At 32.6% G+C, this 72,089-nt stretch overlaps 2 protein-coding genes across 2 annotated transcripts; both read left to right on the forward strand.

Moving 5' to 3' along the window:
* Positions 1 to 8,892: 8,892 nt before the first annotated feature.
* On the forward strand, positions 8,893 to 16,235 carry Smp_136370 (hypothetical protein; the record flags this gene model as incomplete). Its single annotated transcript, XM_018799299.1, has 3 exons — positions 8,893 to 10,235; positions 11,679 to 11,724; positions 16,149 to 16,235. 3 exons carry the CDS (start codon positions 8,893 to 8,895, stop codon positions 16,233 to 16,235), a joined length of 1,476 nt encoding a protein of 491 aa, XP_018651101.1.
* A 563-nt stretch (positions 16,236 to 16,798) lies between these two features.
* Smp_026320 (hypothetical protein) lies at positions 16,799 to 52,218 on the forward strand (the record flags this gene model as incomplete). Its single annotated transcript, XM_018799300.1, has 11 exons — positions 16,799 to 17,243; positions 19,185 to 19,615; positions 23,128 to 23,241; positions 27,416 to 27,985; positions 32,535 to 32,785; positions 34,309 to 34,584; positions 39,990 to 40,128; positions 41,118 to 41,283; positions 47,185 to 47,405; positions 49,939 to 50,349; positions 51,406 to 52,218. The coding sequence occupies 11 exons, from the start codon at positions 16,799 to 16,801 to the stop codon at positions 52,216 to 52,218; spliced, it is 3,837 nt and encodes a 1,278-aa protein (XP_018651102.1).
* Between the last annotated feature and the right edge of the window lie 19,871 nt (positions 52,219 to 72,089).

The following is a 72,089-nucleotide window of genomic DNA, read 5'->3' on the forward strand; positions in this document are numbered from 1 at the left end:
CATGCATCGCCATGCTTGACCGGGCACCAAACCGTTCTGAACCACATTGCGCTCTTTAATAACCTGATATTGCTCTATCGCTTAAGAATTTCACCTATGTCTTTACCAAAGTAAGTCACTATAGTATCTTCAAGGGTACAATGTTCCTTAACTAACACTAATAATGACCCGATTATACAAGGATTACAGAGAGTTCATTTGCTGATACAAAAATACTGGCACGATAGTAATTACGACTGTCTGAACAACAATAGGTGTCTTCGTACTTTCGTTGGACACTCACGATGACTCTGAATTCAAAGCACGAACTGCAGATCCCACACGATGCAACCACGAACGAGGTCACAACACAGTGACATTGGCTCCAGAAAACAGAATGTTGACACGACCAAACAAGATAAGTGGCTCAATACGTCATCCCCCTTGACATAACTCGATGCTTCTGGCTAAGCTATAGTTTCCTAGCAAGTATTGTTCGGAAAAACTTCTATACCTTCTTACCCTTATATCCCACATGTTTTCTGATGTTATGTAAAACTCATTCTCAGAGACCTCTAGTGAGTACGTCATCTGTTCCACGCAACATCATACGTTGTAAGATTCTGGGAGGGAGGTGTGGAGTCCTCTGGTACGTATCTGATAAGGCCCTTGGTGTGGTGATAACTATAGCAACTTGGTTTTTCCTCCAAAAACTCACTGACGTTCTTGCAGAAATAATACTAGGTGGGCTCCTGCTACTTGTCCATTCATGTTATATTGCGGATTGTTCCTTTTAAACAACTGTTGATGTATACTGCTACCCCGCACCCGTCTGGTTTTCCATACCACATTTGAAGAGTGTCATGGCTCAAATGCCCATTTTTTCGTCTGTGACATCGAGGCCAGAACTAGGTTTAAGTATGAGTAATAATCCTTAGTTGAGACTGGACACGTTCCTTGGCTCTCTTTAAACCACTGTCAAATCATTAAACTGACCGTCACAACAAGAGGTGTTGTTTTATTCTAGAATCATTCTGAAATGCTGCAAATCGTGGATAGCTTAGGTGAAGGTGTTTATCAGCTCTGTTGAAAGTAGTCCAAGCAAGTTTGTTACATGGGCGAAAAGTTCGTTCAGTTTTGGTTCGTTCACAACGCTGATCGAGAGCAACTAAGTCTGATGTATGTTTCGTCAGTTTTTAGATGTTCTGCTTACTGATCCAGGTCGAGTTTAACAACACCTAACGTGTCTATGCAGGTCACTTTGTCAATTATATCACTTCCTGACAACTTCGGTAAGGTCCTGTTGATTGCTGAAGTTTAAGGTCGGCAAGCGCGAGTACCCAATGGTTGTTAGGGATGATGGACAGCGAAGTTGAGACACACTAATCACCGTTGTGGATAACATGACTTTATTACCATTATAACCTAGTAAGATACTTATTATTTCACACCCCTTCCCTTTTGAAAAGACACTCAAAGTACGACATTGTAAATCGATGTATGCTAACTCAAATGAACTCAGCTGAAAAATTTATTGACATGATGGAATCGCTTAAATTTTTACCCGATTTTGTGGAATAAGATGGGAGATTATATAAGGATTATGTATCTCAAATGAGGACTCTGATGATAATATGTTCTGTCACCTTCGTTCCTGGACAAACTGATATTCTTCAAGGTCATGACAAGACAGTTGGGAATCTGCGTTAGGGTTTTGATTTTTCCATAGGTTGGCCTTTGTCTGCGATCTCCTGCTCGAGCAAGTGATAAAAGAATTTGCAACAACTGACTTTAAGCAGAAACTTAATGTTTGCGGGAATACTTGGCACTGGGACAAAAGCAGATTAACTGACTTACAATGCCTGTTTTGAAAAACCAAAGCTTACTCAAGAGACAAATTTCACTCATTGGGTTTGCAAACAAAAATTACTTTCATCTCAAGGCTCAGTATGGATTCAGTTTCACTGAGTGATAAGAGGAAAATATACTTACATAAATCAAGCCTTGTTTCGCTGAGCTTTTCGAATTGCGGGAAGGTTGTATTCGTTAGGAACTCACCTGGTTGGTTGGTGAATACTGTAGTGTGTACTTTATAGGAAACTGGTTCTATTTCTACGTATAATACAACACAGCAGAAAGTGAGTTGAATCCTCTTGTTTGAGCTGCTGTCGTTTTTCCACATGGCTAATCCATTAAGGAGAAAAAACCTTTTTGTGTGTATCAGCAAATAAATTATTTTCGAAACAGGCATAGGTTTTGGTTTTATTTTCCTTAAGCTTCAGTTTTGGCTGTTTTAACAACAGTAGTGTACTACAAATCACCTAGATTTGTAATTATCAATGAAGAGTGGGTTGTTTTATCATAGCTCAACTACCAATCAACCATCCACTACAAGTGAGTTCAGTTTCGAGGTTAGAGTTGGAATATATCTCTGGTTTTGACCAGGTTCATTTAAAAGCGGAACAAAAATCGGCGATGAATAGGTCAACATTATTTGAACTAAGTACTGACTGACCAATCTTAATAAGGTCATAATATTTTCTATACCTTATATGTGTTCATTCACGTCTGAATAAGGTTGTTGGAATTACGACTAGCTAACAAGACAAAATTCAGCTAAAAAACAAAACACAGGGTAGTAAGGCTTGCTAAATAGTATTTAAGTTAAATATAGACTCCTGGATGGTCATAAAAGGCTAATTTATAGTGAATTAAGTACCTAACTTACCCACAAACTTGAATTTTGGCTACATTCACTTTCCTTGATGCCATAGATCTAATATTTATTCTCAGCTGTCACATTGTAAATCATCCACATCCCAGATTTTACTATTACATGAACATAAAGTTATTCGATGGATTTCAGCACCAATCTTCCTAGAATCGAACCCAGGTAAAGCATTTTCGATGGATGAGTTTTGTAGATAGCTAACATATGACAGTTCTGTAATAAAAAGCGATTTTGATGTCACAATGATCGAGCGTTGTAGTTGACTGTATGCCATTCTGTTTCTGTTGATTCTCGGTTCATATTTCTCGTATTCGCAAAGCAGCTACAAACAGTACTGTTTAGCAGTGAAGTTAAACGGAGCAGTAAGGTAGATAGTTTTATAAATACGACGAAAATGATTGCTAATGGGAAAATTGCCTCAGGTGTGCTTTCATGGTGGTGTTTGTTCACCAATTTAGAATTAATATCAGATAGGTGAAAATGTTTCAAAATTCTCAGGGGTTTCAAACTTAATTTCGATGTAGCTCATCGCGCAACCAAGTTGTACATCAAAATCGCTTGTAATGGAGTAAATTTATTCACTTTTCGCTGTGAAAATATTTTTTTATACTCATTCCTTCAGTGTATCTGTGATTCAGTAGTGTAGGTATTAAATTTTGCAGTGTTTGAGTTAGCCCCTAAATGTCGAAATCAAGGCAAGAGGGTTTGTCGATTCCATAGGCCTCCTGGTTGACATCTCTCACTTGCTGTGGAACAACTAAATGAGCAACTCTCAGTCAGTCAGCTAGAAAGTAGGACCAGGCACATATATGCATCGATCCAAGTTGTCAATGCTAGTGAGTAATATATTGTCCGGGTAATATACTAGTGAAGGACAGTTGGTTGTTTAATGAGGCTGCAAATATTTATCAGCTGATGTCTGAGAAAATGTATTGCATGCACCCAACTACCGCTTCCCTTGACATGAAACCCTGGCTGGAGTCGGTGTATGTTAGGAGGCTATTGATAATCAAACTAAGTTGTGGGTTTGGTCCGTGAATTCACTGGTTGTTGGAATGGACCATGTTGCCAAATACAGCTCACCTGATCGAGCTTCGCGCGACGAGTGGTTGGAGACGTAATTTAACACGGCTTAGAACTTGTTAGGTGCATTCCTCATCTTCCCCTTAGTCTTCGATATTTATATTTCTTATTCCACGAATTCATCCATTTTTGGAATGTGTTACCTAACTTTTGGTCTATTTCATCATCAGTAGTAATAATATTAGTCCGAATCCTTTGGTATTCATCGTATTACGTTTGCAGATGTCAGTCGTGTTCGGTGAAGACGATAAAATGCAGTCTTCTGATCGCCTTAATCAGTAACCAGGGACTGTTTGGGATGTTGTTCTCTTCTAAGTACAAAATGTTGCTTCAGGACTGGTCTGTGTAAATGCCTCAACTAGTGATAGGGAGTGAAATAGTCAAACTTATTGGTCGCTTCACTTATTTTAAAAGTCTCATTAGCTCCGATAGGTTGGTGCCTGATGAAATCTTAGCACGGGTTCCAAAAGTCCGGTTAACTTTTGAAAACTCGTGTCATTTTTAGAGTAGGTAAAATATCCGTCTACCAAACAAAAAAGAATATGGTGATTGGCAGTTTCTTCTATTTCACATTATAGCTGTGAAACATGGCATTTATAAAGGAAGAATGCGGGTAGGTTACTAGTATCCTATCACAGAGATTTTCAGAGAGACTGGCAGTGTATGTTGGTTCCACCGAGTGAGCAATGATGAGGTGCACTTACTCCTTGTCAGCTTCTATATTCTAGGTTCTAAATTTCCTCAGGAAAATTTTACTTCATTCTACTAACCCATATTTCCTCCGAAAATATCTTCTGCGCCTCATCTTTTCTGCTACTACCAGTCGCGGTAATAATTGTGCTTCTCTGACATAGTGTGACAACATGAACCGATGCTCATAAGTGTCAGGTTCTACATTATGTATAATTATAACATATTAATTTCATCTTGCTGTGCTCATTCAATATGACAATGTGGGCTGATCCATTTGAGCACAGGCTCTACGTTGATAACGACTTACTGACTGATTCTTCAAATTATCGGAATTCTCGTGAAACCAGGTGAGTGTGATACTACAGTTTGAAAAAATTGGTTGTCAGTTTATAAGAAACGATATATTTTGGATTCGTTGACTGGAGCCTCACACAAGCTTATCGTCGTTGAATGATACTAGGAACTAATGGTTTATCCCATGTAATACCTTTGTTACCGTAATTGTTGAGCAATAATTGAGAATCCACAATTTCCTTTGTTCTAAAATGGATAAGCTACTCAATATTTTATGCTAGTCAGTTAACTAAAGTAGACACAGGACCTAGCACGAGTGTGCATCGGTTCTAGTGTCCATACCTCACACTCCTACTTCTAGCGAAAATTGAAAAGATGAAAATCATGGGAGTAAAAATAATATTAAATACATTGAAAAGCCAAACGTGAGAAAGGTAACTTAATGAAAGAGATAAGATTGCGTGATCTAAAACGTGAAGTGACAGTAACATCAGGATTTAGAAAAAGGTAGAGAATGAATGCAACTGTTCTACTAAAACTGATTTCAATCCATATCACTCAATGTCTTCAACTGTAGATTGTGACCATTGTGGAAGCTTGAGACAGGAAATGTTCAGCAACCGACATTGTTCAGACTAAAAGTTACTGACATCAAGGACTGACCTTATGTCTTGATCTATCCGACCCTAGTGTATTTCAAACCTATTCTTACCATAGTATAAGTTATTCGCCAGGGTAAGGAATAACTAGGCGTGTGTGTCACGTGCAGAGTCTTCTGTTGGAACTCAGTAATAATGCCAGAATGTTTGGGATGCGTTTCTCCCCATCCAAATGTAAATTGTTACTCCAGGACTGGCCTGCGTCAACACCCGAACTAAGGATAGGGAGCGAAGTAGTCGAACGCGTGGACAACTTCACTTATCTTGGAAGTCTGATCAGCCCTAATGGGTTGGTGTCTGACGAAATCTCAGCACGGATTCAAAAAGCTCGTTTGGCTTTTGCCAACTTACGTCACCTATGGCGAAGACGAGATATCCGTCTATCAATTAAGGGACGAGTATACTGCGCAGCAGTTCGCTCTGTTCTACTTTACGGCTGTGAAACATGGCCATTAAGAATAGAAGATACTCGTAGGTTACTAGTATTTGACCGCAGATGCCTTAGAAATATTGCTCGCATCTGCTGGAATAACCGGGTAAGTAATAGCGAGGTTAGACGCAGGGTATTAGGGAACGATGGTAAATCAGTTGATGAGGTGATGAATCTTCATCGACTGAGATGGTTGGGCCACGTGTTACGTATGCCTGAACACCGATTACAACGACGCTCTATGATGACTAGTATTGGGGATGGTTGGAAGAGAGTTAGGGGCGGCCAAACCAAAACACGGTATCAGTGTTTGAAGTCACTAACTTCTAGCCTGAGCCATGTTGGTAGATGCAGACTACTTGGTTGGGATCCGCGCGATAATCGTAACCAATGGTTGGAGACTCTAGGTGACATGGCTCAGAATCGATCACAATGGCGTAGGTGTATACACTCTTTATCTTCCCTTAAACCTTGAGATTAGAATTGCTTCATAACTTTCTTCCTTCCTGTACTATATCCTTATATACAACCTTTCTTTTATATATTATCACCACTAAATTAACTACTTCTATGAATCCGGTGTTGATCTTGTTGTGCTAACTTGGACCGATGCATATGTGTGCCTGGTCTTACGTTGTAGCTGACTGATCACGGGTTGTAGTCACCTTGGTTAACGGTCTTTAGCATCTTCAGCTCGTCTGTAATTTTTCCGTAATGTCAGAATAAGTGGCTGATTACCAGTCATATTTAGTAGTTCAGCTATTCGAATACCACTAGGAATTAGAACTGGGTTTTTAAACCGGATGGTATTTAAGTTTTTAAAAAAGTAATTTTAAAACTCAGCGGCTAGCAGAAATAGTGTGTTCTGATAATAGTGTTTATAAATAACATAGGACCCACTGGAAATTTCTTAACTTATGAAGCTTACAAGCTAGTTTCTAACAAGAGAAAATGAAATTTCTTGTGAAAAGTTTGTCACGGAAATTAATTGAAACGGGTGATATTACTCAGAATTGGTTGCAACGGCGCGGATGTACTCACTCTTTATTTTTGATTTCCAGAATTATTTTATACATTTTATTCCATAATTCGATTCTTCTCTATGCCAACTGTTATAATTGTATTTTGCTACTAAACGACCCAGTTATTCCTATTGCTTAGTATTCTTATACAATGACACTCAACAAGACCCCAAAATCAGAACACGTTGAACAGGAATGAAATTGTATTCAAAATAACAATAGTAAGTGAACAGCAATCACTAGTTTGAATAACGTTCATATATTTATAGTATATACATAAGAAGCTTCTAGATTTTTCTCCAATAATATGTCCGGGCTGATCGGTTTAGAATTAGCCAATCAGCGCGCAGCAACACTATCATGCATGAAACATGCTTTAATCCAATCTATATCCCACTAACACCAACACTTTTTACTATTACCGATACTGCTGCTTCTGGTTTTGTATTCATTTAGAACCTATCTGTCGTTTTTTGAATAAAATGGAAAATTTTTTTAGCTTCCACTGAACATGTTAGAGATTTCTTTTTTGCTGTGACTCGATATTTGCGTATTTATTTATGATAAACAGTGATTAGTCCGACTTCATTTTAGTTCATGTTATTTTGCTTCATCGTCCACTTCCTCATTAGTAGAGTTGTGGCTTGATGGTTTGATCATTTCACCTTCAATCACTAGTTTGCAATTTAGATTTCTGCTCGTACTTCAGTTTAGACGCCGTGGTCGTTTAATTAGCCCATACAGTGTAGTTTACCGTTTAGTAATAAACCTATACTTTTTACGGTTATATCATATCAGTCAACTGAACTGAAAGTTAGAAAAAACTTCCTGAGATATGCTTAAAAATCAATTTTTGTGCTTATTTTTGTTTAGTTGTCAATGCTTTTCTTTAATAAAAAAAAATCGAGTATATCTGTACTTGGTCGTTGTCCATGGTAAACAGAGGAACCACCATTTCTACTGTTTGGATGAATATCGACGTCCATCGGTAGCATAATTAAAATTTTAAATCATGATTATTCTTTAATCACTTATTTCTTTAATAATGGATTTGTCATATTACGTGGGAGATAGGCTACTACGACTTTGGGCCGTAGGGACAAATTGAAACCAGTTCCAAACAACAAATTGAAGTTATGAGATGAATTTTAATTAAATGTAAAGTGAAAAAATTAGCAATCAACTTGTTTAATAAATGCCAATTGCTGATGGCATAGTGATGATAATATTAAGCGGGTTTAAAACAATCTAAAAGAACAGAACTATCTTTTTTCTGACCAACATTCTTTTGTGATTTTGGAGTATTTCATCATTTCGACTCATGCTTTGTCCTGATATTTCAGCTAATTAAGATGTGTTCTAACAGTAAATTTGCTTATCAACTGAAATATTTCGAACTCTATCCTCAGCAATTTTAAATTCTGATTATAAATCAGTTGAAATAAAATTTACGATAAGTTTATGTTATATATAGGTTACATCAGTTGTATCTTCATTCTGCTTTAGGTTTCCAAGTACAAATAATTGCTCTTATTTCAAATTAGTATTGTTTTGTTATCTAATGATAACGTTTTGCAATTACTTAGTGGACTTCACAATGTTATCTTGAAATTTTCGTTGAATGTTTTGCGTGTAAATGCATTGTTTTACTGCGTGAAAATAATATTGTTTGTTGGTTAGTTGTACATGTTAGTTTATCTTGGGGTTAGTGTCAATAATTAGATTTCATGGACAGTTATTACTTGGTTACTCCACATTAATTCAGTCATTCGGTCATACAGCCAAGATAAAACTATATTTCTGTCGACAGTTCTGACCTATTCGCATAAACAAATCTGTGTCTTGATCTCAGTGTAAACTAGAGTGGGAAAACTAGTAAATTATAATTATAATTATAATTTTTCTTCCTATTAATCGTCCCGGAGGATCTTCAGAGCATTTTATCCTATAAATTCTTTTATGGTGTTGTAGGTTTTCAATCTGCTCTAAAATGCATACGGCATGTTAAATGATATAGATTTGCTGAACACTTTACCCAAGGGTGTAAACATTTTCGCACCTCAAACAAATGACAACTTCTGTGTTGAAAGAACATCGAATTCGTCATCACCTTTAAACTTTAATGCGAACCAGCCTCTTAGACCGTTTTCCCATCCTTCGCACTTATGTAATAAAGATATAACTTCATACTGCCTCGAAGAACATGTACATGCATCTGTACTTAGTTACACGAGGCCATCCAGCACACCAGCTTCCAATAAGTCTCTCAAACATGCTGAGAAAAAGCTTACTGACTTCTGCCCATTTCCGGTAACTGTTGGATATTCAAATCAGTTGTGTGGCGAAAATCCCTCCATCGAAAAACTTGAATTGTGTCGTCCTAATAGTTTTACTCCTTCAAGTGTTACGCCTCTCAAAGAAGATTCATCAGTAGATCCAGTTGTGGATGATCTGGTAAACAGCACAGTCCCATATGACGTAGATGATAAAGGCTCTTTGTTCATTACAAAGGCATTTACATCCACAGGGGACAACAATGAGCTGTATGGTAGTAAAATTCCTACTGTCTATGATCATACTCAGCCACTGAATAGAACTAGCACTGTCAGAGCTGGAGTAAAACGTCCACATTCCACCGCATTATGTTACACTCACTATTCAGATGGTGGAGATCCTTTGACACGTCCCCTCTCAGCGCCAAAACGTTTAATTGAGGAAATGCATGTATCTTCTGATCTGAATAGTATTCTACCATCTCCTGATGATACTCCAATCTCTTCAGTGAAGTTCTCAAACACTAATCCTGATGCTCCTAAATCTACTCTTGAGGCTTTGGTGGCCTCAACATCTCCATTGACGTTTTTCCCCCATGAATTTCCAATCGATTCAGAATGTGATGAGAAATTTCCAGAGTTTGCACCTCAAGTTTCACACAGTTTAATGAATAAAAATATTATGAACGATTTGTCTTATTCAGTTGATTTAACATCACCGAATACCGAATTTTCTGTCAAAGGAGAAGTCGATTTAAATGCTATTAATTCAGTCCCATCATCAAAATCTATGACATCCTTGGATTTAAATGATCTTAATTTCAAATGTCCAAACTCTCATGGCAGTCATAAATCTGTATACAGTGATTTGGGTTTAATCACTGATGTCATAGAAAATAATGATACATCTGCGGCAACTCATATGAATGAGTATGTTCAAGCCATAAGGACATATGCTGCTGAGTTATGCCCGGTAGACTGTGTGATTTTGCTTGAACATTGTCGACCTTTCAACTGTGATAGCCTTTTCATGAAGTATTTTCGTGACCAGTATCTTTGTCCAATTTTGAGGTAAGTACATTTTGAATTAGTGTATTTAAAAACAAAGTTTGGGGTGATCGACCGGTCACAATTTTATTCATCTGATTGTGTCAGTCAGTCAGTTAGACTTATAAAATTGGTTAAATGATCTCAAACAAAGCTGGTTATTTAACACTTAGTATGTTCGCGTTATATTGTTCACAGAAGAATAACTCAGTTTTCTAGTTGTTGTTCTAAGGATTAAATTGTGTGGTTATGAACTTCTGACAAATCTACCGTCTAGAATGATCTCAGAAATAATATTATTTTTTGTTAGAAAATGAATTCCCAGTGGTTTTTATGGAAAATATTCCTTTTAGTCTTGAAGCCCAGGTTTCTTTTAGGTGAAGTCCACAATTTATTTAACAGGGTCTAAGCTAGATGCAATTATTTCCCTACTGTGGACTACTTTTTAGTGTCTATGTGGATTTATTTCCAGAACGGGAACAATCTTAAAAATATTGCACTTTTTAAGGCTAACGAACTAAAGCTCTTTCGATTGTTCATCATAATCCCACTTTGATATGAATGATAGATCTGTAGGACAACTTAGCTTGTAAGAAAAGGTAAATAGTCATTTTTACTAAGGAACTAAAATCCACTGATTTCCGTAAACGATAAACTGATGAGTGCTCAACCTTTACAGCCTGTTTAAATTAAAGCTCTAAGCTATGGGACTCGGTAAATCGGCGGTGTTTTTTTCCAGTATACCGTCTGAGTTACTTTCGCAAAAGTTAGTGCTTATATTAAAGTTTTTCGATTGCTTTTACCTAAGCGTATTAAACGTTTCAATTTTGTGAGCTGTCCATAACTTTATTTGGAAGTATCTAGTACTTTGCATGGAAAACCACTGAGCCCATCTGAATTTTTCTTTGAATTCCTTGTCAGGTCGATCAATAACTACTAAGCCCTCATACATGAGGTTTTAAACCGCATGCACTTGGGTTTCCTTGCACTTCTAATTGATCAGTTCATCACATAATTTGATAATAATGTTGGCAGCTGTCATAAAATTCCCCAGAAGCTTGTCATATTTTATGGCCAAATGAATTAAAATATTTTTATTGGCATAAAATTTCAAAATCTATGACTTATACTTTTGATTTTAAAAATAAATTGTCAGTTTGGAAGGTAGATAAATCATAGTAGTCATCTAATGTTCCATGTGGATAACGTGTTAGAAAAAAAAGGCTTGATGTATCCGATTTTACTCAGATTAGGAACCACATTTGGTGCATTATAGGCCAATCAAATTGTGAAAATGAACAGCGTGAATTTAAAGTAACACTACATTTCAACCAACGCCCCAATATGTCTCATATTCGTACATTGGATTTTCTTTTCTTTAAAGTTTAATATGATTATTTTTTCTTATGTTACCATATAACGATCCCTAGTTGTGTTTGTATTTGCATGCGTCGTTTCCACCTGTAGCAATTTAAATGGAGGTCCCCCACTCAATGCTGATTTTGGAAGAGATGTGAGTTATAATTTGATGAAATATATTTATAGATTATTTAATTAGTAATTATTGAGAAAAAAGTTTCTTCTCAGTTCACTGATAATTATTTAAGAAGTAGTAGCAAATAAGTGACCTTTTAGAATAGTCCATACTGCTTGACAGTAGTATCATTAAATTGGAACTGATTGTATGGGCTTACGTAACGGATAGCAGGTCATTTCAACATCAATAATTCGTTCATAAGATTATACAGATTTTATGTAAAGACTATCTACATATAACTATGGTTTCTTTCATTCATTTAATGATCAACAACGTTTTGCTAGGATTGAATTACTTCCACTCCATTTTGTGTGTATACTACAACAGTTATATACAGTAAAAACTATCATATATATCATTATTACTCTTAAGTTAATGTTCCGCATATATTTGTAAATAATAAAATTGTTTTGAATAGTTATTAACGATTTAAACTCTATTGATAAATCTCTAAGACCAATTAATATACATTATCCAATGATTTATTGGAGTATAGATCTCTATATCAATGGAGTATAATATTTTTTTGTAAGTTGTCCATTATTTCAGTGTAACATAGTTGACAGTTAAATCCAAAACATTAAATTCACTTTTTCAACCTCAATTACAATAATTGTCTCAGTCAATTATGCATATATTTATAGTGAAACGAATATTATTGTGTTATTGACATAATCAGATTTCCTCTGCTCTGTTCTTAGTTTTCCCCCTTAATTAACAATCATAGTTATTGTTCAATGAAAAAATGTATCTACTCATACTATTGTGGGATGGTAAATACTTTGATTGTTAACATTCTTCAGGGTTCTTCTATTGTTCTCTCTAGTTACTGTTTAATTTTTCAAGAATGAAGTATGATTTATCTTATACGTTCATATGTTCGTAATTTACAATAAATGTAAAAGGTATAATATCAATATCTCATGTGTTATGAATGCTATTCATTCAAACCTACACTTTTTGTTATATCATTTTATTCTGCAGTTAAGTCTTAGTTCAACGTCTTTCGTTCTTTTATTTAGAATAAAGGGAATATTTTTCTGATTTATGTGTCGACCACTTATGCTTGTATTAAGTTTGGTAGTATACTAAGCACAAATTTATTTACGTAGCTGAAATTACTACTTTGTGGAGTCGGTAGTTCGGACTAGCATTTTTGTCCATTTTTAATACTAACACAATCAAGATCGAGAAAGACTGATTAGTTATTCGAAATATGTCCTAGCTTCATCCGTCTACTTTAACAGTTTGCACGTTATATATTTCTTCATTAGGTATTACAGACCAAGAGAATTAGTTTTCTAATCTTCAAGCTAACGAAAGTTAAATCATATTGGTTGTCCTTGTTGATCAGATAAGGTCAAGTAAATAACTACACTTCAGTCTTGCAAATGTGTTTCTGCAACACAATTTGCATTCATAACTTCAAACCCTAGATCTCTAGTCGGTGTAACTTGTTCTTTGAATTAATATTGAAGTTCCTCGTATGTGCTTCAGAGTTTTGTTTTTGAAGACTAGTGATTCCTGATAATAAACTTGGTTTATTAACATTGATTATAGAGACGATATATCTAGGGATCCATCTCTAACAAGAATAGAAGCACATGTGATGAAAAAGAAGTGAGTACGTTGGTCAGCTGAGATTTATAAAAGCTTGATTTAAGAAGGAAAACTTAACGAAGAAAGCCCATTGCAACATTGAGAAGAAACTCAAATAAGTTCCACGAGAAAAATTTTCTTTCATATTATTCACGAAGGTTGATTATTATTTTCAAAATGGGGTTTGTGGAGATTGTAGTAATTTTAATAGTTGAATTTATGATTCAATGTAGGCTAGACTACCATTGAAAACATTCAGAGCATTAACAGCGTTGGATGCCAGCTCAGTGGTCTAGAGGTTAATTGTTCGCGCGCAAGACCAAAGGTCCTGGGTTCGAATTTGGCGTGCGGGATCGTGGACGCGCACTGCTGAGGAGTCCCATGCTGGGACGAAACGGCCGTCCAGTGCTTCCAGGTTTTCGATGGTGATCTAGCTTAGATCGAATCACGAATTCAACGATTATTTAGCACATACCAGTTTATAATAAGGTAGATAAATATTGGGTCATTTAAGAATTCATCGTGTGTATAAAAAAAATGAGTAAAAGGCTAAAGAGTAGTGCGAAACAGTTAGATGAAAATAATTGTTTACTTGAAGAATATTAAGAAAACGTCAAAATAAGGAATAAAAGGAGTTAGCAGCTTCTAAAGTTAGAATGGATTTACTGTTGTTGTAACCTTTTAAGACTAAGATAGAATGAGGGCTTGAAAACATCGTTTTTAAACGCACGTATTAGGCTTGGAATTGTATATTCCCAACGCTTCTACTAGGCATAGGTTTCTCATTCACGTTTCTTTTGACTCGAAGTTACTTCTGAAGAGGTTACATGACCAGAATTGAACAAGTGTTGGAAAATATGACCATCGATTGTTTTACATTTACCTTTTCTTAGCCATGCAGGACAACTCTCGAAATATACCCAAAGAAAGCACGCTTTTAAAAAGAGCTTATATTTGTCAGTCGACCTAAAATAGTTGAAGACAAACCAGTTGACCTACAATTCAACCGTCATTAGTTTAAAGGGTCCTCAGCTGTCTAACACCATACTAAGTAAAACTGAGACCCTTATATCACTGGTGAGTACATTTACAACACGGCGAAATAATTAATAATTTCATATAGTCGAAAATTACTACCGTGAAAGAAATGGATTGTCCAAAATGAAGACAATCGCAATTATACGATTATATCCATTAAGAAATATAGGTGGAATTATGACTATAATGTTTGTAAAACATCAGATTGTTATTAAGCTGGATTCTTGCACTTAGAAGTAGTTCTAAATTAAAATGAACAAGCCATTTCCAGAGACAACACAAATTGCTTATGAAACATGTACACTTAGTCTTCAATCTTCCATTTTCATGTATTGCATGTTCTGCAACCCACGCTAGTTGTAGACTGTCTTCTATAGCTTCTCTTGTGGTCTCACAAGTATTCCGAACTCTCCGAGCTTTTGGGTTCTTGAGACTCTTGTCTTGTCTTGCCCCGCCACATGCTGCTTATAAGCACTCTTGTGAGTAACGTCCACTACAACATGTTTGAGCAATATCAAGACTGAAAGGAAGTGATGCGCGATCGTGTTAGTACTTTTCTTTATTAGAGGTGAATTTATGTGGATTATGAGAGATCGGCGATTGATCTTTTGACTTGGTTGTGGTCACGTCGTCGCTGCTCATAAATCTGGATTTATGAATTTAATCCCGACAACGAACGAATGTCAATAAACAGAATAACTTGCCTACAAAAATCGAGTTATTTTTTATGACAAGATTACGCACTTAAATACAAAGCATTTTACATATAGTAAGCATGATTAGAATTCATCTGAAATGTCATTGAGTCCTAGACATTGGTCTTCTAATTCACTCATAAACTTATAAAGTAGAGGCCTAACGTCGGCAAATTTACATGTTTCTCCCTCATATCAAACTCAAGTGCAATAAATTAATTCATGTTTGAACTAAAATCTAAAACACAAAAGAATATGCTATAAAATCGACTAAAAACATTGTACTATAAACACCAATGCATTTAAATAAGAGTATCGTAACTGTCAACTGTGAATGCTTCCTGATAAGTTCATCAATTTTACAACAGTATTCAAAGATTTTACTGAAAATCTAGGTCATATACTAGTTCAGCTGATTTATAGTAATGGGGAAACACTTACCTTAAAATATCTGAAAAAAGTACTAATACCGTAGTTTTGGTCGAAAATTCCACTAATTCATAAAAAAGGTTGAAACGTTGTAACAATTATCTATTAAATACTTTATTACAACAGTTAAAGTGATTAATGTGTATATCTTCTCAAATTTTGCTTATTTGGTAGAAGTATCTCTAAGTTTTAATTCAAAAAGATATTTTCTTTGAACACATTAACATCTGATTGTACATTCATTCAACCAATAAAACTAAAGAACATAAGAAATAGAAAAAAAGTGTTTAATTGATGGTACGAATAAATCTTAAAACAGTGCATAGTGTGGTGAGATATGATCTAGTTAACTAAATACCCCTGTATAAAGTACAGTTTGATCCCATGGCCATTATCTTGTAGTCAGTTTTTCAAAGCCATTCAGCTACAGTTCGGCTATTCAGTTATTATTGGGATCATATTTATTTGCTTAAGTGAAAAAAAATTAATTAGTATTGAGAACCAAAAGACCAACGTGATTACAAATTGACAGAAAATGTATATGTATTCATTAAACAGTTGAATACTCTCTAAATAGAAGTTACTTCATCTTAGTAACATTACATTTGATGGCAAAGTATCTCTCATTAATCCATATAGTTTCCAATATGTGAACGCAATCATCATAATGATATAGAACAAATAATTCAAGCAGCTTTTTTACTCGAAGAACGTAACGTAAATTAAAGATCTACTTTCAATTTATTCATCGTGACTACATTGCCGTGTTAGAGTCAGCATATAGTATTTTTCATTCAAATCAACTGAATTCCACAGGTGATATAACTTGACACAACATATGCTGTATGCACAATTATTTCTTTTCTACTTGCTTTCTTGTGATGTGCTTCATTCATTTTGAAAGTTTCTTAAATCCAATATCTCAGTAAGCTGAGTAACCAATAAAATGGTTGCTCACCTATGCCAAAATTTAACTAAAGTTAAAAGTTACGAATCATCGCATAACCTACTCCGTTGTTGAACGATATTGTGTTCATTGCAGTATCTGAAAATTTTAGGTATTCACGCTGTGTGTAGATTATCGACAAGTAGATTGTTGACATGTTTCAAACCAGAATGGAAAACAAATTTTCAGTGCCTCTTATTTTTCAGTAATTATTATTTGATGTCAATAAATTATGAAAAATAATACTTGAATAATTAAATCATTATTTTTTTTCTAGGCCTATACATCCCTTTATTCACTTCATGGCTTCTGTTGGCGCAAGCCAATGCAAACAACTACGCTGATGCCTGATACACCTATAATTTATAAGATTCTAAAAAGAGTCGCTACTATGCAACATGAATCACGTCACACCAGTGATCAAATTAATCCTTCTGAAGGTACACCTGGTCATGAGTTATTACAAGCAGCAGTCAAAGAATTCGATGCTATCGATCGAGCACGGCGTGGTTTATGTAAAAAGGTTCAAAGACATCTAATCCTCCTAGCCATGTCTCCAATTGATATAAGTAAACTTTTGGAATCAGATTCGTCTTTTATAGAATTGGGAGATGATGGTTCTAACCTAAACTCTCAAGAACCACTTAGAAATTTAAGAATGAGAGGAGTTGCTTTGAGTGTTTTTTCACCTGTCCAAAGTCCAAGTCTTTTGAAACTGTATGAATTAGTTAATGGTACTCCAGCCGCACCTTTCTATGATCGACGCTGGCAAACAGTTGCTTTATCAGGTATGTTCCTTTCTCATTGCGAATAAGTTTGGTTTATTTTCTAAATAACAACATTAGTTATGTATATGAATTTTTGTTAGCCTACTTAGTAAGTTTATCATAGGTGTTATTATTTTTTGTGTCGTGTATCAGTCTTTCCACCACAACTAACAATGAAAAGAGTTTTTTATCAGAAAAGTGCTTTTGTATTTTCTGTTCACTGTTTTAAAATTTCTGAGTAAAAAGGTGTGTAGAATATAATTTCTACACTATTGGTTCTAATCTATAACGCTTTTTGATTACAATTGTAATGATTTATACTAAACTCAGTGCGGCCGCAAGACATAGTTGAATTATATTATTAAATATTGTACAGTGTACTTTCAATGCTTTGAACATATCACTTTGTTTTTAATATCAGGTCTGTTTAGTACACCATAGATATGTTTTAGTTAAAGGATTCTTTACATATTGTGCACTTAGAACACACAGAAGATATCTGATAGATTTAATTTTTATGTGTTGTTATAAGTCATTTGTGATTTTTCAAATAAAATCTGATGGGGAGCTGCAGTAGTAAAAATCAAAATGTTTAATTTATTGGTCAACCGAATAGAAGTTTTCCTACTTCAGGTTTTGATTCATCCTGCTACGTTGTTGGAACAGTCTTATCGAGAGATCCATTTTGCTGTTAAACAGATTAACTTGAACCATGTAGTCAATTTCTTATTATAATTCTAGATTCCTCAAAAAATGTGTATAAATAGTGTTTTCCTTAAATATCTACTCTTCACAATCCAAGGACAGACTTTCTCTTCAGATAATCCACGGTCAAGTACAGATATACGAGTATGAGGGTAGTAGTCATATTTGTTATCAATTCGTTTATTTTCGGTGTAAACCCTTTCCGATTGTCGTACTAAATTTACTTGGTTACAAAGACCAATCAGCAATGTATTGAAACGGATATTCGATAGCAAAGTATTCAACCCACTAAACAATATTAAATTTTTATAGTTGAATTCATGAGTCAATTAAAGCTAGACCACGTGGAAGCACAGGTGTATACACTCATTATCTTCCCTTAAACCTTGAGATTAAAATCGCTTCATATCTGTCTTCTGTCCTATACTATATCCTTATATACAACCTTTCTTTTATATATTACCACCACTAAATTAACTACTTCTACGAATCCCGTATTCATCTTGTGCTAACGAGGTATGGCAACTTGGACCGATGCATATATGTGCCTGGTCCTACGTTGTAGCTGACTGACTGGAAGCACTGGACGACCGTTTCGTCCTAGTATGGGACTCCTCGAGTTCTAGTGAGAAGCCGTGACCAGTGGAGTTCAACCAGGTCTGTTTTGAAATAGTAACTCACTGAAGACAATGGTGGACGGTAGCGCAATTTCGTGGATTGGTTGAAGCTATAATCTATATTTTCTGTATTTTTTACTTGAAGTAGCATTATTTTAATAATAATAAACTAATGACGCTTTGTCAGAGACACTGTCACTGTAGTTAGATAGCATAGTGTGAACTTGTCATAGAATATCTTCAGTAGAAGCCTTCTAAAATGACAGAAATGAAGTCGAGCATTAACTCAGTGAATTTTGTGGTTGACCAAACTTGAAAGAAACCTGTGAATTTAAACTTTCAAGTAATGACATTATTAACGCATTCTGGAAGTTATGAGTTTGATTCAGTACATCCTCACATTTATTTAATTGTTTATTTATATTTCAAGTGCAAACAAATGGCTGCACCACATTCTTGTCGAAGAAATAGATGATAACTTTACGTTAGCACTTATCTTGAATCGTTTTTTTCGAACTTGTTCCTACTAGTAAAATAATATGCTTAAGATTTTTTGGTACTCTGTTACTGGTTAAATTGTTTTATTTCTCATCTTGATAGTTTTCACTCAATAGTATTCCCAATTTCTTATTCATACTAGACAAATTATTGGAATCAGATATACCAGAAAGACGAATTGTCGGTCCTATGGCTGCAGCTTTTCATGCTCAAACTGAGGCTGAATTGTCTATCATCGAGCATAAACAACTTTTCTCTAAACAGACACTCACAAATGGACATTCCAATAGAATAATTGAAGATTCTCATCATCAGTCTCATACAAGTGCACTTACAACCGATCACAGTTTAAATAATCGTTGCGTTGCTACCAGTAATAATAAATATCCAGTTCAGGAGCAGAACTTACAACAATCCACATACTGTACAGAAACTTCTGCTTATCCTATTACTTCGAATTCATCTCTAACCATAGCGACAGATGGCTCTTTCCGTACTGATTCTAACTCTTGTGGTGGAAACAGTTCATCCCAGTATGCAGACGATCGTTTATCACCTATGGCAGTTACTCAGGTATTTGATCTATTTAGTAGCTTTCAAAAATATTTTTATTTGTAAATTAGGGGAATAATAGTTATAGTCCCATTTTCCTACTGTTTTAGTTGATTTCTTCATATCATATTCTATTATTGTTGACGTACATTATGTAGACAACTGTCAATGAAATGAAATGTTTGAATTGTATCATAAATTTAAAGAGTTTTAAGACAGTCATTTTACTGAATGGTTGAACAGCTAAAAAACAGATCATACATTTGAATAATGAGTTATAACCACTGAAGATACCTGTTTAATTGTTCAATTATTATGAGAAAGGACTTGTTTAAATGTCTTTATTTTTTAATTAACGAGTAGCATTTGTCTAATTTTCTGTTTACACACATGATTAAAAGTTAATCTAATCATACTTTTCGTGTTAACTCTATTATTGTCCTATTTATCATGTAAACGCTGATAGACGAATCAGACACTAATCGTCATATTAGTTTTTCTTGGGAAACTCTACGAAATGAGAATTCTGCTAAATTATGTTCTCGTATTCATGTTAGTGGTCGTTTCATAGTAGTCGTTGTATAGTATATGTCATTACTTATTCCGAATTGTAAAAGATAAAAAGATAAAAAAATTAAATCACTCCAGCCTCTTCAGTGTCTCAACTTGAGTTATCTTTTTTCCAGTCTCTGGTAATATGTAGAATAAACTAGCAACTCTGATTGTAATTCTCGTTACTTACTTCCGAAGTAAACAAATGTGCGAATACCAGACCCTCAATGAAATCTGTTGTATGTAGTCAAAGTAGGAGACCGATAACAAACCTGACATTCAAATCATATAATGTTTTTTAGAAAGAGTGTATCGAGCATGGAAAATTACTACTGGATGCTGTCCCAAAGGGCTTGGGACCAGAAACCACTGGTTGAGAACCGAGTGGTCACCAATCCCCCCGCATTCCAAGCACACTCTTTACAAGCCAAATATATCCGATTATTGTTCACTACACTTTCCAATCATTCATTCAGCTACAATGTAGGACCAGGTACATCGGTCCAAGTTGCCATACCTCATAAGCACAACATGATGAACATCAAATTCATAGAAGCAGTTACTTCAGTGGTACTAAAAACACAATTCATATAAGGATATGATACAAGGAGAAAAAGTTAGTTCGTAGGAAGAAAGGTATAAAGTAATTTTAATACCACGGTTTAAGGGAAGACACAGAGTGTATACACCTGCGTCATTGTGATCGATTTTGAGCCATGTCACCCAGAGTCTCCAACCATTGGTTACGATAGTTACGCGGACTCTAACCAAGTAGTCTGCATCTACCAACATGATTCAAACGAGAAGTTAGTGACTTTAGGGATTGATTACACATTTTGGTTTTAAATTTTATCGTAGTTGGAAAAATTATATACGATTCATTGTTTAATAAAAACTAGCTATAATAGCGATTATACATATTTGTATGTTAATGCATGTATATACAGAATAAGTGGTATATGCTTATACATAATTGCCTCAAATGTAAATTTACAATAGGATAATGCATGTAAATATATCTGTGTGTGTACGTGGGGTGATTGAAAAACCTTGCTGTACAACAATTAGGTAAATAAATTAACTAGATCAATATTATCGTGTAAAACATGGGGTGAAATAAACTTACATAATATTAATCTTGTCAGGTTTAATTAATAGAAAATTATAGTATGAAATTATGGATTAAAAGAAAGAGTAGATTTAGTAATGATTGCTTCTGACGTTACTTTATTTATTAGCCCACCAGGTGCATGTTCGTGTACTTGGTTTTGAAGACTAGTGATACTACTTGGCCGTCCAAACCAAAGCAGATGGAATAGGGTCCGAACTTATTGCTGGTTGGCTGGAAGGGTGCACATCAATAGGGGCGAGCACTAATAAGGTAGACCATTAAAAAACCTCATATTAATAATGACATGCATCGAAAGAGGTAGTAAAATTAAAGGGTTTGAAATTTGATCAGTTTGCCGTTTGTGCTTTTGCCTCTACGATCAATCTAAAAAGTAATTCTTCAAGCGTTCAAAAAAGTCTACTTTTAACAAGTACTATGGCGAATCTGATTAATTTATTATTTATTTATTTAAACACACAAAAGGTGGTACAAGAAGGCACCAAATACATATGCGCCACACAAATCATTTGACAATATGTTTTTGCACTTATTATTGAATATTGTTTTGATATGATATTCGCAACCTAGTTATTTTAAGCACCTGTTTATTATCTGTCAGTGAATACGAATTATTTGACGACACAGACTATTCGGATTTTTATTAATCATATATTTGACATGATATTCATGTTTCCACTCATAATCAGGAAAGTTATTAGACCTACCTACCTATATAAGTCCTACTCTATGAACGGGTATATGGAAGTGGAAATTTAAATTGAATATTCTGAGGTTTTTTATATAACAGGTGACAATAAACTTGGGATTAGAAAAAACCATTCCAATGCTAGTCCTCAGTCAACGCTTATTCTACATGCCAAAATAATTCCTTTTGAATAAAACATTGACAAACATATTCCTTTTTGATGTAGTTGCTTTCCGTAAAATTTCGTTTGTTGATTTAAATTACCTGGTTGATAAACACTCAAATTAAATGACAAATTCATATTCCAAACCATATTTTTCACAAGAACTAAAATGTGTATGGATGCTCAAAAACAGTGTTTCATTTTGAACTGAAAAAAGCAATCTGAATATTTTTTTTCATACATTCATTCTAGACTAAAAGTTACGATATTTTAAGGATAAATCATAATAGTGCACATTTTGTATTTTTATACGATGTAAATACGTTTATATGGTAATTCTAATTTTTCACTGTAACATTTAACAATTAACCGGAATAGAGATATAAATTAAGAAATTTCTCAGATACCCCATAAATATTCTCAAAATGATCCATCACTATGAGTCCATTCTTAATAAGATACTAATATTAACGTCTAATAAATTTCCTGATTATGAATGGAAACATGAATATCATGTCAAATATATGATTAATAAAAATCCGAATAGTCTGTGTCGTCAAATAATTCGTATTCACTGACAGATAATAAACAGGTGCTTAAAATAACTAGGTTGCGAATATCATATCAAAACAATATTCAATAATAAGTGCAAAAAAATATTGTCCAGACCTCACTACTGTAGAATCCCATATTAACTATTAAGTAGGTCAACTAGATGCTTCAGTTTGTGCGCCCGAGCTGTATTCCAGCCCTCACACAAATCAAATGATTTGTGTGGCGCATATGTATTTGGTGCCTTCTTGTACCACCTTTTGTGTGTTTAAATAAATAAATAATAAATTAATCAGATTCGCCATAGTACTTGTTAAAAGTAGACTTTTTTGAACGCTTGAAGAATTACTTTTTCGATTGATCGTAGAGGCAATTAGGTGGCCCTCACATTTAGAATGTAGTTCATCATAAATCCACGTTGAATTGATTAGTATTTTTTTCTATTTTAGTTCTGTGCTACTGCTTCACCTGTTGGATCCTATCAACGTCCTCCACGTAATCCTTCATCACTTGCACCTATTCAATATCCACCGGCTAGTGTTCCTAATTATTCTGCTCGAAGCGTTTGTAATAGTCGTGGTGGTCCAGATAATAATACTACTACTAATAATAATAATAATGTACGGTCTGTTGAGGTAAGTTAAATTTTAATCCACCGTATTTCATTGTCATCGATGACACTGACAAGATTATTATTTTTTTCGCGTGTGTATATTGTTCGGTATATATCATTATTCACAACCTTGAGTTTTAAATAATAAAATTCTGTTATCAACTTACAAGATTTAGCAACTATTAACCATATATATTAACAAATCAAACATTTTTCTATGTTAATACAATTCAGCGAAGAAAAGTTCCTTTTCAACGATGGCATTTATTCAAGCCGTACAGTCGTATTTATAGTTCCTCATCGAAAAAAATTTTCCTCACTGAATTGCCTTAATTTTATCTCAATGATACCATCTGTTACCTTTGCTATTTTTCTATATACCTGTGAACTTGAGGAAAGGCTAAAGATGGAAACTATATGGAATATCTACCTTTCCTTTTAAAACTAAAAGAATACGTAAACTCATTAATCAAATAAAATTTTGTTCATCGGGTTTCATTCGTGGTTCACTTTGAATTTCAGTATTCTTTCATACACACTTTCTTACTCTGTCTTTTAGAATGACATTACCAATGTTCAATCGTTTTTATTATTGATGGTATTACATTATTTCGATCTCTTTCAGAGTTCATCATGTTATATTCATCTCATCGTGCTAAAGTGTTATAGCAACTAGAGAAAATGCACATCTTTGTCAAGTTCGACGTTGATGATGAATATTAAACTGACTGACTATAGTTCTACTGAAAATGATATCGGTAAAAGAAAATTTCCCTTCATTGGGATATTCATTTTATTACAGTAGTATTCAAATTCACTTATATTATCATTTTACCATTTGAATCATGGTTTAAACACTGAACCATTATGTAACTCATTTACTGAGTATTACTGTGGTTACTAAGCTCTAAGCCAGGATTTTTATACAAGATTTAATGAAACTATCCAGCTTTTTAAATGAAAACAGGAAGAATAGGTGTTCAAATCTGTTATTCACTGTTCGAACTCTGATCGCTTTAACCATTAAATAATTTCTCCGTTGATAGGATTTTACTTTGACGTTTATATTGGTCATAAACAACTCTGTATTGTGCAAAGGTATTAGTGGTGGTAAATAGATGGAAAAACTAATAAAATTACTATTTATCGTTTCGCAGAGATAATACACAATTGTAAATTCCAGTTGTTAGCAATTACATTGATTAAGTTGCAAAAAAATATTAGCCGTCGCATCTCCATTCAAATCTTTAATGGTGTCTTATCACCTTAAACATGATCATTTTCTACTGTTGATGAGTCTCAAATTAGAACAAAGCAGCTATCCAGTTTTCAATAATACGGATGAACTGTGTTATTTGAACCATCTTTGCTATCCAGTATATTGTCATGAGGATATTTAATGTCTTTTATTCTCAAATCTTGCTTGTTCTACCTGGACTGAAATCACATTAACCACAAATACCAGTGATAGCATTCTTTTAGAAATTGCTGTTGATTCACTATTTATCAACCGGTAGTTTTCATTCACCCGCTTTTCCTTTTTTCTTTTTGATGGTGAACTTTCTTTTTAAAGTTTTAATTGTTGTTCTTTTCAGGATTATTAATACAAGTTTTTAATTTAATATTTATAATAATAATAATTATTACCATTATTACGGTTCTGTTACAAGCGAACTTCACTCACTCTTCTCAAAACACCATATATCAATATACATGTGCAGTAAACAAGGTCTACAACGTGTGAGCGATTGGTCAATCTGCTAATCGTTTTAAATATTCATAGTAACACATCATTATTAGACGATTTCATTATGGAAGATAGTACTTATTCATGTTATTCTTTTAATTTCTTTTCCGTTATATTCCATTAGCTTCATGTTTCATGTTGTTGTAAACTAGCAAGTCAAATGATTTATTGTTTTTTATGCGATAAAAAGCAGATAAACATACAAACTGTAATATACTTGTACTAATTCACTTCCTTTTTTATTGCCTTTAATGATTTTTATGTAGAGAATGGTTCATTCGGTCAGTTAGATAATTAATTAGTCAGTCGATCTTTTGTGTATATGTACATTTTCATACTTGGTATTATTGTATATATAGTTCATTGAGTGGATTTAAGATGGATGAAATAATGATAAGCATGATAATAATTAATGTTATCATAAGTAGTATTCATGGTTATCACAAGAGTTATCAGCTGGCAACATGAGCATTGCATATATATATATAATCATTCAACTTTCAATTCAATTATTTTACTTAACTCTAATGTTCAATGTTTCACTGAACATATTATTTTTATGATAACCTTTGTATTCATCTTTCCTCAAATGTCAACTTCACTTTTTTAATGTACATTAAATAAGAAAAGATATATTTTGTAGGTAGAGTATAATCAGAAAAGTGTAGAAAAAGATGTCACGTTTAAAAAGAAAACGATAAAGAACACTACCATCGAGTTGTTTTTATCAGTCGAGGCTAAGTTAAGTACATTAACCCTTCTTAATTTTTAATTATAACTGTATTAGAATGTCTGCTTAGTTAGGCAGACTAAAAGGTATCATTATAACTTGGTTATTACTAGCGTTTTACTTTCATTACGAAAAACACCGATCATAAAAAGTGTGTTGGCTATATAAAACAACCTATTTCTAGTACTGCCAGTTGAGGTAATTGATAAACCAGCCTGATGAACATTTCAACTGAGTTATAGTATTTTTCCGGTTTTCTACTATATATAATCATAGGATCCATTGGAAATCGTTATTATATCCTTACATCCCTTCGTGTTGATATGTAAAAAGATAGTTTTTATCACATATTCTTTTCAACCGAGGTATGATTGTATAAACATTAACAAATATCTAATAAATCTAGAATTCATCAAAGTACTATCTTATTTTCATACTTAAACTAAGATGTATTAAATAAGTTTAATAACCTTTAATCTGGTCTCGTTAGAAAAGTTTTACAATTCATAACTGTAAAAGTCACTTAGCTTATTTGGAATATACGTATTTTGTCAAAATGAAGTAAGTCACATCCATGGTTTTGATTAATTTCGAGTCATGAATTGCTTACAAGCGTTTCTAATTTATTCTAAAAGAATCAACTTTCAACGTGTTAATCGACCAAAATATCGTTTAACACAGAAATGCTATCCAATATAGTGGTTTACTAGCATGTTACATTTATTGTATAACGAAAGTAACTGTACATTCTTCACGCACTATAAAGAGCTTTCTGTGTTACTTGTTGTTATTTCTCATAGACACATTCTGTTTTTAAACTGACACTAGATGTTTTTAATATGTAGCACTGAAACTTGTAAAATATGTGGGGTAGATTACATTTGTATAATTGTAAGGATTTACTGATTTCTTTGAAAACCTAACTTCATTGTGCTCATAAGTAGTTACTTATTTCCTGTCGTACATATTGTTAGTTACTTGTCTACTCCACATCCTTCGCTATATTCGTGATATTATTAGCTCTTGATAGATCCTGCTATTCAAATCCGTGTCGTGTTTACTTCAGTAATGACGTCAGAAAGACAATTCGTACTTCGGACCAATAAAATTCCAAAACTGTAGAATTCACAGGAAACACCAATGAGAATTCATAAAAATCAACAATAAGCAATTCTTAACAAAGATGACAGTCAAAGATGATACAAAAAATACACCTTATTGAAATACTGTTGTATTTATGTCAGTTATGGGAGAAATTACGTCAGCCTCACTAAAATCAATTTTTTGACATATCACATTGACTTTTTAACTGCTTATTTGGACACAACTAGAAAGGCTATCCAATTCAAAATATGAATCAATGTTATGTCTGTGTTTGATCACAACTGAATGCCTCTTTCAGTCTCTTCCTAACTGTAATATAAAAAATGTCCAGTGTTGAATCAAATTTGTCTACGAATAATCCATAAGTTGTGAATTATTCTATATTATTCTATATGAGTTCTTTTTTTGAAAAATACGACGTAGTCTCCAGCATTTCACCCTAATTGAAAACTCAATCATATATAAGTCATTTGAAGTCAAGAAAGTTTTTGAACGTTTTGATAAGAATTAAACTTTAATTTGTACCGATTTCATTTTATTTAGGGTATTGCACCTTTGGCAAACTCACTATCAGCTGGTCATTCTGGACCCAATTCAGTTGATCAAACACCTGGAAGTGTATATGGTTCTGATTCAGTAGCTACACCTCAAGGAATGTATGCCTCCCAAGCTGGAACTGTATCACCTTTACAGGTGGCTAACAATTCTCTTCCAGCATCTCAGCTTCATTCTCCACTAGCTTCTGGCGGACTCCATTCGCATCAACCAACACCATCTTCAATTCAGTCTTCATACAATGCCTATCATCATAATACTAGTCATATATATCAGAATCAACAGTCTCTATACGATCAAAATATATCAAAGGTAATGCCTGGCAGTGCACCTTCACCTAATGTACTACAAAATTCTTTTCGGCCTTCATCAAATGCGCCTTCACCTAGTTCACAATTTATACCGACCACAGTGAACACTTCTGGTCTATCTTCACCATGTTCATCGCGTGTGCCGAGCAAACAATATTCTCCTCAACTAACACCTCATCAACAACAAGGTTCTCCTCAAAATCGTCTAAATTGTCCTGGAGGAACTCAAAAACCAATTCACTCTCAGGTATTTAGTGTAGTATTAAATAGATATAAAAAAGTGGGAAAATGTTATTAACTAATGCATACAACCATATAATAGTTAGAGATAACTTTGTTTATTAGTCTCTTCAAGATACACTCCTTTTTTTTTAAAAAAACTAAAGGTTCATAAATCGGATGTAGGAAGGTTTTGTGGAATAAAACTGTACTTACGGAAGTTAATATTAAAATAAATCATTTCACATATATCAAGCTGATTGCATATTTTAAAAAGCCTAATTTTTCAACTTACTATATTAAGGTAAAATACAAGTCTAATTTATCATACTGGGTCCAGTTCTCATTTAGTCATGCAACAATTATTTTCAATGAAGTAATCCACGTAGTACCAAGTAGTCAAAAAATTTGAAGGTAGAATGCAAAAAGAGGTATTTTCATTTATTTTGAATCCTTTTGAATCTTCCATTTCGTCAATAAATCCAAAGCATGATATTGGTATTGATCGTTCTCTAGACTAATTTATACTTTTTGCTTGTTAGCTTATGTTACTTTTTGACATTATTTATTGGATTTTTTCATTGATAAATAATAGTATTATAGAGGCAAAAGTACTGGAATATCTTTCATCTTTAGAAAATTATTTAATTATAATGGCAGCATGTAATAGTTAACAACCCATTAATTCAGGTGCTTTTTATTAATTTTCTGACTTTCTATTCCCTGGTTCTTACAATGACTTGTCAGTTATAACTTATTTTCAGCTAGTAGTCAGTTGGAATGCCATGTACGTCAGACACCGCTATCTTACATATGTGTGTCCATGTCCGTCTATACAATCCACTTTTTCAAATTAGAACAAAATAATACAACAGTTTAAAGTTATGTGGATGTAATAAAGCAATGCATTTTTAATGATTTCAAAATAAATAACTAAAAAGATCTGTATAATTTTTGTTTCAAAATGTAATTATTACACATAACCTACTAACATTGACTCAATGTTTTACTGTATTTCACTCATTATGAAATAAACAGACTTCAGTTACGTTTTTCTCTTAATGGAATTTTCTATGGATAACACACTTGTCATATTTTCATAAATTTAATATTTTTTTAAAGTTGTACGGCTTAATTTTAGTGAAAAAACAGTGTCAGTCTGTGCAATGTTTATATATATATATATATATATATATATATATAAACTAAATAATTGTAAGGCATCACCTAAACATTGATTTAATTGGATCTTTTCTAGGAAGCCAACAATTCTACTAGATGACCTAACTCCTGTTTTATTTTGATAATTCTTTATCTTAATATTTAGCTACTGGGCTTAAATAAGTAGTTTCTGTGTGCCGAACAGTGTGAAATTCATTTTTCTAATAGTGATTATAACATTCTTATAGTTCCATAAATTAAGAAAACACTCACTAAGTTGTGGAAGTGCACGTTTATATTCTCTATTTTCGAAACTAGAGACAGAGTATCTTAGTGATAACTTGTTATTTGATAAACGTCTAGAAAAGCATTACTTCTTTTTTCCAGATGTATATATTTGATGAACAATTTTCGTCATCCTGTTAAATGAAATTGTTTTATAATAACTCTATAACAATAAAGGGTTTGTTTTCTAATTTTGTATACAATCGTAGTTCACACAAACCTGTTTGTATGCATGATATAGGTCGAAACACTTTGTACCTCCCATTATTGACGTAATACTTTATAACTATAATAAGGTAACTTTATAAGCTTGTTATAGAATAATATGTGAGTTGACAGAGTAGAAATAATCTTCCTTCCTATTGTGATTTCATATTTTTGTCTCTGAGAAAATCTTTTCATTAATTTCGTGTGTTATATACTCGTATATATATATATATATATATATATATAGATAGATAGATAGATAGATAGATAGATAGATATAGATATAGATATAGATATATGCGATTGATTTCAATCCTTATCGATTATATCTCCAATCTCTTTTGTTATTGTCATTTTATTATTTTTATTTCATTGTCTCCTTGACTTTGTTCTATTGATTCCGAAAAATATTGTTGTTTGATATCGTTTTTTCCCCCTTTGTTTTCAATGGATTAAGTTTTTTTTCTGTATACCATTCACTTTGTTGTCGTTGCTTATTTTATGAAGAGGAAATATTTATTCATTACTACTTTGATGCTTCTTATCATCGAAGAAAATCAGTAGATATGTGTATGCGTGAGCTGAGAATATCATGAACTCTTTTCTGTCTCTCACGTCACTGTTTTAAAATGAGCAAGAACATCATTTATTCAGGTGGATTTTAGCAAGAGTAGCTTTTTATCTTTGTATTCAGTCAGTTTGTCAGTCCTGGGTAATTTAACACAAGTAACGTGACATAATTATTCATCTGCCCAAGTTACCGCGTCATGTCACCATATCAACGGAGGAAATTCATAAAATGAAGTTTCGTTATTTACTAACCTATCAAGGCTATAAAGATATCCGCATTCATATTCAACTATCTTTTACTAATTTGGTAAATCGTGATCACATTGGTTGTTCTCCATGATGACTAATACGTTGCATTTAGTTCTTTTACCTAACCCGATTTGTTGTGCTTTAACATAATTGAGTTTGGAAGAAACCTTTCAAAGTTTTTCAGTCGTGACTTTTAGTCTTTTTATAATTTTTCCAGCTTAGATATCCACATTTATTGTCCTGGATATAATTGATAGCCAGTGATTTTGTGGATTGTTATCACATCATACCCTAAGAATAGTATTCATGCAATTTACAATTTCTGTAAACCGTTTAGTACAACTGTTTTTTATTGTTCAGCGATGTAATAGTTATCTGTACTGGTCTTCATGACATTTACAGTTAGCATTCAAACAGTGTTTTCACTCAAACTATATTCCAAAGTTGATGCTGTCAAGTCGAACTTGCAGATATGTGATCAAAGTTAAACAACTGTTTACACCTCAGATATATTCTCTTTTGTAATTTCGTTTACACAACAAGTTAATGTTTTCGGTAGCGATCAAAATAGTATACAAGTTACCCTTTTCACCCTGTTTGGAACTTTTCGACTGGATATATATCCGTCTATGAAAATATTTTCACTAAAGTTCAAAATCGATACATGTTGTTTCAAAAACACCAGTGCACATCATTCGACAGTTAGTCGCTATCCAGATTATAAACATGCTTTTTAATGTTCATAATATCGATGCTTTTAATTAAGTAGCTAACTTGAATATATCGAAGGGAAAACACAATTTTTTACGATAATAATAATAATCAGAACAACATATTTATATACCAAATAATTTCATGCGGAATATTTAGGCTATACACCTTGTAAAAATAAGCTGACTTTTAAGTAAACATTTCATTAGTATTTAAAAGTTGACTATTTTCTCCCGGTACTTCATCACCTTATCATTCTTCTTTATAATCCTTGCTCACCTTGATCATTTATTAGGTGTATTTATGCTTTTGGATAAAGATAAAATTTAAAGTGAATTACTTTTCTGTTTTATGACATCATGCCATACAAATTACTAATTACAGATTCATGTATTTGACATTGAGACACTATATATATATATATATATATATATATATATAGTGACATTATCCGGCTGCTTAAATCAAAGTAGGTGAAGTGGGGCTAGAACCTGCGACCTTGTGATCGGAAGTCGGACGCCTTAATCTTCAAATTCATTTCATGAAGATATTTCAGCAACACATATCTGGAATCTTAAGAGGGATTAATGCTCCTTGTTGGATCTGATACGGCATCCTTCAGTTTCATAGTCTATGACGTTATCACTAAGTTATAAGGGTCACTCATATCACATTTGTATCCTATTTAGTATAATTGAATGTGGGTTATGTAAGTTTGCATTTACATGAATAGTTACCATGATTAAATCAAGCCCATTACTATATTTTGTTGTAATTAGAAATGTTGTCGTCTCTAAAAAATTTTTGTCTGCCTTGTTATTATTGTACATGAAACTATGCGGCTTCATAATACTATATTCTTGATTTCTGATAATAGTGTTATTATAATTAATGTAGTGTTTTTGTTTGCGTTAATGAACACACCAATGAATAAGTGATTTACTACGTGATCTCAAATGAATTAAATAAATTATTGAATTTCTACTATAAAGATATTTTAAAACCTTTTCTCTTAATTAAAATAACCCATTATGTCGTTGAATAAAAGTAAAGAGAATTCAGCGAAGAAAATTATCTTTCATAATTCAGACCCATAGATTATTTCCAGCCTTATATTCTTCTCTTACCTCTTGATTATTACGCAACCTGATCTGATAATAAGAGTCTGAAATCAATTTATGATGCAATCTTTTCTATCCCTCTATAGAAATATATTTTCCATATAACTATAAATACGAATATACACGTTTTTTCTTAATTAAATTAAAAATTTTATTGCTAGAGACAAAGTTATGGTTTGTTTAATCATAATACAAATTAAATATCCCTGCCTTTATCATATTACTAGTTTCCTCATCATAGTTTGTGTTCTTTTTACTCTTTTAAAACTGTAGTTTATTCGCGGTAACAATAGTAGTAATAATCAAATGTCAACATCAAACAATCATCAAACAAATGAAAATTTCACTACACATTCCAGATCAAATACACCAACGAATACAGTTTATACTAACAATGCAACAATTAATTCTAGCCCATTGAATAATCCTCAATATGTTAATTATATACCTAAAGATAATTTACAACAACACCAACAGCAGTCTCAGATGAAAATATCCAGTCCTCAATCTTCATGTCTTCTTGGGTAAGTTTTTTTTACATGACTGTAGATGATATATAAATAAGATTTAGAAATTTGCATGTAATTCAACAGTAAGGACTGCTATTCTTCGACTTGTCTAGTTACATTTCAACATTGAAATAAATATATTAAGACATAATATTCATGATGAGTTACCACTAATTGTTATACCACTTTAACTAATATGAATCTATCTACTTCGTTTCAGAATAATAATAATAATAAAAGTTTCAATTTTTTTTAAACTTTTATATCACAAACTGATTTTGATTAGACAGTGATTGAAAACCACGAAACACTGAACAGCTATTTTCTACTAGTATTAATTTATTCACCTACACAATTACTAAATCCCATCATTTATAGTTTATTCACTTTGTATTATTCGATCCATAGAATTTCTTAATATTTGTATATGTACATCACAAGATTGAGTTGTGCTTTTCAGGTTGCAAAGCTCCTAGATGATGTTTAGCTGTACTGAGAAACTATAAAATTACCATCTTGTCGAATATATTTATAGTTGTACTTTAGTTGTTGGAGACTTTCAGTGACATAGTTGAGAATCGGTCATAGTTGTACATTCGCGTTCATTCTGGATCTTGATCTAGGTTCTCAGTTCCAGTTTTTATTTATACATAGCTTTCTATTCTATCTTCTCAGATCACTTTCTAAATGTTTAATCTTTCTCACTTTTATTACTACAACAATTATTTCAGCTCTTTGCTATTTATTCTGTTGATTTCAATTCGTTTAGATAATTTACTGAAACAACTTAGGACCAATCTATATTTGTATTTTTCTTTTCATCATTCATAACCAACTGACTAGATTATTTGAATGCTACTTCACTTTCTTCAATCTATACTAATAAATTTCCGATCATATTGTTTTATTCATGATGTCATATTCAATAATATATGAAGATTGATTCCTAAAATTATTATTGAGAAAGTATGTATTATATTTAAATATCAAGTTCAGGATAGAAAATAATCGAGCTTATTATCCAATTAAATATGATTTAGATGAAGTAATAAAAACAAAACTGATAACTAGTAAACTTATCCTTACCATGTATTAATTGTAGAGCCATATCATAAAGACCTTGATGGGAAATTTTACACCTTTTCTAACAAAATTCATAAATGTGTACATTTTCTTAGTTTCATCAGCGTGTCTAATGTTTAACTGATATATTTCAACTATGACAATATTGAATTCTCCACAAAACCCCTTCTAATATATTTCAGTTTGAAAATATGTTATAAATGATACGCATGTACTTCATATTTTAAAAAAAATGCAAAAATGAAAAAATGCAATCCATTTCTGTTCATCTACATTCTATAACCTGTGGTCGAAAATTAATTATCGTGCGCTAAATTACTTTTCTGTATAAAAATAATAGGGATCTGTTTTGATTGGTCTAAACTATAAATACACTTTTTTCAAATATTTCCACATGATACAATTAATATTTGAAAGTAATATCTCTTTACATTTATTGTCTATTTTATTACTAGAGGTGATAATAATGTAGTACAACATTCATCGAATCCACCTTCTCAATCCAGTTTGACTATTTCACAGCAAAATAATCGTCGGTCACATATTCCAGCTAATACAAATATATCTGTCCATCAATTATCTCAAATACCTCAACAACAGTCACAATTGTGTCCGTCTAGATCTGTGTTTTGGGAAGGTGAAATTCATGTGGTTGATCCAAATGGTATGTCTATGACCAATCGTTTTCCACTACGTCTACTGTTAGAACAATGTGCCGTGCGTGATGTGAGGTATGCGAAATTTTGTTTTGTCTTTTTTGTTTTCACATCTGTTATGATGTTGCTTTTTCACTGAAAAACATCATTTGATCAGTTAAAAACTATCTTTGAACAGCAAACCACTCTACTGTTGAGAGATAAATCTACACAGTAAACATCTCTCCTCTCTTATGCGATTGACAGGATGTCTTGGATGGCAGTTTCTCTATAAAAGTGTTCCTCATGGAATCGGAATCCGTGTTGCAACATCATGTAGTATGGGTTTATAGATTGATTATTCACCCAGTAGTGATAAATAATACTTTGCTTAGTCCCCACTGCTTACTGAACTACCCATCAAAATATATAGATCCACCTTACATAGAGCTAAAGGCATTGTAATCTCGAATAATTTAGACTGTGGTTTGAACTGCAACTTTATCGCTAGAATTCTATCTGTATTAAGCATTAGACAACATACCATATACTCCTGCCATATGACCCATTAATCGTGTTAACTATATCTTTGTTTCGATATTGCACTTTCTGGGATCGTGTACCTTTAAGAGTTTCACGTTAGGAAAGTAGAGTTAGATGAACTGTTGTCTGAAAGATTTATTCATCAGTTATAAGTTACGTAGTTATGTCTTATGATTAGTTCGTAAACATCCCCATTCGGTTCAGTTGATATATATATATATAAATTATTCGACTGATGTCATCGTCGTTACTTTAATACTCTACTGAAATTCGAAGCATTGCTCGTATATCCTGGGACCACCGGGTAAGTAATGCAGTTGTTAGGAAACGGGTACTAGGTAATGATGGCAAATCGATTGATGAAGTAGTGAAACTTCATCAGTTGAGATGGCTGGGACACGTGTTACGTATGCCCAACCACCGACTGCCCAGACGTGCAATGTTCCATGGTGTAGGAGTAGGTTGGAGGAAAGCTAGGAGCGGCCAGACCAAAACGTGGCACAAATCCATGAAGTCACTGACAATTGGACTGAGCCATATTGGTAGGTGTGAACTACCTGGTTGGGATCCGCGAGACGATAGCAACCGATGGTTAGAGACCTTGAATGACATGGCTCAAAATCGTTTGCAATGGCGAAGGTGCATCCACTCTTTGTGTTCTACCAAATTCTAATCTTCTGAATTCTTCATGTCCGTATCCTTTTTCTCTTTCCAAATTTATTACACTGGATTATACTCCTTCAATAACATCTTCAAACCCTAATCTTTCACATAATACTTATACTCTTACTACTTCTACCAATATGGGATTTGAATCGACAACTTCATCTCTGTGCTAATGTGGTATGGCAACTCGAACTGATGTACGTACGTACGAAGTTCTACGTTGTAACTGACTGACTGATTGAAATAGTAAATTTTGTATATATATATGATATGTTATCAATATCTAGCATTTCATTCTGTTAATCGTCCGATTTTCACAAATGAGGTAAATAATCGGTATATGTGACACTTAAATAAACATTATGTGATGCTTAGTATATGAATGATCCCAGTTATTTACAAATGGATTTTGTTGAAATGTTTTATTCCTCATTTGACTTCTCTGGCTCTCATAACTTTTTCTCTTCATTCCGTCCTTGATCTTAAATTGTGCGTAAATGTTATTGGTTATGCATAACTACTAGTTTTTTTAAGTATCGGTGTATTGTTCTTATCACAACTACGATATCTATGTATGTTTTGAATTCTTAGTACATTGGCATAAGGCACAACTACTGAATCATAATGAAACTAGGGTAGTACTTATAATTCTTAGTAAAAATACATCACTGAAATATTATCCATAGTTTAACACGTATTATTTCTATACACAGTAGACTGGTTATTTCAACATTCTTTCCTACGCTTTTGTACCAACTCACTCTTGTTCAAAGTTAATTGACTTCTATTTGTCTAGTTTTCTATTAACATCAAAGTTGTTAACAACAGTTAGTCCATACTAAGAATTCAGTTTTTTCTTTCACCAAATTATGCTTATTGTGGCAGCAAATGGGATCAGTCGTGTTAATTGTAAACCATGTATATTAGTACCCAGAGTTATTTTAATGCTGCAACCATTAGGTAATACGTAACAGCATCAAACAGTGGAGATTCACTGAGAAATAAATTTGTAAACATATACTTGAGTGATATGACCTAGTTGTATGTTGTTCATATTTATTTATATGTGTAACTCTAGTACTTATTTTTGGATGTACCAGGCCTTCACTTACACTCACCTTCTGGTTATCCAGCTCCTTACCAAAAGCCGATTGTAGTAGAAGAGATAGAACATCATCTGATTCTTTTACATTTGCTGTATAACATCAGAAGCTATTCGTTACCGATATGGACGATCCGTTTTAACTTTCATAATTATCTTCATATTTACTAATATCATCGCTAATATTTTAAAATAGAAGTAGAATCTAGATTTCACTGTTTCGGTTACTTCAGTCACTTGAAGTCAGCTCTCCTAGTTTTTGGTTCGACTTTCTCATCTTCGTCGTTGTATTGTTCGAGCAAAGAGTTTGTTCATCGATATTGTTGATTTTGTAATTTTCAATACAGATTTTTGTTGTTTTATTAAAAAAAGCAAATAATTTTTTTCATTCTACATCATTGGTACTATTCTCTCTTGAATTTACCAATAAAATGAAGACTAAACTAATTTTGATCAAGATGAGAGAGAGAGAGAGGAAGAGAGTATGAAAGTGAGTGGGAGAGTCAACAATACATATTCATGACGTTGTATAATGATGGTTATTATTAATGTGATGCTATGGAAATTTAATAGTCCGATAAACATTTGTTTCTGTTTATAAAATACACACTAATAATTCATTTTTTTCTCCCGTATATGCTTATATATTTAGAATTATAACATCCTTTTTTTCATTTTGATTGTTGAATTTTCTCAATGTTATCAGTTGTTTTACTGAATTCTATTCTATCATAGTACTTCCTAGTTCTAGCTATTTTTCTCAACATTCAATAACAGTGCAATATCTAGCATTTTCAAACATTTTTCTACTCATTTAGTGGGTGTGAGTGCTACATAAAAGAGCATGATTTTCAGTGAGGATTTTACTTCAATCATCTAAAGCTATCTATATCTTTCGTGAACACACCACTGTAACACATCCCAACTTGCCAGATGAAAAAAAGCATGCACATGGAAAGTTAGAGCTTAAAATAAAATCAGGAGCTAGAATTATGCTTTAGTGTGAAATGCTTTCCTTTTTTAACGAACGGAAAAGTAATCGAAAATGCTTGATACCGTATACATTTTGAACGCCTAAAAATGGATGGGCTACAAATTCACGGACTACTATCTGATTGTATCCAGTACATAGAGATCATTATTGATTGTCCATCAAAAACTTTGTACGAATTTGTAATTATAGGAGACAGTCTATAAAATTCTCTACCGTTTGAATTTCAGTCTAGTTGAAATACACATCAAGATGGTTTGTTTATAATCTTCATCTAAAAACGATTTTGGTGTCAAATAATTCTCTATTGTACTGAAAGTCACATACATTATATATAGTTGTTCAGTCTTTGGTAGTTGTGGTGTGATTCCCATCCATAACCTTATAAGTTATGTTGCCTAGCGTTAATTTATTGATAGTTATTTTTTAAGTGATATGTACATCTAATCTGATTGCTTTTATCACTCAAATAATTTAGCTATGACATTTTACTGGCACAACTTTCTCAGAGTTGAAAAACTGCTTGTTCTTAAATATCAGTAAGCCTAAAAACAGACTGATGACTTTCGGTCCATGTTTGTGAAACTTATAGCAATGTCTGATTATCGCTTTCGTCTATTATAAGGTACAACCTAATCAATTGCATTTAGATAAAGCACGTTTAGAATTGTGTATTACTTAAAACTCAAAAGGATCATACGATTGTGTTACATTTCTTTCTAACTTCTTAACACATAAATTAGTTTCATATTCGCATACATATTCGTTTTCTTGGAAATCCCTTTGTGTTAGTATAGCGGTACTTCTTTTAGAGTGTAGACGTCTTTTTCTGTATATCAACAAGATTCAATCATTTTAAATGTACTTTAGTTTTTAGGTGTATATATTTAGTACTGACTAGATGTTTACTGTTTTCCGGGTTCTGAAATGTAGATATACCGATCACACCCTATTGTAGACTATTTTCTTTGGCATAAATCGGTAAGTTTTATTTTATTATTTAACTTTGAATGGAGTACCGAAAACATATGTCGGGCTTCTAAATATACTTAAGTAACTGCAAGTGACATCCTCTAAAGATGTTGACTATTGAGATTTCTTATTATTTTATCGGTTTCGTGTTTGCTAGCTTTTTTTTCCACAGGACAAAACGTCATCCATAAAACTAATAAAACCTTCAGCTGATTGCTAAGTAGCCAGTATAATTAAATCGGAGAATCGTCAAAGTTGGTCAAACCAGGACATTGAATTGGGCATTGTAATATTTGATTATCATTTGTTTTAATTGCTTTTGTAGGTGCAAACGTCTTAAGTGAATCTCACTAAGTGACATAAATCAACTGTCAGAAACCCTCGGTGTAATGTATTGTTCAAAACCGATCATAGTAGCGTGGTGATTCATGCACTTCTTATCTTTGAAAATTTATTATTCGTCATTTATTTGATCTTTAGAACTGTCATATTACTTTTGTTCGTATTACTTTTGTATTTCTTTGATGTTAAGTGTATCAATAACTGTAACTAAATGCAGTTTTTTGCTATGTTTACAAAATTTTTTATGATATTTTTTGTTATACTGGTTTATATTGGCGATTATTTGACTAGATGCTTGATATAATTTATATATACACGAAACCTAATGTATTCTATTTTATTTATTCTAATTCCTAAACCAATTAATATCTATCGTTTTTCGTAAAAAACTCGACTTATCTACCTGGCGCATTATTCATCATTGTCATCTGGCCTATACAGTTACAAGACCAATTTTTAGCAAAATTTAATCATTCCATCCGAATGTTTCTTTTTTTCTAATGTTATCATTTATGTACCGTTAAGAATATTCGTACGATCACCGAGCGATTCATAGTAGTTACTGTCAGATATACATATTTAAGTAAGACTAAAGTACAACTTTGAAAACTAATAGTAAAATAATATACAGATATGAATTAATTCCAAATAATATTCTCTATGGCCAATCTTTTCTTACTGTCTTTGATGTTACTGATGCCATTTCCACCAATTTGCTATTCACTTCATTGTTTTAATATGTAATATAGTAACTTGAACAAATGTGTATGCATAGAGATCATTTTAATGATCATATGATTATTGTAACAAGCCACAGTTGCATTATAATTGTAAATAAGCAATATGTATATTTTTTCTTTTTTTTTCAATCACATATACTTCAAGTCAAATAAATTTACAAATGTGGGGACCCGTAGCACAATTATCGATTATTCAAGCTTATAGAGATAGTCTATTAGTTGAACGTCTATCAAGTCCACTTGGGAATGGTCAATTATTAGCTCGTTTATTAGTCGATTTACTTGTGAGTGCATCTAGCTTTAAATATTTATATAATATATTTGTATTTATTATTAATTGTGTTAAAAAGTTGTATTATCATATATATATATATATATATATATATATATATATATATATATACCATAACCTTCAATGTATGAAGGGTTTGGGCGAGAACCAATGATCTTATGCTACATCTTGACTATGCTCAGAGTTACACCTAACTTTGATGTTTGTATACTTCAACATAATTAAATCATCATGCACTCTCTAAATTCAACTAATCATTTGAAATATCTAATGAAGACGCTTAAAGGAGGATTCATTTTAGAGAACAGCTGTAGTTTATGATTTCATTTTTCATACGTTTAAAATTAGTGTAGAATACTAGCTGTAAAATTATGGTTGTGCTAATATTAATCGTTTAAATTAGAACTTTATATTGGATATATTCTGTAATCCTTGTTTCATAAATTTTACATAATAGTTAGTTAAAATCCTAAATGTATTTGTGTAAAATAGTCCAAAATTGTTTATTGAAAAAAAGATAATAACACCAGCAAACAGAGAGAATGTTTCTTTTTAAATTGGGTAAAGTCATGAAGTCTCAATCTGTAAATAGGCTGTAAAATAAATTTACTATATGATATTAACTACTTTTGGTCAACTGTACCATTCTTTACCAATTGTTTCTAAGAAGAAGAATAACAAATTCAAGTGAATATCATCATAACATTTAACTTCCACTAGTATATTCTGACCATTTTTGTCTGGATTGTTCATAGTAATGTTTGTAATTACCTAATGGAATACATAGTTTCATGAGTTAAAATTGTTTTCTTTTTTAAATAGGAAATAATAAAATAATCGACATACAAAATTATTATTTTGTTTAAAATATATGTTCTCTGATGATGTGAAAGTTGCGTCGTTTTGTATATCAACTTATAAATCAACTGATAACTATAGCTGTTTACCTGTTCATTATCTTTTGTTTTTATTTATTTGAAGGATTCTAATGATGTTAACAATTTAAGCGCATTACTGTCAACACAAGCAAATCAAATGATTATACCATTGGGAATTTTATCACCATCCACTTATCGTTTATCTAATCCTATTCAACCGGGTACTGTAGGATTTATTTGTTTAATTTACAATCGTAATCGAATTCACGGTGAGTTCTTTTTTTGAGAGGGAGAAAAAATGTAGATTTTTTGTGTGGATGGAATGAATCGTGGGTCTTTGCTCCTTGTTGAATAGTCATTATCTTCCGTTTTAAGTGGATGTATATTCCACCATATTGGTTTACTATAGAAGCATTTTTTATTTTACAACGGCTTCTGCACCAATTTACTTTTTTTGAAAAAAAAGCTATACTTATTTTCCCTGCCTAAGATCTTTTTAATTGTTGTGTCGAATTAAACATTTAGCCGACGTGAGTAGCACTGGTTATAGTAAATCATTTGTTGCTGTTCTTTTTTACTTAAATAAAAATTGATTGTTACCATTATTGTGAGCTTATGCTTAATTGTATGTGTGTTTGGTTACTATTTTTTATTAAAAAATCCATATTATGCATATATCTTATAGTTTTCAAGGTTGTCAAAGTGTTCTCCATCTCGCTTTTCTTTTTAATTGGTAACGTCCATTATTTACGATATTGTTTATATCACGTTTCAACAAATAACTACATAGTCATAGTTTTAAAGCTTATAAATTATTATCTACTAAATACAATTCAATGAGAGCTTATTTGTTTTCAAAATAAATTCAAAGTTTCAATCATTTTTTATATTCATTCAATGCTTAATGTATTGATTGAGTTAATGGCTATTATTGGTTGTTACGCTGAAAGGTAAACGAACATGTTTTCTATTAGTGTTATATATATATATATATATATATATATATATATATATCATAAATGCATAGAACTAGTTATTATTATCTATGTTGTAACATAATATGCTCTACTTATGCTACACCTTTTCTATTATCATTATATTCATGGCTATTATTTTTCTAAAACAGTTTTGTTGTATGCACCAGTAGTAATGCTTTGGTGGTATTTACATATTTATGTATGCACATATAAATATGTATATTACTTCGTGCGTTTGTTTCCTTGTCTACTATATTGTTAGATAAGTGTATTGAAATGTAGATGGTAACGCCTAAACTGACTTATTCTTGTATATATAGATATCCTATCTTTTTTTGCTGTTTTGTTTTATTTTTCAATTGTAGCTTATATTTTCAAGTTTATTTACTCATTGTATATGGTATTGAAATACAACTAAATATTTGCAGAAATAGAGTTTATCTTAACTATTGTTGAGCTACAATAAATAAAGAATTATTGCGTGTGTATGTCTGCTTGTTTAGTAAAATTTTTCTTTGTTGATTCACTCTTTCATGCCCCCACCCCGATTGTTACTGTATATATATCTTTGTGTAGTTATGTGTATGTGTACATATACTACTTGTTACTGATGTAATTTTTTTTAATATTTCATTTACAAACCATCTCTATCAAAGTTTTTTTCTGTTTACGTTTTCTCTATCTAAATAAGAATAAACAATTAACTTTCAAATCAACAAATTATATTTGTTACCATACTCATTTATAAACAGTTAGTTACAATAAAAAACAATCTTATTATTTATGCTACAACTATCGAATAAATATTTCATTTGCCTTTTTTCTACTACAACTAAACATGACAATTAGGTCAATGGTTTTCCAATACCATAGTTAGTAGTGGTAAATGTTACTGTTGTTTTAAACAAACTTATAATGAAATCTAAACTTATGATACCATATATATATATATATATATATATATATATATATATATATATATATATATATATATATATATATATATATATCAGTTCATGGATTTGTAGAGATTGTAGTATTTTCACAGTTGAAATCGTGAGTCGATCTAAACTAGACCACCGTTGAATACCTGGAAAAATTGGACGGTCGTTTCGGGATCGTAAATGTGAACTGCTGAGGAGTCCCATACTATGACGAAACGGCCGTCTAGTGCTTCCAGGTTTGCAATGGTGGTCTAACTTAAATCACTGTTTTAATTGTTTTGATAACTTTTTCATTTCATATAATATCTTATACACATATATATTTATACATTTATGTTTTGTCTCTTCAATACTTGTTTATTATATTTATATATGTCTCTGTTTTGTCATTGTAATTATTGACTTGTTGTTTTGTGTACTTGCACTTTGTCAGTTTATTGTTGTATATACTTGATTTTTTTCTATTAATAACAAGTGCATACAAACACTTTCCATATATATATATATATATATATATATATATATATATATATATACTGTTGTATTGAATTAAAATCTATGCCACTCATACATAAGTGGATCCATACTGTTATTATCAATAGTAAATGTGTTTTTTTTTCTAAAAAATAAATGACAATATTCATATTGTTGTGATATAAAAATAGATTCTTTCATTGTGTAATATGGTCTCTAATTAAACGAACATTTCATTTATAAATATCTTAACGCGTACTAGTCCTCTATAGTCTAATAGTGAGACAGAATACGAGCACGGTCAACAAATAGGGCTTTTATTGTACAAATCACTTATAACACTTAACCACACGGTAACAGGGTTCGGCAATTACAATTTGCACAAGACTACTCCGTAAAGAAAGAAAAGACTTAGGTTCGTAAATCAAATTCAAGCTTATAGTGCGTGGAATATAAAAATATTATAATCCAAGAAGTTCAACATTCCTCAAATCCTTTTCAGAATGTTCCTTCATTTAATTAAAAATGGAGAAACGTGGAAAGTTTATCCTATTATTGAAACAATGGATCATATGTTTTCAATATATATGTCCAAGTAAGCACCTAAAAATGCCGTATGAAAAATACAAACATGTTAGGTCTTGGAATGGAATCCCCAGCTAAATTCATACTAATGTGCCATTACACACCTATTAAGTAATCAAAGAACATGTCAGAGAATCCGTGATATCGCACACTTATCGAACATTAAAAAGTAGATGGATAATGTCCCACATTTTCTACAGTACACAATAAAAAAGTCACAGTTTTACTCCTAAACCTATTTCACTCTACATTGACTTTTTTCATCCACAGTTATATGTATAAAAAGAGCAGTTCCAAAAATCTCTCGCGTTATCATTGTCTTTATCACAATTAACTCTGGTGTTAAATTTGAACAAATGTTCTCATTTTCACTTCTTATATCTTATTTCGTTCTTATCATGACTGTTTTACACTTCTTCGTTGTAACAGAAAATATCAGGTTGTCTAGATATGAATTATTGCTTGATTTTACAACATTTGACCAAGCCTTATAGAAAGTAGGTTTGTGGCGAAATGCTTATTCAAGTGCGCTTCATTTGCTAGAAGTTCTATTTCATGCAACTCACACTATATACAATTTAATGTACTCGAGTTCGAGTCGCTGTATGAATCTAGCTGATTGATCAAATGTGAAACTAACATGAAGTACGACTCTATCGCGAGACCTATTAATTGAAGTCCAATCACCTTAACTTATAAGCCACTGTATGTCAATAGTTTTTACACTTGATCTCAATATGGAATCATAAAAACCCAATTATCTTGATATTTTATCCATGTTTCCTTAAAGTGCATCTGTTTACAAGTGGTAATGTTCAAAAAACTTGTTTTTATTACTATTTTATCAATGTTCACCGTTACACAAATTGATGTATGCGTAGGTGAAGAATGTGTAGTACTATAAGCTTTTCATTTTAAATAACAAAATTGCTGAATATTTTTAAAATTTACACGAATCGTTACTATACACAAAAGTACGTCAATTTCTGTAAATAAATTCGATTGACTGGCTAAAGTCTATGTTTGAGCATCTTTTAACATTCGCTATAGATCCATTAACTCTTAGAAATTCGGTAGATAAACGATTATGTACCTTGGTAGCTGAAATCAAGTACATATATATGTGTTTTTATCTACATAACTAATGATGCATATCTAATTGTTGTTCTCCAGTGCATTCAACTGTTATAGTGTATGATTTAAAATGTTTAAGTGTAATTAAGGTTTCAAAGATTTATCATATTTCATATTACCAGTATTATTGTATACGTGGAATGTTTCTTTCAACAAACTAAAACAGAAGTGTTTACAGGAGGATAAGCTATTCTAGTTTATTTATACATGGGAACTAAAGCGAATAAATTTGAGTAGAAACATGTTTTCAATGGGTGTTTTAAAAACATTATTATCCAAGGAATAATCATCAAAAATTCCAAGTAACGACTAGTAGCATGTTTCACTCATTGAAGAAGCTACTTCCCATTGCATACGACACTATGTTTAATAACTCATTCAAAAATGAGTAGATATCCTTTACAATTCCCCAACTGTATGTACAAATTTACATACCTGTAAAAAATTGTACATTTTGTAAAAGTAGAAGAGTTGAACATGTGCGAACATTTTTGGATATGCGTTCCAAGCAATCTAAATAGCACATTCAAAACAATCATTAAACTCTAAAAATTCTTAACGGAATATAAATGAACATCAAATTAACCTGAAAACATTTATCGTCTTACATTTTCTACAAAATTTTTATTTTATTTCTATATTGTATATTCTCTTATTTTCTAGAAATATCTCTTGAATTACTGTTCTAAATGATGAATAGTTCACATCTTAATTATAAAATATGTGCTCATGTTTAACATGTATGAATAGCTTCTTATGTGTAGTCGCTGTGTAGATTGCAATAATTAATTTATCATAGTGCATTAACAATGTTCTTTATTGCTTAATTTTTAATTTCTAGAAATCATGTTTACTCTTTTGGTAAAACTTTTTGAGAGATATATCAGAATAGTCTTTTCTTTTGTATGATCACTAAAGAAATATCACCTACTTTCTAAATTTAGGTGCTTTTCTGAACTCAAATAAAATAATTCTCTGTTGAATTGGTATATGACACCCTTGATTTCAGAGTTTTTAGCAGTAATTATAATAGATTGAAAGCTATGCATAACAACAATTCAGTGTAAAAACAAAATGCGCCTTTTAAATTATTTTCCGGGGCAACTGCTTCATATTATGTATATAGCCTGAGACGTGACGGTTTTAAGCTATGTGCTTTAACTAGCAAGCAACAATACAACTTCATTTAATAATGATTTTTCACAATCATGTACCTATCTATCACAGGTCGTTAATGTATGTGATTCTCTAGTATGAGAGCAATCATTTTTGTTGTTATAATGTAATTCATCTCGTTATTATTGTATTTAATAACTGGATCATATTACTTTTGTTTGTATAATTTGTCTTTTTCTTACTATTGACCATTAAACTAAAATGTTATACTTACTAAAAATTACATACAGTCTGATATTCTACACTTGTGTAAAAGTAACACATAGTGTTGTAAGAGAATCCATAGATGAATGGATTTTTTCTTATGTAAAAAGATTTACATGTATTAACCAGTTTATTCAACTAAATCATTGAATAATTATTATTTCTATTGATTGTTAGTTTATTATTTTCTAAAGGGGGGTTTTGTGGAGATTTAGTATTTACATAGTTGAAATCATAAGTCAATTGAAGCTAGATCATCATGGAAAACCTGGAAACACTGAACGGCCGCTTCGTCTTATTGTGGGACTCCTCAGTGGTGCGCATCCACAATCCCGCCTCGCGAGATTCGAACCCAGGACCTATCAATCTCGCGCGCGAGTGCTTAACGACTAGACTGGCATCCGGTGGTGTTAATGTCTAACTTCAACTAATGTACGAAATCGAGCAACCATTCACCACTGTCTTCAGTACTTGTCCAGTGCTTCCAGGTTTTCCATGGTGGTCTAGCTTCAATTGACTCACGATTTCAACTATATAAAAGTTTATTATTTTATTTAGTTTGAATATTTTCCACACATCAATACAATCTATAATCTTTTTCAAGAAAACGTTTCCGTAAAATTTATCAAATTGCTGTCGTTTTTATTTTCCAAACTTTCCTTCCACATTATTATAGGTTTTGTACCGTATGACTCTGAACAATTTAGACAAGATATTGTAATGGGTCGTTATACCAATACAAGATCATCTAATAACATGACTCCTGATTTGAACAGTAATCTGTCTGGAAATCATTTTCAACGTGTTCATCCAAATTCCCAGACATTTTCACAAGGACATGTTGATAGTGCGGGAACTATGTTGAATATAAACTCTCAATACATGAATACGCCACACGTAAGTGATTAAGCGGTTTTCTTTTACTGAATTAAAAGTAACATTCCACGCGTTCAAAATTTGATTCATCAGATCAGGCGTTTCAAACTGAAGAAACTCTTCTCTACTGAACTGTTTCATAACTACAAGGAATTCCAAATGTGTATCAGTGTTTTTTGCTTATCGATGAGGAGCTGGTTTTTAATTGTGTATCGATTATTTACTAAACAGTATATATATATTCAAAACATGTAATGAAATAACCATCAAGTTAACAATATGAGAACTAATAGAATACAATCTAGTCAATAAACCTTCAAGGCTATCTGCATGAAAGTGTAAAATTGAAATGCTCAATAAGAACAGTTTTCTTTTTAAGTAGTAATTATTAAACATACAATTACATATATATTCACACAAACATTTTATTTATCAAAATATTTATTCCTATTAGTCCTTTATCTATTAAGATTGTCTTGATGGAAATAAACAACTGTATTTTGTTTTTTTCTAGTCAATACTTTGTGATCTCTTTTAGGCAACTACTCATTACTACATTGTTTTCACGTGATTACTTGTTTTCGTTTCGATCTATAAAAAAGAATGTGTGTGAATATATATACTTTTTCTCCGGTTCAGTTCAATTGACACTTTCATTTTCTCTCTTTTTTCACTATCAAATATGATTCATGTGATATGAATGCTTGTACACTTTCGTTCAGGAGAAGACGTATAGTAGCTTTGAGAGCAGTAGTGTTCTGAACTTTTTTCGGCATTTATAGTGAGTAGAAAGATTATTTCAAGTATTTCGTCAACCATATTGTTGGTTAGGAACCATAAATATGATCTATACACCTAAATCCATAGTACTTGCGCAGGAATGGAAAGATCCTGCGCCTACTCTCACTTTTAGTGGCGAGCCGTTAGATGTTCTCAAAAAATTTTTTTCTGGGTATTTGTGTGAGCGCTGGTGACTGACTGACAAGATCAATCTATGTATAGTGAAAGCAAGATTGGATTATGCCATTCTAAGTCATCTTAAGCGTTGTTTTAGTGTTCCTCTGGCTATAAAAGTTCGAGTTTACAACATGTAAATACTAGAAGATAGTTGTGTCAAGTTATCATCTATCGGTCATCCACGTCTCTGTGAATGGTTTTCTTACAGATCGTAGGCCTGTTACTGATATGGCTTCGAACAGGAGCTAGTTGTAATTCTATTACAATTTTCCATTTCACCCCATAAAAATAAGATGAACTCTTTTAACTGTTTTGATATTTTCGCTAGAACCATGGTCTTTATTCCACACTATCATTCGCTAACTATACGATCCTTCTCCCCTTTTGTTTCACAATAATATATTTTGCTTTGTGCGAAGCATTCTTATTAGTGTGATGTCATTTCAGATTTTCCCTTTTTTGTTAAGAAAAATAAAAGTATCTACCATTACATTGTTTGTCTGCGTGACAAGCTGACAAATTGTGCACCAACTTTTACGATAGTAACATAAGTTTTACTGCTAACCTTGTTTAACATCTCTTATCAGGAAGCTCTACCGGTTGTTTTTGTTCTAAGAACATCTTTTTCTTCCGAAAGAAAAAATACAAAAAAAACTGACCACTTCAACACTTCTTCATTACTACTTTCCAAATACGTCTATTCTGTCAATAGTATTTGATGACAATGATCATTCAGATTAATATTAAATTTCAAAATATGGTTTTAAATAGTTAAAAATGGCATGTTTTTACCTAGTGGTCATACATAGTCTACAACAAATTGCAGAAATAACTGTAATATAATATGACTAACGAAATGGATCGTATTTAACAATAAATATGATTGCTTCTCGCAATACTATATTTATCATGGATCTGCGGAAATATCTGAAGACAACATACGTCCTGTGACTTCAAAGAATCATCATTTAGCAAATTGTGATTCTTCAAACTCACATTTAACCATTCTAAAATGATAATGATATAGTCGAATAATTCATACTAATTGGTATAACAAGTAAATGTAATATCCAACAGAATTATCCAGAGCATGTAGTAGCGTAGATCAAAATCTAAAGTGAATGAAGGGTTACTTCATCAGTATTACTCGTAGTTAAACCAACCTTACTATATCTCATTACTTAACTTCAAGCCAAATGTATGGGTGTTTGTGCCAACCATTTATTTAATTTCAATCAAAGTCTTCCTAATAAGGAATTACAAAGAAGTAACAAAAACCTGTTGAAATTGTTCACAATATTTGTCAACTTATTCCCTCAACATCAGCCAATAAATTATCTCAATGTCTTTTTATTTAGACAAAATATGAAGAGTTATTCTCTGTTTAACGTATTCATCGCTTGAAATATATTTAACTACATGTATACTATTTCTCTATAAATACACTTGGTGATAAAAATATTTATTCATGTAGTACCTTGTACGTTGCTTTCCTTGTGTAGTGAATCCCCATAGCTCTTATTGACTTGGTTTAAATTATTTTCCAGTTTAGTTAAAGCATAATAATTCCATCTTTTGTCTTTGGTAAATTTTCCAGATGGGAAATAATAATAATATTCCACCTCGTGATCCAAGTCCGTGTAATTCCGTCAATCCTACATACCAATATCAAAATCAATCATCACATATTCCACAGTATATGCCACAACATATTAATTCACAAGCACAAAATCCACCTAAATCACAAATTTTAGGAAATACTGCTTATCAACCCATTCAATTAAATCAACGATCTACTCCATCACCACATAATTTGCATGATAATTTACAGACTGGAGCTACCTATATGCCACAATATCCATTAGAATCAGAGATATCAACTCAATGGATAACTAATAGAACTGATACTGTATCTCATCAGAATCAACAACCTTCGATTTCAAATAATACCATACTGAACCAGTCTGTACGTACAATACAGTCTGGTCAGAATTCTCACGTGATTCAGGTATTGTTAAAATTTCAAATTTAATACATACGGTTCTTTCATATCGTTTTCGATCGTCTCTGACCATCTATACATGATATACTGATTAAGCTAAACGGTATTAAACCGAAGATTTCCATGTTTTTCACAGGATTATACTCAGGACGAGTTAAAAATACCATCCAATGACTTGTTTTTTTCTGTTTAAAAAATAAAAGTATCAAAATTAGTAATATGATTACTCCAGTAGTTGTGACCCAAGATTAGAATTTATCAGTAGTCAACTAATTGTAATATGTTGTAATTTGCCTTCATTCATCCAGGGTACTAATAAATCTTCTAACAGAACGCTTGATTCGATTTCCTAAGCTCTTCTAGTAACCCCCAGGCTAAATCTACACGGCAACTTGAACATGAGAGAAAAGGCGCGAAATTTTGAAAGAAAGCTTTACTACGAGTTTAGTTTTTGTACAGAAAATCTTAGGTACTTATAGCATTTTAGATGGCCTTGAGCTTCTGGAAAGTTCTGAAACCCTTCCAAACATAGTAGCACGACAGATAATCATCCAATCAGAAATGTGACTTTTCACTTCTTAGATGCTCCTGAGAAACTTCTATTGTATGCTGATTGGATAAGATATTTCCCAGCGTTTTCAGGGCCCCACTGGGCCTCAGCATGTACAATTTCGTACTCTGTCTGCCCATGCTGTCGCTTTCAGTTCATAACTTTTGATTCAAAAGAAGTATACTTTGTAATTCCCTCAAGTGAAATAAGTTGATTTATCATGATTTTCATATTAGATCTGGTGAGTGTTTTCAAATAAGGTCGATTTAAGTTTCTACTTTCTTGCTATGTATACGAATTTTAAGACTAATTTGTGATATCCAGATGTAGAGAAAACTTTAATTGTTTACAGTCTTAAGAAAAAAATAATATGAAACAAATATCGAGATAGATTTCTCTTCAAAACAATATCATTTTCATTTTTACATTGTTCACTGTCGAAGTAGTTTTTATAAACATCGTAATTCTTTATCATTTTAGTTAAAATATGTTTTATTTTTTCATTTTACAAGCAACCTGTTACTCAACGATCTGCAATATCCACTGGGTATAGTAATACCACTGCTTACCATGGTCATCCTCCTTCAAGACCTAACTTAGATCGCCTTAGTGCGCCAACACCAGTTCCAGTGCAGTGTAATCCCATGACGGATCCTTCAATTATGTTAGATCAAACTTCTATCCACAATTCTCCACTTACCAATGTACTCTCCCATGGGCAACAGCAACCTCAGTCCCAGTTTGTTCCAAGTGGTTCAAGAATCCAGAATACTCTTCCATCTAATTCTGTTAATTCATACCATCGAAATATCGTGCCACAAAACTCAGGATATTCTCAACCTCAATCATTTAATCAAAGAGATCATTATATGGCTACACAGTCACAAACTCACCTTTCACCAGGTGGTAATATTGGAGGCGGTTACACATGTTATCAGTCCCGTAACAATATGGCAGCCAACAATATACCAAATCCATCTGGTCATCGTTTCGTTCCTGGACCACCTAATGTAGGCACTTTACAAATGTCTAATCAACAATCACATATTGTAAAGCATCAACACACGCCTGTACTTTCACAAGGAGAAAATATAAACAATCGACATGGGACATTTGGTCATCAAAGTGCACATATCCGTCCAAGCCTGTCTAACATTAATTGTAATACTTCCGTTGACAGTATTGGACCTCACTATGCTCTCCCTTCACAAGACCTCCCTCAGCATATGATACATTCGAACTTACACGGATCATTAAGACAACAACCTTCATATGACTCCTGTGGTCCTAGTGGTGGTGGTCTTAACTCTCAGGGCTTTATTTGATCCTGTTCACTTCAGATACCTGTACTGTTTAACTTTCTGTGATTTTCAATGTTGTGCCTGATCTTGTCACAGTTGTTTTATATAGGTTTAACTTCACTGATAAGTTCGTTTACCTCTTATACATTGTTTTTTAGTCTAGTATATGATGTTGATGATGATATTCATAACTACTGTTTATATGTCTATTGGTGATCAGGATTTAAATCTCATGTATGTATAATTGATAGATTTGTTGCCTATATCACTTGTCTTTCTTTTGTGTTTCTTCCCAGAATTTTTTGTTTCTTAATCTCTCACTTGCACTTAACTTAATTGTATGCCCTTACGATTTACACACATAAAACAGCTGTTTATGCACATAAAAGGATTTTTTACGTATATATTATCACAAAGACTATTGTTATCAATGCTTTGGTTATTATTATTATTATTGCCACTCTTTGTAGTATGTTCGTATTATTATTAATTTTAATCAACTGTAACTAATAATCATAACCGTGTACATTATTATCATTAACACAAATTTAATTGTTGCTTTATTTCCTGAAATTCTCCAATCCCTAATTCTTCGATATGTCTCGCTGGTGTTTTTGAAACCATCCAATGAAAAGAAAAGAGAAACAAATATAAACACTTTATTATTGGGTGCATAGTAAAGTTATTGTTACGTTATTTGTTTTTTCTTTAGAGAATAGAATTAACATCTTTCATGTAAAGAACAAATATATATGTGTGTGTGTGTTGAATGTTAGTAATGATCTATTTCTTGTTTTTTCCAAAGATTAATCATTACCAATTCATTATCAGGTTTGGAAAAAGTAGTTTACTGGATATAGGGGAATTATAATTATTTTCTGTTTTCATTCTTAATGTCATTCTCAGTTTTATGTGCTTTTTTCATTCTTTCTTATTACACACGCATATACTCTTGAAATTTTCTTATTATAGAAAGGATACAGAAATTTATTGAACATTTCAAGTTTTATCAATGAATAATTATGATTTTGAACATAAATATTTACTAAATTTCATACATCTATTAGTCTTTAAGTAAATATCTGAATAATTGATCAATGGTAAACCACCATTGAAAACCTGGAAGCACTGAACAACCGTCTCGTCATAGTATAGGACTCCTCAGCAGTTCACATCCACTGTCGCGCACTCAGAATCTAACATTGATCGGTTCATGATCTCGTTTAAAACTCAACAATCTCCATAACCCGATACTGACAATCTGAGTAATCATTCAATGAGTTCACACTTCGAAAAACCTGTAGGAATGAAAAGTTAACAGTGATATTCTAATGATCTTAGACGTTTCATAAGTAAATAAGATAAGCAACTAGCGAAATCTTTCGTCCCTTCAAATTATCATCACTTTGAATTGCAATAGCTCAATGATAGCTGCTACCTTGCAGCAGTAGTCAGGCTATTTCTTCGTAATAATATCCACTTCATGTTTGTTTACAGTAAAGGATTCTCGGCACAAATTACTATAAAACCCCCTAAGAAGCTCTTAAATAATCATTAACTCCCATTCACGTTCCTCCATAAATGTCTAATATTACACTTGGTCCCATGACATTCCTTTCCATCGCCTAATATATTCTACATATCCCCGATAGTTGGTAAATATTCTATTGGGACGTATAATTCAAACACAATTACTGGACTAAAACAAGGCTAAACTGAGAAATTTATGGATATAAGTGCAAGCTTTTAAAATATGGGTGGCGCAGACTTTTAAGCTGAGTATCTGTCGCAACGGGCTGTGTTGACTAAAACATGCTTATTGAAGTTCTATCACGCTTTATTGGTCGGTTAGAGAGCCATAGGTTTAAATGAAATAAATTTAAACCCTGAGTCCGAAGTTTGTCGACTACTGGAATATGTTGAGAGCAGAATGTTGCCCAAGAATAAGCTGCATATTCACTGATTCTGTCTTGCCACAACCTAAGAGGTATCAGCCTTAAAATGAAGCACACCTACCATGGATTTCCTATGGTTGCACTAAGGTCTGAAGAGCACAGGGCTAGTTTATCTGGAACATTTCACAAAACCCTATATGTAGTCAGCTCCAAACAGGCGTCACTTGAACACAGGTCGACATCACTCCTACAAGTTTAAGTTATTTCTTAGGTCCTTCCGGGAAAAATATCTTTCAATGGTGCGTACACTCGAGATGTGAAAACTACTTTCACGTTTTAATAATACATGGTCATCCTACACAAAAATTTTTTAGCTTCTTTACATTTTGTTTATTCTCAATACTAACTATTTCTGTGACTTTCCTTATGTGAGACCATTGTTCAAGTTCATTTAATGTTATTCCTGGTCTCCTGAAATCGCTCTGTGTGTTGTAGCCGCCAATATCCGAAACATTCGCACGGGACTCAATCGTGGTAATTCACTGACCTCACTTGACCAGTACGACGAACTACGGCCATTCACTCGTCATGTGTTTAGGTACTGGGATGCAAATATAAATTGTAAATATGGACTAAAATTTTAAAGTATAACAGGGACTTCTGGATCATATTCTACCAAACAACCCCTTTGACTTCACTCGGCTAAATGGGTCAGTAAGATTTAGGAAGAATAAATACATACCATTGTCTTTTCATAGTCTCTGCTAAGTTTCCATCAACTGCCCCCAGATTAATTAAAAGATAAGTCCTCATTCCAAACGTAATATTTTGGATAGAAATGAGACATTCACTACTGAGTCTTTAATATTTCATCGACTAAGGTGATCGAGACATTTTGTTACGCTTGTTTATTAAATACCTACCACTAGACTTAATCCTGATCGGATGAAGATTGACGATATAACTGTGATCTACACTTGGAGCGTATATGTGCGTGTGCAATTATCACTTACTTTCTACATCGCATGTCTTTGACTTGTTTTTCTGTCTGAAAAAAACTTCTAATTTAATTCGTATTTGGTTTTTATTACCACCGTCATCCAACGGGGTTAGCCTAAGCTCTATAGTTTGACATAATCCAAAATCGGTCAAGATTGTTCAGATTGAGTTTTGTTTAGTCTTGGATATGGTGATATTGCATATCTTTTATACTTTGCTCTTATTTCCTAATTCTGGATTGCATTCTTTGTGTTAAATTCGTCATTTCTCACTGATATTTTCATTTCTTTGTTTTTATTCTTCACAAATTTCATTGAACTGATGTAAAATCCAGAAACTTGAATCAGTACACATTTATTCGATATCATATACTGTCTTTGGTTTTGAAAAGCCAATGAATTGAACCATACTTCTAACTAATTGGCTACCATAGATTATGTCCAAATTTGTCATGTAGCATTTATTATCACGGTATATGTTCAAAGCTCAAACTTAATACTCAATCTGTTGACACATTGTTCTTACCATAGTGAACTAGGGCCAGTTTTTTTATTAAAGACCCCAAATACTCTGGTACGGCAGTGAGTAGGTAAGGTCCCCTCACATGGCCGATCGCATATAGCAACTGACATGGAGGTCTTACTCACTTCCCTCTCAAAGTGGGAATGTTATTTACGAAGTTGAAAGAATAAAAAGAGAATATCCAGCACTTAAACAGGGTTGGTGGGTATGGGGGACCCACCTAGGGGAGTTAGAAAACCCTGATTCCAAACCAGTGGTGTACATGGGCTCCGGGATCCTGAGGGAACAAATGGAGTATGAACGGCTTGTTGGTCACCGGCTACCATTGAACCGCATCTCCTAACGTTGTTCCACTGCTCTGTGGATTAGACCTCTAGGTCAAAGACCTGAAGAGTGAGCCTCTAAGAGAACCATTTTTTTTCAGTTAATTCGTTCGGGTAGTATCCGAGCCTATACACAAATCGAATGATAACTACTTTTTGTAGCGCGTATATATTCTGTTGCCCCTTTGTATCGGTGTATATGTTTTAACAAGTATTAGATGATTATCAAATGCATATCATAAATGAGCTTCCTCAACATTTTGTTGACTTTCGAACACATCGTTTTATTTATTTAAAAAAACACTGGTCACTTTTACAATGATGTAAGGTTTTTTTAAATTCTGTATTCATATGAAATCATTCGATATTTATCTCAAGTGACCACCAACCTGTCACTTCGACTATTTTCCTTGTCAGTCTAAACTTTCTTTTTTTTTAGCTCATTTAACAGTGGATAATATTACTGCTTCAGCGGATATCTGAATAATTCCAGATTTTAATATATATTTGTAATTCATTTATCACCAAAACATGCATATTTCCCCTTACTTTGACTTCTACGTCTTCGGTACAGTGTACAAATATGTTTGAAAAGTAAGTGCAATGCAAAAAATTCTTACTGAACCACTTAAGTAAACATGACATGTTACGCACAAAGAAAGGTTTATATCGATGTGTTGTCTGTGCAACAACCGTTGAATAGTAGGTAATTAGTTCAAATTTTCACAGCTCTTTAATACTGATCAATGTTCTATAGCTCGATATGAATCACTAAAAGATTTGCATATTCAATAAAGAAATATTCTGATAAGAACATAAATAAAGCGGAGAATTTGATATCTTTTTCATATTCTGTAGTACGAGCTAGCCGTTTTGTTTATGTGACTATAGTCTATGTCGATTTGCACTTTTTCTAATGATGGTCTGATATATAGCTTTGATTAAGTATGGTCTGATATGTGTTGTGAAGATTTGACTTTTTTATAGTCAGTCTACAAAACAACTAGCAAGTGTTATGTTATTAAATACAAACGAACTATTGCATGAACATCTTTCTTCTTGCATAACTTCCAGCAAAAAGAGAAGCAGATGCATTAGAATCTATGGACTCGAATCAAGGTACAATGCTCATCAGTACTGTTAAACCATAAAACTTCTCAACCGGAATGTTTTAGTTTTCTTACTTCATCCTAGTTTCATCTAAGCTATCCCCACCAAATTAAAATTCCTATAATTTTAGGCTCAAATACATTTTCCTATGAAATAAAGAAGTTTATTCCAGTTCGTATTTTGTAAGCAGCAAAAATCCATAGTTGAAACTCTCATAAATTGGAAGATATCAAGAAAGATAAAACGAGCATAATAACTTGTATTTTCCATTGCATTACATTCTCATCGGATAACTGTAATCTTTTGTGTTTGGACAAGAATAAGGATTTATACATCAGACTACTGCTATTGTTCTCTAGAAAACTGATGAACTTTGTAAAATGTCTGAGAAACAATAACTATCCATAAAACTGGAGACAAAAAATATAGAAATTATACTCACTAGGAAACTCATTTTCACTGACTTCAACTTGAAATATTATGATGTTCCAAAGATAATCAGTAAACGAATAAACGGTGCAATATATCTAGCAGTTAAATTGATCATCTTGAATATAACATTTCTATTAACACATTCATGAGTCAGCACTTTATTATCAACTATGTTTCGATCTATCTGTGTCTGCCAAAGTAGTTCAGATTCTTTAAACATGATTTACAATACGTTCACTCAAAAATAATGTTGGAGCAATCCTGAAAATTTCTCGCAATAGACAAGAAAGGCTCAGGAAACACTTAGAAGCATTCTATCCAATCAGCGTTCACTGCAATTTTGCTAGAACCATCTCGAAAGTGAAAAGTCACATGTAGAGTTTCTGATTGGCTGATTATTACACTGCTATTAGGTTTAGTAGCATTCTAGGATATTCAGGAAAAATCAAGGACTTCTTAAATACTGTAAAAACTCTATATTTTCTGTACACAAATGAACCTTTGGAGTAAAGTGCTTCTAGCATATATTTCGCCCCTTTTCTGTCGTGTTCAAGTCGCTGTGTAGATTTAGCTTGGGGGTACAAGACTAGCTTAGGATCCGAGTATAGCGTTCAATTAACAAGACTTATCAAATAGTTAAGACATTCAACAGTCTAATTTTCAGATGTCTTGTGAACATGGTTCATTGAATAAACATTTTGAAGTATTTCAAAGCGATGAGCAAGATTTTGGAATCTAGTCTTCTGATATTCATTGCAGTTGTTGAGATCATAAAACGTGATTTTTAAAAAGCAATTATCAATCTTCCTCGGTTGTTGCGATGAAACCACTTAGTATTTCTCATGTCAATTCTGAAGCTTTCCATCAGTTCATACATTTATTTTTATTCGATAACTCATTACATATTATAATCTTAGTTACCATTTACTTCTGCTAACCTATTTAAGGACGTAACCTCAGCGTCAATATTCCAGAACATAGAATGTAATCGTTAATTATAACATCTTATTCAATGTTGTTTTGTTTTAGAATTTTACTTAGTTACTAATAATTTCTTTTCCGCCAAATAGATATATGATATTGGTCAGAAATTGATTTAAATATTTCAATTAAAATACATTGACTTTCATTGATAACTTTTGATTACTGGAATATTACAGGTTGTAATTTTTGATGGAGTTTTGTTCTCTGAGCTAGATTGTTTGGTCGTGGAGCTTTCATCGTCCTTCTGAACGACATCATCAGCACAAACTTCTGATAGAAGTGAAGTGTTTGAATTATTCTGTTAAAATCAGTGTTCATACTCCTTCAAAGTTAATAAATGGAGTTGTATGATAGAAGTAATATGATTTCATAATAATTACCAATATGAAGAAACTATTACAAATTAGACTGCTATTGTATTCTATATACATCGGTCTATGAATACTGATTATAATTTGATAGTGAACTTAGTGTTCTTATTAAGATCATATATTTAAATGGTTGATTATTTTTTATACTTATATTAGATCTATTTTATGGTACATAGACAAATTTAGATGTACATGAAATTTTCTATGTTTTCTCTAGTTTATATTCAACATTAAGTGTTATATCCTAGTGAAGAAATAAGTACGGGTAATTTCCAGGACCTATTAATGGACGATAATTCTATGTATATTGTTATTATATGACTTTTGAGTAACTAGATTGTGTAAATCTATATTTACCTTATTATAAGCTTCATTTTGATCTATGAATTATTACTGTATGATTTACTGTCCCCAAATTATGTTCAGTTTATTGATTACTGTATCCCATGTTCACAGCCACATTTGACTTGATCTTGTACAAATATTATTTTCTATTTTATGGTGTGATACGGTCTGTCTGTCCGGTATATAAACCGAGTATGCTTGAAATAAATGATTCGCTTACATTCGTATAGCAGGAGCTGCAATCGGTTTTCTGGACTCAATTGGAAGGGCTAGGCGAACAAGGGACCAATAATAATACTCTAGACTACTCATACTGGTCCAACGTCATTGATTTGTCACAGTGTTAAGATTAGACAAGTCGTATTCCGATCGGCCGAGAACCCACGCGATAAAAACCGGACATAAAATCAATAACGAATTAGCATTCGTCCTATATATTTTTTATAAAGTCGTGACATTAAACTTTAAAAACTTGTTTTTAGTTCATCATCTTTCATCAATATCTTTAATTTTCGATAGCTGATTGGCTTCATCAAATTATAGATTAATTACTACGATCAGTCATGAAGTTCTTCAATCAAAAAAGGTTAACGTAAAATCAATATTTGTGTTAACTATATACCTGACAATGAAAGTCAATGGATGTTTATAATCTGCTCATATTGGGTCATTCGACTTGTTTTGTTTATATTGTCATTTTGGTAAATGTTCAACCACTGTAACTTGTAAATCACAATATATCCATACATATAACTAAATTAGTAAACAAAATTAATTATGTAGTATATTTATTTATTTATAACTTATAATCAGAAGAGGTTTTTGTCGAGATTTAGTATTTGCATAGTTGAAAGCATGATTCAATCGAAGTTAGACCACCAAGGAAAACCTGGAAGCACTGGACGGCTGTTTCGTCTTATTGTGAAACTCCTCTATACTCTATATTTTATTTTTTGCTTTAAGATTCTTACCATCTAAAAAGAATGTAACCTACAACTATCAGTTTATTTATTATACCATTAACTTTAACTAATTCTATTCAATGTAATTGATGAATTGTGTGTTTTGTTGTTCTATTATTTTTTTTAAAAAAACGATAATCATTTCATTATTGTGTATTTATATATATAGAGAGAGAGTGATTTTAATTTTGTACATGATGTATTCCATAATCATTTGAAAATTGATTACTTCTATATTCTCTCTTGTCTATGGTCAACCTTTTTTTTTAATTATTGTCTATTCAATACATTACATGTTAGTTTTTTTTTAATTTTTTATGTACCTTATTTTGATTGACTCTATTAAGATTGATTTTTACTTAAATACAATTTTTTATTGATGTTTATTGACTATTGACATTGACAATTTAATTTATATGAAACTGTGAAACAATTCATAGTGTATAAGAGTAAATAAAACTAGTTTGTGTATTCCGGTTGTTACTTACATTATTTCTCATTCAAGATTTGTTTCATATCAATAGGAATATGTTTATCTCTAGTTGAAAGGCAAATGTACCAGAATATAGAAAGTGTTCATTCCAGAAAGTTTATGAAAGCTCACTGACAAAATATACGAATATACTTGGTTTTAAGTTGACTAGTAATAATTCATTGTCTTCATTGATTATATTGATGTTAGATCAAATCAAGTTAATAGATTATGAAGAATCTATGAGAATAGTTTGTGAGATTAATTGTTTTGAGATCATGAACCGATCAATGTTAGACCACCATTGAAAACCTGGAAACAACGGACCTAAGGTAATGAATGATGGTCGCATCATATCGTGGATTGGTTGAAATTAGACATTTATATCGTTGGACCACGGCTTAATAGTCTGAAGTTTAGCGTTTGTGCGAGACTGAAGGTTCTGAGTTCGAGTTCTGCATGCGAGATCGTGGATGCGTACTGTAGATAAGTCCCATAATAGGACGAAACGGCCGTTCAATGCTTTCACGTTTTCAATGGTGGTCTAAATTAGATCGATCCATGATCTTATTAAAAATTCAATAATCTCCACAACCCTGTACTGATATTTTAAGATTAATTAAATGAATAAACTAGAAATGGAAAGATGTTAAAAGTAAGCAGTGCATTCATTATGAAAGAAACCTGATCTTAGTAGAAAACAAGTATTAAATGTACAGAAATTTGGAGAGTTAATCTAAGGCTTTAAAGTCAGTCTCAGTCATAAGTAGTATTTGAGATAAATATACAACAGTTCAATTTGTCACACAACAAAAGCGAATTCAGGTGAAATTATCAAGATCAATTCCAAAGTAATAAAAATGGTGAAGGTATTCGTGAGAGTAGAAACTATCATACATAGACAATATGATTTGAGAAAAAGGAATGAATTCATAGGAATAAGAATTACAAAATAATTTTGAAACTTTGTATTTAATGGAAAACAAAGAATAGACAAATTTGAATTACGTCACACAACATGATCATAAGAACCAAACCAGGTAGTATGCACTTGACTATAAGGCTCAGTATAACAGTTAATGAAATAAAAGGATGCGATTGGACGTAGTCGACAGGTATCCTGGATCTAGGTTTCGTGCCATTTGGCACTCCTCAGTATGTTCCACTTGTAATCTCGAGGAAATTGATGCTTCCTGAAGGATTCGACATCGTTTCACATAACTTCAAAGCCAAATAAGTCACCACTGCGCTATCGTGGCCATGGAGTTTGTTCAATAGTTAATCACAATTATAACAATCTAAGGTCACTCAACCAAACCATTGTTTTCCTAATGAATATCTGCATAGAAAAGCATCCTCAACTAAACCGAAACGTTCAATCTTTAATCTTGTGCTGTTTCTTGTTTATCAGTGAAAATCTGAAATTAGAACCAAGCTTTACAAACGGGATCAGTCAACGACAGTGACTCACTCCCAAATCAGTTACTTTGTCTGAATTAAAGAAAACATATTCATAGACGAATAATTTATTGAGCTCATTAGATTTTTCATTTCTTTTAGTGACCTCTTTTGTGTGGTTTATATTTGATTAATTAATAAATTAAACGAAACGGCCGTCCAGTGTTTCAAGGTTTTCTAATGATGATCTTACAATAATCGGCTTATGATTTCAATTAAATAAATGAAACTATTTAATAAGTCTAGTTAACCCTAGCTGGTAAAAACATCAGTATATACTTTACATAATTAGATAAGCATGTATGTATGATTTTACATGCTTTATATTCTCTACGCTGGATGGTTTAAAAGTAGAGCGACATTATCCGTACAATTCATACTGTGTGTAATAAACAGATAGAATATTAAAGCATTATGCCAAAATTTATTCGCAAGCGAATATTTGTGGTTAATTGAAAAAGTGACAATCTCTTTGCTACACTACTAAACGTGAATTCAAAGTAAGGAACAGAGACATGAAGTTTTATCAGTGTCCCATCATTCCGACTAAACGAGAAAATCCAATATTTGAAGGCTATTTCTGTCAGCTAAAGAGCATCGTGCAAACGACGGAGCACTGATGTTGTGAACTCCTCGAGATTTGATCACCATTTGTTCAATCTCATTTAAAGTCGTAAGAGTGTATCAATTATAAGTCTCAAACTATAAGAGAAAAAGTCTTTTAATGCTCTTCAATTTTATGTATTCTTTCACATTATATCAGCCTGTGACGAAAACTTTCTTAATTGAACTAATGAGCATTTACTAACTCCTTGGCTGTGTTATCTGGTTGTATTCTCACTATGACCTTTTCCACAGGAGAAAGTGAGTTGATAAATGAACAAAGATGCAGTAAAACCGAGTAACTCATACTTTAGTTGAAAAACCACTTTTGGTTGACCATAAAGTGTTAAACAAAGATCAACTCCATCAAAATTCATTGTGAATGCTCTATTAACCACCTTTTTCCGTAGTTTGGAAAGAATAAGGTAAAATTAATACACAGCTCCAATCCACGACACGCATTTTTTGGTGGATAGAAACAAATTATTCAGTGATTTATCCAATACCATTATATTTTCTAATTGGCGCTAGATAACGCCCTTTACGTATAGAGGAAGCTTTGGGGATCAAAGCTAACAGCAGCCTCTTTCAAAAACGTCTGTAACATCTCTGTACCTTTCTCGATCAGAAAACACCTAACAGATGATATTAACAATTCATCCTACCTTTCACCTGTTTCTTTTCTTCATCACTTACTTAAACTGATTGTTGACACATCATTGCCTAAATTTAAACAATTATTTCCTCAAGTGTTGACCTACTTCCTGTTTTATCATATCTCCTCAACTCATCGCGGTTTTTATAACCCTTATATTTACTTCATTACTCGTAACCTTACTATCAATTTACACTCAATGCTTACTATGGGTAGTCACGTATTTCTTTTTCAGTATTACCACTGGTTAATAATTTTCTATCATAAGTTTGATGTTTTGCATATGCGTATATGTATATTACCATTTATTAGCGTAAGGTCTGATGGAGATCGAATTGAAAACATTACTATTCTATTATGTACTGTTTCAATTTACACGATAAGTTTTAATACTGATATTTTCTCACTGCTATTATCTCGATATTTTTGTGTGCTATTGAATGTTTATGGTTTAAACACTAAATAATTATCATCGCGAATTGATTGAACTTAGACATATACACCATTGGATCTAGGCTCAGTGGCCTGAATGTTTGGCGCTCACTACGAGGTCTGATGTTTTTGAGTTCGTTCCTTGTTGAGGTCGTGGATGCTCACTAATGAATCTCATACTTGGACAAAATAGCCTTCCAGTACTTCCAGGTTTACAACCGTTGTCTATGAAAGGCCAGTCAGTGATGTAAATTACCATTTAAATCATTATTCAAACGTACACATAAACAATATATAGAATGATTACTCTTGTGATTTGTATAATTTGCATTTGAGTCTTTCACACAGTCAGTCAGTCAGCTACAACGTAGGACCAGGCAAATATATGCATCGGTCCAAGTTGCCATACCTCGTTAGCACAACAAGATCAACACCGGATTCATAGTAGTTAATTTAGTGTTGGTAGTAGTATATAAATTATAGGTTGTATATAAGGATATAGTATAGGAAGGAAGAGAGATATGAAGCAATTTTAGTCTCAAGGTTTAAGGGAAGATAAAGAGTGTATACACCTACGCCATTGTGATCGATTCTGAGCCATGTCACACAGAGTCTCCAACCATTGGTTACGATAGTCACGCGGACCCCAACCAGGTAGTCTGCATCTACCAACATGGCTCAGGCTAGAAGTTAGTGACTTCAAACACTGATGCCATGTTTTGGTTTGGCCGCCCCTAACTCTCTTCCAACCGTCCCCTACACTAGTCAGCATAGCGCGTCGTGGTAATCGGTGTTCAGGCATACGTAACACATGGCCCAACCATCTCAGTCGATGAAGATTCATCACCTCATCAACTGATTTACCATCGTTCCCTAATACCCTGCGTCTAACCTCACTATTACTTACCCGGTTATCCCAGCAGATGCGAGCAATATTTCTAAGGCATCTGTGGTCAAATACTAGTAACCTACGAGTATCTTCTACTCTTAATGGCCATGTTTCACAGCCGTAAAGTAGAACAGAACGAACTGATGCGCAGTATACTCGTCCCTTAATTGATAGACGGATATCTCGTCTACGCCATAGGTGACGTAAGTTGGCAAAAGCCAAACGAGCTTTTTGAATCCGTGCTGAGATTTCGTCAGACACCAACCCATTAGGGCTGATCAGACTTCCAAGATAAGTGAAGTTGTCCACGCGTTCGACTACTTCACTCCCTATCCTTAGTTCGGGTGTTGACGCAGGCCAGTCCTGGAGTAACAATTTGCATTTGGATGGGGAGAAACGCATCCCAAACATCCTGGCATTATTACTCAGTTCCAACAGAAGACTCTGCATTTTGCCAGCGTCTTCACCAAACAGGACTATGTCATCTGAGTATTCTAAGTCGCTTAGTGGTCCCCCTGGTAGGAGATCAATTCCTGTAGATTCAGTCGAAGAGAGTGTTATTTGCAGCAACAGGTCTATAATGACATTAAATAGGAATAATATATATTTGTAAAATCTCAGCGAATGAATTTGTAGTAAATCCAACGTTTCGCCTGGCAATCTGGTCCAAGCTTTTTCAAGGAATTATAATCAAACATTAAAAATTATCGAATATAAATAGGTACATGGTTCTCCGAGTTCATTATACACTGAATAGGTCATCCAATCAATGTCTATAATGAATTTAAACAAAAAAGGGGATAGTGTACAGCCTTGACGGACACCACTTGAGGTTGTAAAATCATATGACAGTTCTCCATAAGCTCTTACTCGACTAATAGTGTTCGAGTAAATAGCCTTCAAAAGGTTTATGTACTTCTCAGGTACACCTTTCAATGACAGACACTGCCACAGAACCTCTCGGTCTACAGAGTCAAATGCTGCTTTCAAGTCAAGAAAAACTATCATTGTCGGACGCCGATAAGCGTGTCTGTGCTCTAAAACTTGACGAATAGTGAATATGTGGTCGATACAGCCACGACCAGGTCTGAAGCCAGCCTGATTTTCTCGTGTTTGCAGTTCACGAGTCTTAGTTAGGCGCCCGATAATTATTGAGGCTAGTATTTTAGATACTATGTTAGTCAGACTAATCCCTCTATGGTTATCGCAGGATGATTTTGACCCCTTTTTATATATTGGGACAATCAGTGATTGTGACTAGTCGGATGGGATTACATCCGTCTCCCAGATTTTAGCCAGAATATTAGTCAACCTAATCGCTAAAATTGGACCACCATATTTAGAGACCTCTGGAGCCAATCCATCAGGACCAGCTGCTCTTCCTCGTTTCAGATTACCTATAGCCTTTTGAACTTCAAGTAGGGTCGGGGGGCCTACCTCAATGTTCCATTCAGGTTTTCTAGGAATAGTGGGTAGTTGTGTAGTTGTCTTTCACACTGTATTTTCTTGATTATCAGACAAGTAGAAAGTAATCACTATCAAACGATAGTAATTAACAAGTTAAGAGCATTGATATTATTTTGTTTTCTATGGTTAGGCTATAGTTTATGGACGACTTTTGAGTGATACGAAGGTAACCTTGAGAATGTCCTACTTACTAAGGCTAAATGAGGGTTATAAAAAACAGTGTAAGAAATTAGGATTACAATTTACTGTTGGTGGTTAGTATTAGGAATTATATTTAGGGTTTTCATCACAAATTGATAACAGCTAAAATACCAAAATACTATTTGGCCAAATCGATGAATAAATTTCGTGCCCAAACCCAAGACTTGCTCTCCTAATTCTGATTGGTTCATCCATATATTATAGTCTCTCCGAATCAAGTTTGTTTGTTTAATTTCTTGGTCAGAACTGTGGCTGTGTATTAGGTAGTCTAATCTAGAGGTCCCACTACCCAGTCTATTATACGGTTTAGTGTTGGTGTACCATCATATTCCCTGTCACAAAAAATCCCTTTATTTGTCGTTACGACGGATTGATTTGATGAAATATCGAGAATGCTTAGGTTGTCCAACTGATTGTTTCCTTTAATAGACAAATTTTAATTAACAAAAATATATTTTTGATGATACAATAACTAGTCAGCTAATTGTGCATATGGATACATCTTTCAAAAAAAATCAATTTATACTTTGTATACAAAATACTTGGCCAAAATATTATCTCCATAAATAGTTATTCATTAAATTACCAAGGGTAAAAATGATCACTCAAAACAACTAATAATTGCTCACTTCCGCTCGTCATAACACATCATCCCACAAACTTCTGTTTAAAACTAATTCTAGGCATATTAAATGAAGATTATTGAAAAACGTCAAAGTTGAACACTAATGAAACCATGATTTCAAAGAGTTTTAATGAATTATTTTATTGTTTTAACTTTAAAATACACTCACATTTTGATTATATTACACATCGAAAATAGGTGGATATTCACTGAATTATTATGATTTGAAATTCACCGATAAACTAATTTTAACAATAAATTTTCCTAATGAATATGGATGGAGATTGTTGAATAAACGACACAAATAGATTTACTGATTTATTTCTACGCTTAACACTAAAGTATGGATCACCAGATTGAGAACGGTATTCAGTTAAGCGTAATCCGATAATCGGATCTTGTGCATCAAGTTACTATCGTGATTTTAGTATTTATTAGTCTACTTTCACAAAGTCTATTGATTTAACATTTACTAAAAATATTCTTGACACATAATTACTAAAGAATACTGTAGTACTTTTGAAAGTTAATGTACTGAATAAATAACATTTAGTAGAATTCATGAACTCGTTAATAAAATACATCAATAGTATTATTGGAATAGCTTATAGATGTGAGAATAACACATTACCTAATGAATAGTTTTATTATTCTTTTTAAAAAACTCCATCATAGATAATAAGCATATTGTTGTTAATATTACCATATTTCAGATAAAGGAATTAAACTTGTAAAACAGTATACAAGTTTTTAAATTAAGTAGTAAGATTTCCGATGGGGAATTCACTGGTGAAAAGTTGAACAAAACAGGCAACAAAATGTGTGGATAAATTTCCACATAGTAAACGACTAGTTTTTCGGATGAAATAGACCAAATGATAAATGGGTTTATTGTAAAAAAAGATTGTTAAAACATTAGTAGTAATAATAGAAATGCCACTAAATTATCGTATATTAGTTTATATATTGACATATCAGTGAATCCTAATACATAATATCTGATTCTTGTAGGCAACTGACTAAAACCCAAGCACATCAGTCGAAATTCAAACTTGCAATTCATTTGATAGATATCAAGAAAATGAAACATTGTATAACATAACTACGCAAACAAAAGTATCATTTGAAAGATTTTGGTTGTTGTTCAAATAAAATAGATGTTCATAAAAGCAAACTACTGGGAATATGTGATGAGTCTTATGATTTCTTTTGAGTTTCACTTTTACAATTATATTTGTGTCGTACGTCTTTGCCAACAACTGCAAGATCCACTTAGCTGGATTTGCTATTATTTCTCTGGAACCAATACTGATTATGAAATAAGCAGCATTTATCAAATTATTCTCTTCTCATTACCACCTACACAACTTGTCCAACACTTAATAATTTTATTGCAATCTTATAGGATACTCATCTGCTATTTTTCTAATTACTCACCAAGCAATCTTTCTGAGGTTTTCGAAAGTTTTTTTAGATGAAATCTATGGTATTTCTAACTTCTTTTATCTAACTGATCAACATTTCTTGCACAACTTATTTGAGATCGTTGCTATACCATTCCTTGCACCAATCGCTGGTGTGTATTCGTTGTATTCTTTTTAGATTAATTATTTGCACCATTCTTTAGAATTTATCAAAAACTTTCTTTGTGAGACTATAATTAATGGACGACCTTTGATCAACATCAAAGTGACCTTGAGAGTGTCTACCTACTTACCAGGGTTAAATGAGGGTTATAAAACAGTTTCAAGAATAAGGATTATGATTCACAGTTGATGGTTAGGAATTAGATTTACGGTTTCTCATCACGAATTGACATCAGCTAAAATGCCAAGATGCTTTCAGTCAAATGGGTGAGTGAATTTTAAGTCAAAATCCAAGACCTGTTGTCCTGAATCTGATTAGTTTATCCATAAATTATAATCTCGTCACTTTCTTTAATCCATATTTTGTACATAGTAGTATATGTTCATCAGCTGGCATGTATTTTTTGTGGATAAGAAGTTTACATAAAAATAATTATTGTGTGATATTAGCTTAAATGATTGTAATATTAAAAAATCTAGTGTTTTCGTATCAACTTAAAATCAAGTGTGAAACAAATGAAAACAAGTAAACAGTAAATAAATGTCCTGTACTTTAGTCTAATAGTTTCAGGTTTGAAAGAACAAACAATAATATTCAACTACTTGTTATAAATTTAATAGTGCACAATCTTCAAATGTATTCAATGTAGAATGTGCCGAGGACTTATGAAGATTATTGAATTCACTGATTATATTAGTCTGTTTTACCTTAGACAACCATTAAGAGTCAGAATTTACTACAAAGTTATTGTATTTTAGTGTGAAACTTCGCAACAGTGACTCAAAGATCTAACCTAAAGACCAGTTTTCTCCAATAACCACTCTTACTGTGGCATTTTGAAGTCCTTGGTTCGATCACTATGGGAGTTATGAATGTGAACTGATGGACAGTTCCATACTAGGATTAAACAGTTATTCTTCTTTATGCTTCTTTGTCTTTGTTTATGTAACTAAAGTCAGTCAGTGATGCAAAGTAAGAAACTTTATGATTTATGGAGAATACCACTCAATGACATTCCCAATATATTATTTGACTTGGTTTCTTGAATTAGAAAACAAAGATCATAAAAACTAAGTTTATTAGTTGAATGATATTGTGTGCTCCATCATATTTGAAAATCATATATAAAAATAATTCTATATATAAGACGAAACGGCCGTCCAGGTTTTCCCTGGTGGTCTAGCTTCAATTGACTCACGCTTTCAACTATGAAATTTCTATCTATTGTCAAATATGGGATAAATATATTCACAAACACTTAAGCTATATATATATATATATATATACATATATATATATATATACATATATATATATATATATATATATATATAAAATGTATATTTAGTATTATGTTGATTTAGATTTGGCATACGTTATTTTTAAATAATTAGCATACAGTAGGTGACGTAAATGGAGTATTAACTATGTAGCCTTAGTGTAACATATTAATGGTAACATCGTAATCAATAGACTAAATTTGTTTATAATCTAAAATTAACTGTTTTATATTATTTAATTAAGGACTATATAATATATCCACGATACTACAAGTTTTGATTTATGTGTTCATTTTAGTTGAGAGGTTTGTGAAGATTAGTTTGAATCAAAGTTGGTTACTACCATGAAAATGGTATCATTTAGTTAGTCATAAGTAAAGTAGAACTTGAGATAAGTATACAACAGCTTAATTTGCCACACAACAAAAACACATTCAGGTGAAATTATCAAGATCAATTCCAAAGTAATAGAAATGGTGAAGGTATTCGTGAGAGTAGAAACTATCATACATAGACAATATGATTTGAGAAAAAGGAATGAATTCATAGGAATAAGAATTACAAAATAATTTTGAAACTTTGTATTTAATGGAAAACAAAGAACGGATGCATCTGCACCATAATATCCCTACATAACTCAAAGTGAAAGCTAACAATCAATTCATTGATTACTTAAAGATGGATTTCATAAACAAATGATATCAACCACAAGAGTGTTGGAAAGACAGTGAGAAACGGATATCTATTTTGTTTTTGTGTCCAGTCTTTCATGTTTTGAGTTCCAGATGCTCTACGACAATAGAAATGCCGCTTTCGCTTTACTGACCCTTTCCTTCACATCCGTATCAGATCCTCCTTGTTTATCGATGTTACTGACCAGGTATATGAAAGTCTCCACCTCTTCCAGAACCCCTCTATCAAGCGTGATGGCATTAGTGTTCTCTGTGCTGTATTTCAAAATCTTGCTTTTTCCCTTTTGTGTCGAGGCCTGCTGCTGAAGAGGCTGCTTCTAAAATGTTGCCTTCACCTGCATTTGTTAGTGTGTATGGGATAGAACAGCTAGGTCATCTGCAAAGCTCAAACCGTTTAGTTGCATCCAAGCTGTACATTGTATTCCGTGCACCTCGTGAGATGTGGTCTTCATAATCCGATTGACCACCAGAAAAAAAGAAAAGGAAGTCTTGCCTGACATCAGACTTCACCTGGAATGTATCTTTCAATCGTCCTTTATGCAGTGTAGCCCGTCGTATGAATTCTTGGTAATGATGACGATCTTCTCAGGTGCACCATAGTACTGAAGAAGGCTTAGAACGTGTTGCTGAGAGCTATATTGAATTTGTCGGTATTTCGAATGAAAGCTATACCAAACCCTTGTAATACTGTTTCTCCAGTTGACCAGTGCTTCATTAGCTTCAGTTTCATCTTGGAAACCAACAGGTGATTATTTGAAGTTGTGTCAGCTCCTCTCTTTGTTCTTACGTCTCCCATTGACACTGAGAAATTTTTACTGATGCTCGATCTGGTTCTCTGTAGTGTGATTCGGTGAGAACCATGTAGCTTTGTTCATGCGTTTGTGGAGAATATAGTGCCACCCATAACCATTTTGTTGAACACACATAAATTTGCAAATCTGTCATAGTTCTCGTTCCTTTCTCCCAGTCAGTCCATGTCGTTCCCTGATATCTTCATATCCGGTGTTATCCATTCCGACTTTGACGTTTACGTCTCCCATTAGGATGATCAGTTCCCTTCTTGAGCATTTCTCTAGAATCGATTACAGCCTCTCATAGAAACCCATTATCAAAACAAAATTTCTCTCTGAACTGGTTTTATTATTCCGAAGTTATTGAAATGTTAAATAATCTATGGGAAGTTGAAAGTAGATTGAAGTTAGCACTAAATTCAATAAAAATAGAGTTTCCATGCTTTCAGTGGCGGTTCAGTTTAAATCTTCTCGCGAATTCTACTGCGAAAGAAACAGGGTACACAACTTTGGAAGAAATTAAGTTTGTGTGTTAATCCATACTACTTGTTGTTATTGAGTAGTTCAAGTTGCACCATACTATTTATAAACTGCGCTCTTGGCAACGAGTAATAACCTGTGTCTTATCGAAATTTTCATACTACTATTTCGATATATTCTCGCAACCATACCATGATTTATTTTTATCTCAAATCCTTTGAGATTCTATTTATCTAGAATAATTTATTTGTATTCGAAACGCAGTGACCAACTTGTTCCGTTGGTCGCTAATATGATATGACATACAATTAAGATGCAAA

The sequence above is a fragment of the Schistosoma mansoni genome, chromosome 3 (assembly GCF_000237925.1).
Source record: "Schistosoma mansoni strain Puerto Rico chromosome 3, complete genome".
NCBI lineage: Eukaryota > Metazoa > Platyhelminthes > Trematoda > Strigeidida > Schistosomatidae > Schistosoma > Schistosoma mansoni.